The 72,089-nt window shown below is 39.8% G+C and overlaps 2 protein-coding genes across 3 annotated transcripts; both read right to left on the bottom strand.

Moving 5' to 3' along the window:
• LOC109224408 lies at window positions 643-5,499 on the bottom strand. The gene is made up of 8 exons (XM_019388990.1): window positions 4,358-5,499; window positions 4,139-4,190; window positions 3,958-4,050; window positions 2,889-3,008; window positions 2,495-2,593; window positions 1,521-1,580; window positions 1,334-1,428; window positions 643-1,212 (listed from the first exon to the last, which is right to left on the bottom strand). The coding sequence occupies exons 1-8, from the start codon at window positions 5,329-5,331 to the stop codon at window positions 1,098-1,100; spliced, it is 1,608 nt and encodes a 535-aa protein (XP_019244535.1). The 5' UTR covers window positions 5,332-5,499; the 3' UTR covers window positions 643-1,097.
• LOC109224415 lies at window positions 13,037-29,098 on the bottom strand. Of its 2 annotated transcripts, none has more exons than XM_019389003.1 (8): window positions 27,941-29,098; window positions 27,699-27,732; window positions 27,518-27,610; window positions 26,735-26,854; window positions 26,339-26,437; window positions 25,839-25,898; window positions 25,653-25,747; window positions 13,037-13,526 (listed from the first exon to the last, which is right to left on the bottom strand). In XM_019389003.1, the coding sequence occupies exons 1-8, from the start codon at window positions 28,834-28,836 to the stop codon at window positions 13,490-13,492; spliced, it is 1,434 nt and encodes a 477-aa protein (XP_019244548.1). In that variant the 5' UTR covers window positions 28,837-29,098; the 3' UTR covers window positions 13,037-13,489. The 2 variants fall into 2 exon arrangements, with proteins under 2 accessions (XP_019244548.1, XP_019244542.1); XM_019388997.1 differs by having other exon boundaries at window positions 27,699-27,750; window positions 27,941-29,097.

The following is a 72,089-nucleotide window of genomic DNA, read 5'->3' as shown; positions in this document are numbered from 1 at the left end:
TGCAATTGGCAAGAACCTGTAATTGCGACTGCCATGATTCAGAACCACATGATTAAAGGTTCTAAATTAAAGATCTGCAATTTGTAAAGGTCAGATATTGAATACAAATATTACATAATGCCAGAATAAATCGACAAGGCATAAGACTCCTGTTTGCTCATTTGAAAATTACTCGACTACTATAAGATGTCCTAGAGAAAATTCAAGCTATAATATTAATATTGGAAAATAACAATAAAGAACGGAATAATTTAGGTTCGAGGCAAGTAAAAAATACTCTTCAAAAAGTGACAATATTTATTCCATCTCATTCGCAAGATTGTTTTGGCTTGAAGCCTTGAATACAAATAATTTTTTAAATATGATAAGCCTTCTGAATTTTTACACTAGAGAAAAAATGAAAAGATTATTGTTAGGACAGCAAGAAATATCAACTTAATCTTTAAGTGTAGAATCTTGGACAGTAAAGAATGCTTGGAAATAATTGTAAAAGGAAGATGTTCCTGTAATAGAGTTAAGGTTTAAGTGTGCATATTAAGACAAGATCAATTGTTTTTATTTATTAAAAACATAGCTTTTCATCTTAAGACGCAATTTTTCATTCAAGAACGATTTATTTAATTATCTATACAATTTCAAGCATTTAACTTCTTTACTCTAGAAAATTGTAGTGAAATATAAGCACAAAATATCGTACATAATGAATTTAACTTCTTTACTCTATACAATTTCAAGCATTTAACTTCTTTACTCTAGAAAATTGTAGTGAAATATAAGCACAAAATATCGTACATAATGAATCTAAACCTAATGCTCTACGCCGTTGGCACAATTTGCCAATGACCTTAAAACATGTTGCATTATTCATAATGGAATGAACATTGACAACGTTTGCTGTTTGCAGGAGTAAAGAGGAAACTGCTTTATATATTTTTATTTACTGTCACATGTTACTGGCAAAACTGCAGCTCCAATTTTGACCCTCAAAATACTATAGACATCCATTGGCTAGATTGGCTGAAGAACTTGCATCTCTCTACCTGTAGAATTTGCATCTCCAAGTGCAGGACTGCCTGACTTCATTGCTGCATTCCCGTTCACTGTTGTTGCGTATGTACATATATATCATTCCAAGACATGCAGCACTTGATCTTCTTATGTTCAGGCATATGGAACTTTGGCTCTCTTGGAATGGTGGGATCTTTTGTTGACCTAATGTAAACCAACAAATTTCCTATTTAGAAGTAATGCTTAATTAAAGCTTGTATTTTCCTATTAGAAGCAGCAAACTTCTGTAAGGTACAAACATAAAGTAAAGTTGGAAGCTGATTACCTTCTAGGAATGAAAGGTCTGTCAAAGTAGGGCATTGGTTGAGCTTTTGGAACAAGTTCCTTCCTCAGCCTCCTAATTTCTTCTTCCTCGGCCATCTAGAAAAAGTAATCAAGAAAACAATATAACAAGAATGCAAGTGCAAAAAAACATATACGTAATTTCATCCCAGAAAATTTGCTTGGCTTACCTTCTGTAGTCTCTCTCTTTCCATCTTGTATTGTTCAATAAGGCTCAATTTTTCTGCCACCTGACGCAACCATGGAGAAACCACAAACATAAGGTACTGCGCCTCTAAATGAGTAATGAAAAAGTCATGCAAAGACAGCCATTTAGGGCCAGAAGTGCCTGCTAAGGTCCTGTCAGGGGCAGATTTACCTTAGCCCAAGCGGTGTCACGTGACACCGCTTCGTCGAAAATCTCTACTAATTATTTATATATAATTCAAATGAAGAAACAAGAAAATAGTAAAATGGAATAAAGTGACACCACTCTTTGCAAAGAGGTGTGTAGCTTAACCGGTCAGAGACTGATGATTTCTATGCAGGGCTGCGAGATCGAACCTCTGTAACCTCATTCTATACTTTAATACTTTTGTACCTCATCTAAAACATATGCATGCCCCATAAGGGTTTGTAGCGCTAACCTCATAGACATTATCAAAGCAGTATACCAGTGGATCGCAATTCACAATACTTTTTTAAGTTAGAGGGGTGCTGCTTTGTAAGTTATGTTATGTTATTTATTTTTGTTATTTTTTAAAATATGATATTATTACAGTAATTTTTTTATTTGTTCATGTCAAAAATAGTGATACCGCTTACAAAAATTCTTGCGTACGCCACTGGGTCTTGTCCTCTATATGAGTAATGAAAGAGTCATGCAAGCATTTCACATGCTTTCATACTGAAACATAACATCGAACAAGATTTAAAACTAGGACATTCTTGGGTCCTCACTCCTCTTATTGGTGCACTTGCTTTGAGAATCTCTTTACGAGGACATACATAACATTTACATGTTTCATATGAAATATTCTCGATGAGAAAGAAAATTGAGAATTCATAACAGCAATTTGTACGAAATTAAGGCCGCCCTTTCACCGAGAGAAATTTAATTAGGTTAATGATTGACTGAAGTCAAGAAACAATAAACAAAGTTTACCTGATGATCAAAATCAGCTCGTTCAACTGCCCTAATGTCACTGTGCAGCACCAGATCAACTGGCCTTGTGCTCTCTTTTACAGGAGGCTTTGGCAAACACTGAAAAGTTGAAAACAGAGTAATTCAGTTTTCTTTTCGTAACAGGCTGAAGATAATCCCAATTGCAAAAGATTTATGCATAGTGAGAGAGGTAATAACATGAACTTCTATAACATTTTGCTTTAATTTCTCTTTGATTTTGGTTCAAAAGAGTCCAGTCTCCAAAATATGAGATCAAAAAGATGCATTTCCTTTTAAGTTTCCGGCATAGTTAAACAAGATAAGTTTTACACAAATCATTCACATTGAAAGTCCTTAATGGTTTGAAATGACAATAGTGAAAAGCTTAAGCTACCTCTGGCTCATCTGTTGTCCATGGAAGGCCTTGTGCAATTGGTATCCGCTGTTTCTCCTCTTCCTCTGCCATTTGTTTCACCTTCTTTAAAAACTCTTCCTCCTTACATTTCCCCCTTTCCTGCAGCAATAGCCAATCTAAGTAACTCCTTAAGTAAACTGGTAAACGGTTAATTGGATTCGACATGACATCCTAAACTGAAAAAGGAGATGCTGATGCATCTCAAAGCTGAAGGGACACAATTAACTAGTGGATCAAACAATAGGACCCAGTATTAGTGATCAGGGAACAATAACCATTATAAATATCAACAGAGGAATTTCAACAACAACCACTATGCCTCAACCCCAGGCAAGTGGGTGTCAGCTCTATGAATCATCGACAGAAGCCCATATACCAATTAGTTTCTCGAACACTAGTAGTTCACTACATTTTCTACTAGCATATAAATCTCTCACAAGACTCAAAAAGTCCTAGCCAAAATTGGAGCTAAAGAAAACGTACTAACATAACTAAAACTTAATCTCCACTTATTGTTATCACCTATATAGATCTTTTTCTTCCATTGTGCACTATTTAACAACCAATATTCTGATTTTCTATTAGCCATAGGATTAAATCCATCTTTCAGTGTCCACTCTGTGTATATCACTATTTTGCGGTAACAGCCAGCGCATGTCAGCCAAATATACCAATTAGTTTCTCGAACACTAGTAGTTCACTACATTTTCTACTAGCATATAAATCTCTCACAAGACTCAAAAAGTCCTAGCCAAAATTGGAGCTAAAGAAAACGTACTAACATAACTAAAACTTAATCTCAACTTATTGTTATCACCTATATAGATCTTTTTCTTCCATTGTGCACTATTTAACAACCAATATTCTGATTTTCTATTAGCCATAGGATTAAATCCATCTTTCGGTGTCCACTCTGTGTATATCACTATTTTGCGGTAACAGCCAGCGCATGTCAGCCAAATATACTGCAACGGAATATTTGGTCATAGTTGCACAAGAAGCAATCAATTAACAAAGATTGGATCAAGCAAACACACAACTCACGAACCTCAGTTCTAAGTTTGAAGGGCTTTTGGGAGGTCGCTCTATGCTGCGTTCTCTTCCGGTTTCTTCTAGCAAATGTGCCTGATGATTCAGCCCCCTGCAGCATTAAGAACGAAAATAAGAGTATAGAGATCAACATGATTTCCTCTTCATCTAACAATGATTGATAATAAGAATATTCTTACATTGTGTCTGCCCCTTCGACTCCCACCTGAAGTCCTGCTTGAAATACTGAAGCTATGAAAAGAAAACACGATCTATTTCAGCAATCAAATGAGGAATAAATGCACAATCAACAAGCAAAAGTTACATCTCAGTCCTAAACTAATAGGAATCAGTTATATAAATCCACTAAATACAAGCTCAGTTAGGTTGACAACTAACATAAAGTTTCAAAAACTAACCTTCCGTGGCTGCTATCCAATGAGGAGGCACGATGCGAATCCAAGCCTAAACTCTTAGAGGTGAGGAAAAAATCCGATGGACAGAAGGAAGAAGAAGACACTTGTGTCTCGGGAATTTCGGGAGGCTGTAAGCCAGGCAATGCCCAGTTTTGTTCCTTGCAACAATCTTCTGCTACCTTTTCATCTTTTTCCCCTTTCTCCTCCTCACACTCTTTTGTTTTTGGCATTGAAAGAAGCTTCTCAAAAGCCTTAACTAAATGTAACACTTTTCCTGATTCAGGTACACTTTGTCTAGCTTCTTCCAACAATCTTTCCCTTCTCCTTTTTATTGTCCCACTACTCATTTCAACCAACCCCACGTCTTCCTTTGCTCTTTCTGCCAATTCATCTGTTACACAACAATCACCCAATGCAACTAATTCAGCCTCGGAAATTGAAACAGGAGTTGTAACCTCCTCGTCTACTTTATTCAGCCTCACGTTCAGTTTTTGAGTCAATGACTCGTTACTCATTCCTTCTCCATTGCCGATTTCAGCACTATTTACCATATCGAAATTCTCGATTTCACTTTCTTTGTGTTCATTTCCACCGCGATTCATGAAAAACTCTTCTTGAGAAGCCCTGAGGCTCTCATATGCAACACAAAGGCACTTCTTTTTCTCACCACCACCCGCCTTATTACACTTACAACAAGGCACCACACGATTCATATTATCACTATTACACTTCTTCTTCTTTGCGATCACAAACTTCCTTTGACGAATTTTGTTTTTGGGAGAAGGCGAAGCCAATTGATTTGCGTTAGGGTTTGTGGATACTGAATTTTGAGGTTTCTTCGCCGATTTTGCCATTGATGGTGATTTAGAAGATTTTGACAAACAAGGACTGTGTTGTTCCACATTGGGGTTCAAATTCTCTGAATTTTTGGAGCATTTTTTAGGCGTAAGCCAAGTGGTTTTGCCGTTTGAATCCATCAAAAGAGCAATGTGATTGTTGCTTAAGAGTTGATCAGAGTTATGGTTTTTGTCGTATTGCTGATTGGCTAGGGTTTTTTTCTGCTTGCTGCATTCAGTGATCACAGGGAAGGGAGAAAAAAGATGAATCGGTGAGCTTTAGTCGCTTCTGGCTTTTGTAACGGCTAGTTCTTTTTTGGTGGGCTTCGTTTGGAGCGTTGGATTAGCTTTTTAAAATATTGGACCATTTACCTCTTAATTTAACGGGAGTAATTCAAAAACAGCCAGATTTAGAAGGGAATTTTTACATTCCTATACCACATAAGAAACCTTTTTACCCTATATGTTTAAGGTTTGAGTAAATTACAGTTAGTATACCAAATTACCAATCCTATACCATACGTAATTAAGGGTCTAATTAATGGGCTGTTTTTGCTCCTTAATTAAAGGTATCCATATCTAATTAATGGGCAGTTTTTACTCCTTAATTAAAGGTATCCATATATCTCACGTTTCTCTCTCCTTACCCCTCACCCACGTTTTTACCCATACCCCACATTCTTTCTTGTTCTTCATCCACGATTGCAAGATCAATCAATGAAAGATGTCCTTGAGATGCATTAGCTAGCGAAATCTCATTATATTTGAATGTCGTGCCAATTCCTCTGCAATAATTGTGGCATGTGATCTGATTTTCTGAAAGTCTACATGAAATCAAAAGTTGCAACAAACATTTTAATACGCCACGAACTAGCAAAACAATGACAACAGATACACTTTAGTAGTTTTTTTTTTGGGTACCAAACAAAATTCCCTCTTCTGGATTTACTGTTTCTCGTATATTTGTAGTGTAATTGCAGTGTAATTGTAGTGTAATTGTAGATTTAGTGTAATAGATATGATCTGTTGAAGCCCTCACCTAGATTTACTGTTTGTAGTGTAATTGTAGTTAGTTTGTAGTTTATGTAGAACATTCCAAGATTAATTGTAGTCTAAAATGTAGATATAATGTAGACATGATTGTGGATGATGTGTTTCCTGTTTGCCCTGTAACTGTAGGTAAATTGTAGTTATTCTTATATTAGGTACTTAAACTGTAGGTAATTTGTACATTCACTGTAGGTAAATTTGTTTGAATTGTAGAACTGGTTTTATACATAATTGTAGAGTTTTTGTAGTTAATAGTAGTTATAATGTAGGATTCATGTACCGCTTCACACCATCTATCACAGTATGGATATGATCTGTTGAAGCCCTCACCAAGAATTACATAACAAACAGCAATAAAAATATTTACAATCATAAAATAGTTTATCTACAATTTATCTACAACGTATCTACAACTATATCTACAAATTATCTACAATCTACAAATTAACTACAATTTGTCTACAAATTATATACAATCTACTATTTGATTTCACGATGTATTTGATTTCTACAATTTTTTCAGCAGTATCAATTGATAGTTGTTCTGCAATTGTAGAGATCAGAGTACTGTAGCTTGCATTCTCATCTACCACAATGGCATCCACTTCAAAATCCCTAAATCTGCCATAGGTATCCCAATTGCCATTAAATTGTAGCATAATTGCGATTTTGGACATGATTTGTTGTCAATATTGATGATTTTTTTTTGATTTCTAGATTGAAAGAAGAAAAGATGAAGAAGAGATATATCTGATCGACAATTTGATAGAAGCAACAACGAAGAACAGATTTTTTCAACTTTGAGTTGTTGAAACTCAAAAATTTTGAATTCTACAATTTGAATTCAAATCTTAGAAGCTGTTAGTAGTTGAATATTTTCGTAGTTTTTGTAGCTGTTAGTAGTTGAATATCTGTTCGTTCCTTTTTTTTTTCCAGAATTTGAATTGTAGTTCTGGAGAAAAAAACGCAGATATGAAATCTCCTTTCCCTTTTTAAAGATTTAATTTAATGTAGAATCAATTATCACCAAGAATCTCTCCTTAATTTTAGCGCGTTTTTAAGGAATATTCTGATCCATTAATGCCTAATTTTCAAATGGTACAATTTTTGTAGGTAAAATGTGGACTGGGCGGGTAATATACAAAATACGCACATTTTTGGTAATAAACTTTCATATATGGTATAGGAAGGAAAAAATCCCTTTACAAGTGGTCGTTCAAAAATAGCCCATTTTCAAAAGTAATCGAAATTTAGTCACTTTTCATGTAAAGATAAATCTGAACGAAAACACTGTTCAAAATTCGGAAAATACTCCAGCATAATATATTGGAGTTCCAGTATAATATACCGGTCTAGCATAATATACTGGAGTTTGGAGCACCGGTGCTCCTGTCTCTAGTATATTATACTGGAGCCAACAAAGTATATCGGTCCAACATAATATGCTGGAAGTTCATACACAGGTGCACCGAATTCCAGTATATTATGCTGGACCGGTCTCTGTTGCAGCAAAATAGTGATTATTTTTCATTGACTTGGTAAACGTTAGCTATTTTTGAATGACCGGTCCGAAAACTAGCTAGACCGTACTATTTTTACTAATTTAACTGATTGGGATGCGAGGTTGTGGTTATGGCAAATTAGCCATGATCATGTTAACTCCGTCACAAAAAAATGACCACCTTTTAACCGATGTGTGAAAGGAAAGAAAAAAACAAAAACAAAAAAAAGGAAGGAAGTCCCTCAACATGGGCACCATCCTCAATTCTTCAATGTATAAATTGCTCAATTATGATAATGAAAAAACTTACTCAATTATTTGTCCTCAATAAAATAATTTAAGTTTATATATATATATATATACGAAATTATTTTCTTGATAATGACATCACTTAAAGCATTTCTCGCACAAATGACATATTGTTGAAGATTTGCTTTAGTTACTGTTGCAATTTTTTAGCATAATAAGTTGTTACTTTTAGGATGAATCTACTTTTTAAAATTCAAAATTTCTGTTAAATATTTTTGGTTTGTTGAGATATTTTAGATTTTTTGAATTCTTTTTAGATTTTCTGCAGATTATACTTTCAAGTTGGCTTTAAAGTTCTCTATATTTAATAAAAAAGTAGAGACATTTTCAATCAATACTTTAAATATTTTTTGCTGCCACATCATTTAAAAAAAAAACAATGGTGGTATCAAGAGCATCATTGGTCTTATGGGATCTGTGAGTTCTTCCGAAGAAGCATTTTCAAATCATTTTTAACCAATATCAATTTTAAACTCTTTTTCAAACATGGCAAGGAGCGGTCTCTCTTTGAATGGCCTACAAACTTTCACTGGTGAAAACTATTAAATTTGGTGTGTGAAAATGAAATCATATCTTGAAGCCTATGATCTATGGGAAGTTGTAATGGAAGATAGACCATTACAACTACTCCCTGCTAGGGGTGTACAAATAAAACCGACAAACTGCACCAATTCGATAATCCGAGTAAAACCGAGAAAAAAAACCCGACTATGGTTTGATTTGGTTGGTGTTGGATAAAAAACCCGACCATATTTGGTTTGATTTGGTTTTGACTAAAAAAAAAGTCAAACCGAAACCAAACCAACCCGACATTATATGTATAGAAGTTTTAAATATATTTAAATACATAAAAATATTTATTGTAGTGTAGTTTATAAATATTTCTTAAACTTTTTTAGAGTTTTATCTTTTAACGTATTATTTCAAGCTTGGACTTATAATTTTTGGATGCTCCAATAAATTTTATAGTTCATAAATATTAGTAACTCAAATAAATCCTAAAGCAAAATCAAATCAATACTACTAATGCTAATAAAAGACATTCAATTCAATTGTACTATGAATGAAAATAGTGTTGGATATCTATTATTTAGTTTTTCCAAGGTTTGGATAAAATGTATAACTTTTTCTTTTAGTGTTTAGTCATGTTATAATAGTACTTATTAGTCGTACTTATTTTAGCAACTTATTAGTAATTTTAAATTATGTTTGTTTTCTTGTTGGTTTGGAACTGGATTCCAGCTTGCACATGAGACCTGAGAACGACTCCCCTTCCTCAAAGGACTCTAAAGAGGCCTAGGTGAGTAGTCCGCTGGGAGAGGAACAGGACGTATTATGGCTTATTAATAATATTTATTTTATGCGATTTTACTGTCTTTATTGTTTAATATTTTAGTACAATGCTATGACTCATCTCATATTTATGTTATTTTATTGAAAAATACTTTATATAGTTCTGTCTTACTTGGATTAAAGAAATAATTAGAGCATAAATTCTATGTTTTGTGCTATTAAGACTTTATAAAAAAAAAATCGAAAACCCGAAAATCCGAAAAATCCGAGATTAAAAAATATAACTTTTATTGGTTTGGTTTGGCCTTTAAATTTAGCTAGTTTCTCTGCACGTGCATTGCACGTGTATGTTGAAATATAGAATATCTAATTTTATAATATAATATTAATATTATTAAAATAAAATTTCGAACAAATAATTATACATGAAATAAGGTACAAATTTTTACAATGATCCATGTAAATCATCATATATTCACTTTGAAAGTTCGTCCCAAACAAACACTTATTTTTTTTTGACTAACAGGGATCATATATATATATATATATATATATATATATATATATATATATATATATATATATATATATATATATATATATATATATATATATCTAAGGACAAACCAATAACATGTCTCTAAGGACATTTTTGTTACCAAAAGCTGCTAGTCTAGAGCAAACATCTTTGTTAACGAGCCTAACTGCATAAGTCTTGCCTTCACAGTCTGATTTCAAGACATTCTTTGTAAAATCAGGAGCATAGTAGATAACATTGAGATCCCGGTTGTTGTTGCCACTCAGCGTTTTTTAAGCCAGCATGTGTGCCGGCTTGTTGGCCTCCCTGAAGATGTGCTGTACTCCCTAAATCTTCACCTGCCCCATTAACAACCTGCACTCATGAATAATGTCATTTAGTATTACCATTCCATTATCCAACCAGTTAATGACATCGGTTGAATCTGTTTCTACTTCTAATTTTGTAGCAGTCTGCAAACCAATCTTCAAGGCCATTAATTCTGCCTGAAGCGGTGTTGTTCCTGGGATGTTTCCATGGAAGCCAACTATCCATTGGCCATTGCTGTCTCTGTACTCCACCAATTCCACAGAGCGATTGGTCTTCATTGAAGGAACTATCAATATTAAGCTTAATGAGTCCTCTAGGAGATTTACTCCACGTAACGTTTATTGAAATTTTTACCGGCATAGTATTTTCTTTTTCATTTAAAAGCTTAAACTCTACTGTTAAATTAATAGCACTTTTAAGGCTAGCTAAGTGCGTATAGTTATTGTATAAATTGTTATTTCTGATAACCCAAATTGTCCATATGACAAAGGGAAATAGATCATGATAGGTGATAATAGGGTTTTTAAAAGTAGATTTATGGTCTCGAATATAAGTTAGCCAACTATTGACACCATTCCAATTTTTGGGATCAATTCCTAAGTGTGACCACAATTGTTTAACTGCCATGCATTCCAAGAAGACATGTTTAATAGTTTCCTTATCAGTTTTACAAGTAAAACATATAGGATCAATGTTTATGCCAATATGGTCTAAGCAGCATAATATGTAAATGTAACCTGGTGGCTAAACTAACAAAACATAAATTCATTACTCATGTCTTCGTAAAAACAAATGTATGTCACTAAACGACTTAAGTTGGTAATTTAATATTTCATAAAAAGATTTTGTACGGTTAATTAACAATATTTAATTTGAATTATCTTATTTAGTAGTAATTAATTTAAAATATCTTATTTTGATTTTAGTTTTGCAGGATCTTTTTTCTTTTGACTTACAAGTATTAATTCAATTTTTCAAGATTTATCACTAAAACACAATTTAATAGGCTATTTGATATATAGGGAACTTGAATATGAAAATAACTTTTAAATACAGATAATATGAGTAGTTTATTGCGAGCGACATAATTTTTTTGGTTATTTTTTTAAAGAATAAAGAAAGAGACCGCCTCTTTTGTATATTTAGTACTCTAAATCTGATTTAAATTCACAAAAGTATAATAACTGAAATTTACTACTTGTTGTTTAGTTTCAATATTTGTCTGTTAATGAAAAATAATTGTTGTTTAAATTTAGAGATAAACGATCTATGCGCAAAATAATTTTTAATTTGAATTTAAAAATAAATGACTTATACTGCAAAATGCAAACATTGCGTCGTCTTATCTAAAGCCAGTAGGAAAGCATTGTCTAAATGAGAAGCCAGTAGGAAAGCAGAAAACAATATATAGATGCAATCATTGTCTAAATTATTTAGAAGGGCATTTAGGTAATTTAACTTTTTGGTTAAGAGCTTCCCGCTCAGAATCTATCATACTTGTCCATAATTTCGTCCACTTTATAGCAATCAAACCATGTCTTTAGACGCAAACACAATTCTGCTCCACATACTAACACACTATACTTAGCAAGACAGAAATTACCCATGAAATTGCAAGAGAAAAGGCAACCATTTTAATCCGTCACCTACTTGGGGTTGTTGTAGCTTATTAAACGTTGGCTTAGTTAGGCGTTTTATCTTTTTTAATTTTAAATATGATAATAGGGCAATAAGAAGGTTACTTTAGTAATTTAACTTTTAACTAAAAGGCTTCCCACTTTTAATATAGTATTGATATTGATTGATAACCCGATACATTTGGTTTGGTTTGGTAATTAGAAAATCCGAATCAACCCGACCTATGTACACTCCTACTCCCTGCAAATCCTATGCTTGCCCAAATCAAAAATCATTCAGAAGAGAAAATCAAAAAATACAAAGCAAAACTGTTGATTCAAAATTCAGTTGCAGAATTTTTTTCTAAAATCATTGAATGTGAAACATCAAAAGAAGCTTGAGAAAAGCTTAAAAAGGAGTACCAAAAAATACTTGTTGTTTATTTTCCAATTATTTAAAAATTTACTTCAGTTACTGTTGCAATTTTTTAGCATAATAAGTTGCTTAGTTTTAGGATGAATTTACTTTTTAAAATTTAAATTTCAATTAATTTATTTGGTTTGTTGAGATATTTTAGCCTTTTTGAATTCCTGTTATGCAAATTTTCTGTAGATTATGTTTTCAAGTTGCCTATTTAAAGTCCTCTATGTTAAATAAAAAAAGTAGAGTCATTTTCAATCAATACTTCAAATCTTTTTTTTCTTTTTTCTGTCCCGTTATTTTTAAAAAAACCAACACATATGATCGGTGACAGGTCATTGGAGCCCCAGGTTACCGTTATGGCAAGTTATCTCTTTAAGACTCACTCCCATTTTTGTCGTTAGGTTTGTCCTTATGGCTAATTGGCTATTTACAAGTCTGAACACTCTTTTGTTAGTCGCTCCTTGCTTTAATCATTTTTAAACATATACCTCTTTTTTTTCACTTTAAGGTTATCAACTTGCTCTCCCTTTACTCCTCCACGAAGAGTATGCTTACTCTTTTAAACCGTTAATTAGTCTTTGAACTCCTTGGCTAGGTTGGACATGATTGTTGAAGTCATTGGGATGAGTGACTAGGTGCAAATTCTTTCCTTATGACTTTCTTCAATGCATACCAGGTCTCAAATGCACCTTTTGAATTCAGTCTTTCTTGCGTTCTTTTGTGTCTCTTGGTGAGTTTATAGGAAGGATGATTCCTCGTTTTGGAATTCCTTACTTGATTAGTTTGCTGCCCAACGGAAACAATGCTAAAGCATACACAGGCTAGAATTTCTTTACACCAAAAACTCAAACCAGTTTTGGGCAGAAACTCGTAGTACAAATACAAGAAAGGTAAACAAGTTTTGGCAATCTACATATGGGACAATTTTTGAAATGGATAGACTCTAGATAACACTAGCAAAATTTACCGGGGAATGCGTTAATACCACTAACTTTGCTGCTACTATAAGCACCAACTTTCCCCTGATACCTGCGCGCCAAACCGGAGTTCACCTTCTTCATTCAGCTAAAATTTCGAGAGTAAATGACGATATGTACAAGTTTTGCTTCATCTCATATTTCCTTTTTAGATCTTTGATAGGCCATTCTGGGACCAAGAGAACTGCCTCTCAAGGTTCTATGTGACCATGAGCCTTCTTAGAGCTCCCATTACCCCAGCTACTTTTATTATGTAACTGTCCCATCTTCGCCTTTATAGTCTCACTCAGTTGTTCCCAGAGGTTTACTCCTCCATTTTCTGCAAATAACATTAAAACATAGTCAATATATAGTTATGAAATTCAACACCCAATGAATTTATAATGCAGTAATGACTAATCATCAAAAGAGTTAACAGAAAACATCGTCTCACACCTTCATGAACAGAATGTGTTTGTTTTCCACGGGTCACTTCAACAAACAGTCAATTTTTTTTTGGGATAGGTAGAAACAGTCAAATTATAATGGCTCATATGGAAAGGAAAACTAACTTGGATCTAATAAAATCCCCTCCAACTAACTCCTCTATATAAGCAGTGGAATAACAATGATAATTACCTATAGCTGGGCCATCAGTTTTCTTATCACTAGGGGCTTAGAACTGGATTTGATTCGTTTGTAGCAGGACTTGCACTGGGCCAACCAGAAAGTCCTGCTACAGAGTCTGAAGTACCGTACCATTTTTGACAAGGCGAGCTTCAAGAAGTGATGAAAATCTATCTGCGAAAAGACTCAATTTCACTCAGCTCAAGTACCTCTACAAATAGAGTTATCTCGATGCATCTTACTAGAAAAAACTTGAGATAACAAAATATAGTTGATTTCCTTATTTAATACTAACTTTTTTGTTTCAGGCAACTTAAACTCCTATATTGTAACGACCCGACCGGTCATTTTAAGAATTAACGCCCCGTTCCCCTATTAACTGCATTCCCCATGTTTGTTTCTGCTATTGTGAGTTGTCGGGAGGATTCGTTTTGAGTTTCGGAGTGTTTTGGGACACTTAGTCCCTAAATGAAACTTTAGAATTTGGACCGTAGTCGGAGCAGTGTGAAGACGACCTCGGAATGGAATTCCGTTAGTTCCGTTAGCTCCGTTGGGTGATTTCGGGCTTAAAGGCGTGCTCGGATTGTGTTTTGGAGGTCCGTAGCTTAATTAGGCTTGAAATGCCGAAAGTCGAATTTTTGAAGTTTCCGGTTCGATAGTGAGATTTTGATAACGGGGTCGGAATGGAATTCCGAAAGTTGGAGTAGGTCCGTCGTGTTATTTGGGACGTGTGTGCAAAATTTCAGGTCATTCGGGCGAGGTTTGATAGACTTTTTGATCAAAAGCGGAAATTGGAAGTTTTGGAATCCTTAGGCTTGAATCCGAGGGTGTTTTGATGATTTGATGTTGTTTTGAATGTTTCGAAGATTGGTACAAGTTTGAATAGTGGTATATGACTTGTTTGTATTTTTGGTTGAGGTCCCGGGGGCCTCGGGATGATTACGGAAGGGTGACGGAAGAGTTTGGGAGATTTGGAAGCAGCTTCAACTGCTGAAGTTCTGTCATAACCGCACCTGCGGTTTGGGGACCGCAGATGCGGCCAGGCACATGGAGACCAGAATCCGCAGGTGCGAGAGGTTGAGGCACCTGCGAGAAGCGCAGGTGCAGTAAAAGAAGCGCAGGTGCGGCCCAGTGCTTTAAGTGGAATTTCGCAGATGCGCACCTGGGACCGCAGGAGGGGGTCCGCAGGTGCGAGGAAATAGCCGCAGGTGCGGAAACCCAAGGCCAGAACATATATAAGGTTTCAGTCATAACCGCAGCTTCAACTGCTGAAGTTCTGTCATAACCACACCTGCGGTTTGGGGACCACAAATGAGGCCAGGCACTTGGACACCAGAATCCGCAGGTGCGAGAGGTTGAGCGCACCTGCGAGAAGCGCATGTGCGGTAAAAGAAGCGCAGGTGCGGCCCAGTGCTTTAAGTGGAATTTCGCAGATGCGCACCAGGGACCGCAGGAGCGGGTCCGCAGGTGCAGAAACCCTGGCCAGAACCTATATAAGGTTTTAGTCGCGATTTTTGCCCATTCCTTCACCATTTTCATCCGGATTTTGAGCTTTTTGGGAGGTTTTTGAGAGAGAATTCGAGGGAGATTCGAGGAGGTAAGGTTTTTTGAACCCAAACTCGTTATTATGGTATTTTTCTACTGATTTGGCAAGAAATTTATGGAAAATAAGGGTTAAATTTGGGGGTTTAGGGTTTGAAATTGGAGACTTGGAATTGAGAATTTGAGGGGTTGTTTGTGGTCCGATTTTCGTGTATTTGGTATGTATGAACCCGTGAGAGTGTGAGGATTCTAGTTTTGCGAATTTTATCCGATTCCGAGATGTGGGCCCGGGGGACTTTTTGGGCGATTTTCCTAATTTCGCGTGTTAGCTTCGAATTAATTAGTGGAATTAGTTACTTGAAGTTATATTTGCATTGTGCAATTTATTGGAATAGATTTGGGCCATTTGGAGTCGGGTGCTCGTGGCAAGAACGTGATTTCGAGTTGATTGAGCTGGTTCGAGGTAAGTGGCTTGCCTAACCTTGTGTGGGGGAACACCCCTTAGGATTTGGTATTGTTGATATATGAAATGCCTTGTACGTGAGGTGACGAGTGGGTACATGTGCTAATTGTTGAAAATCCTGTTTTCATTAAGTAACTATAACTATGTTTTTTTCCCTATTTATACTACTTGCAATTTAAGCCTACTGCTAGCTTAGGGAAGCATGTCTAAGTGACTTAATTGCTTTACTTGCTCAAACTGCTTTATTTGAATTCTGTGCAGCATGCTAGGTTAGAAATACCTGTCTTACCTTGGTATGAAATTGGATTGAGTTGAATATTCTTCGTGTTGCTGCTGTGTGGTTACTTTGGGACTGCGGGCGATATCCCGGTAGATTCCCCCAGTAGTGGGTATTTACATTTGGGACTACGGATTGATATACCGGTAGATCCCCTACGCACTACGAGTTGGACTACGGGACAACACCCGGGAGATTCATTGAATATTTATAGTTGGGGACTACAGGACGGTATCCTGGTAGATCCTCGGTTGCTCTCTTTGTGTGGAGTTACGTTCTTTCTGTGATTTTCTCTCCGTTGTATTTGTTGTTATTCTTATTATCCTGTGTTACTTCATACTGTTTCATTTCTTTATATATATATGTACAAGACCGGTAGGGCCCTGACTTTCCTCGTCACTACTCGACCGAGGTTAGACTTGGCACTTACTGGGTACCGCTGTGGTGTACTCATGCCCTTTCCTGCACATATTTTTCGTGTGCAGATCCAGGTTCTTCGACTCAGCCTACTATCCTTGAGGCGAGGCGATTCTTCAGAGACTTCGCGGTATATCTACCGCGTCCGCAGACCGAGAAGTCCCTCTCCATTCTCTCTTGTAGTTATAGCCCTTCTGTATTTCTTTTGATTAGACATTCTGGAGTTAGAACACTATGTAGTATCCATAGCTTGTGATTTCATGAGATTCCGAGTTTTGGGAGATCTTTCAGTTGAGAGTGCGTATTTGTATATGCCGAGCGGCATCTTAAACGTTTTCATTATGTTTATCCGCAATTTCTACGAGTTTTTATCTGTTGTTTCCTTTTTCCGCAAATTGTTAGGCTTACCTAGTCATAGAGACTAGATGCCGTCATGATAGTTAACAGAGGGCGAACTGGGGTCGTGACAAGTTGGTATCAGAGACGTCTGTACTTATCTATGAGAGGCTATGTAACTGTTAAGAAAATTCCACTTCATTTGAATTCCTTGTCGTGCGAGATTTTTGATATCGAAATTCTAAACTTCTGTCTTCTATTCTCTCACAGATGGTGAGGACACGTGCTACTGGAGGTCATGAATCACAAAGCCGGTTTATTAGGGTCTAGCGGATCGGTACGGAGACGTCTGTACTTATCTACGAGAGGCTATGTAACTGTTAAAAAAATTCCACTTCATTTGAATTCTTTGTCGTGCGAGATTTTTATATCGAAATTCTAAACTTCGGTCTTCTATTCTCTCACACCCGCGCCCCCTGAGAGAGTTGTCGGGGCCGGGGTAGAGACCGAGGACGCGCACGCGGTGCAGCCAGAGCACCCGCGCGAGCTGCTACCGAGGAGCCATCAGCAGTTCCAACTGGAGCCCAGGCGCCTGACACGCCTACTGCTACTACTACTCCAGCTCTCGAGGAGACTCTTGCGCAGTTCATGAGTATGTACACCACTCTAGCTCAGGCAGGGTTGCTTCCCCTTGCTGCAGCCACATCCCAGGCCGGGGGAGGAGCACAGACTCCCGCCGCCCGCACTCCTGAGCAGCGAGTGCATGTTGAGCAGGTCCCACAGATTATACCGACACAGCCTGTAGCCCCAGTTCAGCCCGAGGAGAGAGCAATAGCTTCAGAGGAGGAGCAGAGGAGACTTGAGAGGTTCAAGATGTATCAGCCTCCTACATTCAGTGGACTAGCATCAAATGATGCTATGGGATTTCTAGAGGAGTGCTACCGTATCCTCCGTACCATGGGTATATCAGGATCGAGCGGGGTTTCCTTCACTACCTTCCAATTTCGAGGAGCCGCCTATCAGTGGTGGCGTAGTTATGAGTTAGACAGTCCAGATGAGGCAGCTTCCCTGACTTGGACTCAGTTTTCAGATATGTTCCTGAGAAAGTATGTTCCTCAGAATGGCGCGCAGAGTTTGAGCATTTGCGCCAGGGTACTATGACTGTCTCGGAGTATGCTGTCCGTTTCACTGACTTGGCTAGACATGCACCAGCTTTGGTTTCTACTGTTCGCGAGAGGGTTCGCCGGTTTATCGAGGGACTTATTCCCAACATCAGGTCTAGCATGGCTCGAAAGTTGGAGATAAATATTCATTATCAGCAGGTGGTGAGCATTGCTAGGAGGATAGAGGGTATGCATGCTCGGGACAGAGAGGAGAGGGAGGCCAAGAGGTCTCGAGAGTCTGGCCATTATTCTGGTGCCCGTGCTCCAGCTGCAGTTCGTCATGCTAGGAGTTATATGAGTCGCCCCTTTCATTCAGCTCTTCCAGCAGCCAATGGTATTCCAGCTCCTCCTAGACCTCAGGAGCCTTATTATGCACCTCCAATATCTAGTGCGCCTCCTGCACGGGGTGCTTTCAGTGGTCAGTCCAGCAGACCTGGCCCGAGCCAGTCACAACCACCACGTCCTCCCAGAGCTTGTTTTGAGTGTGGTGACACACGCCATATGGTGAGGGATTGCTCTAGACTTGGGAGGGGTGCACCTTCACAGACTTCTCATCCACAGCACGCTCCGCAGAGTTCTCAAGCTATGATCACAGCACCAGTTGCTACCTCACCTGCTCAGCCAGCTAGAGGTGGAGGTCGGGGAGGTAGAGGTCGCCCTAGAGGGGGAGGCCAGGCCAGATATTATGCCCTTCCTGCCCGTACCGAGGCTGTTGCCTCCGATTCTGTCATCACAAGTATTGTCCTGGCTCCACCTATTCTTATGTGTCTTCTTATTTTGCCCCGCATTTGGGTGAATCTTGGGATTCTTTGAGTTCCCCTGTTTATGTTTCTACTCCTGTGGGAGATTCTCTTGTTGTGGATCGCGTTTATCGGTCGTGTTTGGTTGCTCTTAGTGGTTTTGAGACCAGAGCCGATTTATTATTGCTCAGCATGGTAGTTTTGATGTTATCTTGGGCATGGACTGGTTGTCGCCCCATTATGTTATTCTTGATTGTCACGCCAAAACCGTGACGCTGGCTATGCCAGGTGTACCGCGAGTTGAGTGGAGGGGTACTTTAGATCACACTTCCAGTAGAGTTATTTCATTCCTTAAGGCTCAGCATATGGTTGAGAAGGGGTGTGACGCGTATATAGCTTATGTGAGAGATGTCAGTATTGATACCCCTATAGTTGATTCAGTCCCAGTAGTACGGGATTTCTCTGATGTGTTTCTAGCTGATCTTCCGGGCATGTCGCCCGATAGAGATATTGATTTTGGCATTGATCTGTTTGCCGGGCACTCAGCCCATTTCTATTCCTCCGTACCGTATGGCTCCTCCTGAGTTAAAGGAGTTGAAGGAAAAGTTACAGGAATTGCTTGATAAGGGTTTTATTCGGCCCAGTGTATCACCTTGGGGTGCTCCTGTCTTGTTTGTGAAGAAGAAGGATGGTTCTATGCGTATGTGCATCGATTATCGCCAGTTGAACAAGGTTACAGTGAAGAACCGTTATCCTTTGCCTCGCATTGATGACCTGTTTGATCAGTTACAGGGTGCCCGTGTGTTTTCTAAGATTGACTTGCTGAATCATCAGTTGGAGATTCAGGAGCTAGATATCCCGAAGACGGCTCGGTATGGTCATTACGAGTTCCGTGTTATGTCATTTGGGCTGACCAATGCCCCAGCAGCCTTTATGCATTTGATGCACAGTGTATTCCGGTCATATCTTGACTCATTCGTCATTGTTTTTATTCATGACATTCTGGTATACTTCCGGAGTCGGGAAGATCATGAGCAGCACCTGAGGACAGTGCTTCAGACTTTGAGAGAAAAGAAGTTATATGCCAAGTTCTCGAAATGTAAGTTTTGGTTGGATTCCGTGGCATTCTTGGGTCACATGGTATCGAGTGAGGGGATAAAGGTGGATTCGAAGAAAGTGGAAGCAATGCAGAGTTGGCCCAGACCATCCTTAGCTACAGAGATCCGTAGTTTTCTTGGCTTGGCGGGTTATTATCGTCGATTTGTTGAGGGATTTTCATCCATTGCAGCACCTATGACCAGGCTGAACCAGAAAGGTGCTCTGTTCCAATGGACGGAAGAGTGTTAGGAGAGATTTCAGAAGCTCAAGACAGCTTTGACTACAGCCCCAGTTTTGATATTGCCTACAGGTTCGGGGTCTTATACTGTCTATTGTGATGCCTCGAGGACTGGCCTTGGAGCGGTATTGATGCAAGACGGTAGGGTGATTGCCTACGCGTCCAGACAGTTGAAGGTACATGAGAAGAATTATCCTGTCCATGATCTCGAGTTAGCTGCCATTGTTCACGCCTTGAAGATCTTGCGTCATTATTTGTACGGTGTTCCTTGTGAGATCTATACTGATCATCGGAGCTTGCAGCACCTGTTCAAGCAGAAGGATCATAATTTGCGCCAGAAGAGGTGGTTCGAGCTGCTGAAGGACTATGACATCACTATCTTGTATCACCCGGGCAAGGCCAATGTGGTGGCTGATGCTTTGAGTTGCCAGGCGGAGAGTTTGGGGAGTTTGGCTTATCTACCAGCAGCGGAGAGGCCCATGGGGATGGATGTTCAGGCCTTAGCCAGCCAGTTTGTGAGATTGGATCTTTCGGAGCCCAGTCGAGTCCTTGCTTGTGTGGTTTCTCGGTCTTCCTTGTTTGATCGTATCCGGGAGCGTCAATTTGATGACCCTCATTTACTTGTCCTCAAGGACAAGGTTCTACATGGTGATGCCAGAGATGTTACCATTGGTGATGACGTGGTGATGCCAGAGATGTTACCATTGGTGATGACGGGGTCCTCAAGGACAAGGTTCTACATGGTGATGCCAGAGATGTTACCATTGGTGATGATGGGGTATTGGGGATGCAGGGTCGGATTTGTGTACCCAATGTTGATGGGCTTCGAGAGTTGATTCTAGAGGATGCCTATAGTTCGCGATATTCCATCCATCCGGGTGCCGCGAAAATGTACCAGGATTTGAGACAGCATTATTGGTAGAGGCGGATGAAGAAAGGATATAGTTTAGTTTGTAGCTCGGTGCCTCAATTGTCAACAGGTAAAGTATGAGCACCAGAGGCCGGGTGGGTTGCTTCAGCAGATAGAGATTCCGGAGTGGAAGTGGGAGCGGATCACCATGGACTTCGTAGTAGGGCTCCCACGGACTTTGAGGAAGTTCGATGCCATTTGGGTGATTGTGGATCGGCTGACCAAGTCCGCGCACTTCATTCCTATGTGTACCACCTATTCTTCAGAGCGGTTGGCGGAGATTTATATCCGGAGATTGTCCGTCTGCATGGTATTCCAGTTTTCATTATTTCAGATAGAGGTACTCAGTTCACATCACGATTCTGGAGGGTCGTACAGCATGAGTTGGGCACTCGAGTGGAGTTGAGCACAGCATTTCACCCTCAGACGGACGAACAGTCCGACGCACTATTCAGATTCTTGAGGATATGCTCCGTGCGTGTGTGATGGAGTTTGGAGGTTCTTGGGATCAGTTCTTGCCACTGGCTGAGTTTGCCTACAACAACAGCTATCAGTCTAGCACTCAGATGGCACCGTATGAGGCCTTGTATGGTAGGCGGTGTAGGTCCCCGGTGGGTTGGTTCGAGCCAGACGAGGCTAGATTATTGGGCACAGACTTGGTACAAGATGCTTTGGAGAAAGTTAAGGTGATTCAGGATAGACTCCGTATAGCCCAGTCCAGACAGAAGAGTTATGCGGACCGGAAGGTTCGTGATGTTTCCTACATGGTTGAAGAGCAGGTCTTGCTTCGGGTTTCACCTATAAAGGGCGTTATGAGATTTGGGGAGAAGGGAAAATTGAGTCCGAGGTTTATTGGTCCTTTTGAGATATTGCGGCGTGTTGGGGAGGTTGCTTATGAGCTTGCCTTACCTCCCAACTTGGCAAGAGTTCATCCGGTGTTTCATGTTTCGATGCTCCGGAGGTATCACGGTGATCCGTCGCACGTGTTGATTTCAATTCAATCCAGTTGGACAAGGATCTATCTTACATTGAGGAGCCAGTGGCGATATTGGACTGGCAGGTTCGGAAGCTATGGTCAAAGAACATTGCATTAGTGAAGGTTCAGTGGCGGGGTCAGTCGGTCGAGGAGGAGACTTGGGAGACCGAGTAGGATATGCGCAGCCGTTACCCTCATCTTTTCACCACTTCAGGTATGTCTCTACGCTCGTTCAAGGACGAACGAATGTTTTAAAAGGGGGAGGATGTAACGATCCGGCCGGTTGTTTTAAGAATTAACGCCCCGTTCCCCAATTAACTGCATTCCCCGTGTTTGTTTCTGCTATTGTGAGTTGTCGGGAGGATTCGTTTTGAGTTTCGGAGTGTTTTGGGACACTTAGTCCCTAAATGAAAGTTTAAGCTTTAGAATTTGGACCGTAGTCGGAGCAGTGTGAAGACGACCTCGGAATGGAATTCTGTTGGTTCCGTTAGCTCCGTTGGGTGATTTCGGGCTTAGGGGCGTATTCAGATTGTATTTTGGAGGTCCGTAGCTTAATTAGGCTTGAAATGCCGAAAGTCGAATTTTTGAAGTTTCCGGTTCGATAGTGAGATTTTGATATCGGGGTCGGAATGGAATTCCGGAAGTTGGAGTAGGTCCGTCGTGTTATTTGGGACGTGTGTGCAAAATTTTAGGTCATTCAGGCGAGGTTTGATAGACTTTTTGATCAAAAGCGGAAATTGGAAGTTTTGGAATCTGTAGACTTGAATCCGAGGGTGTTTTGATGATTCGATGTTGTTTTGAGTGTTCTGAAGATTGGTACAAGTTTGAATAGTGGTATATGACTTGTTCGTATTTTTGGTTGAGGTCCCGGGGGCCTAGGGATGATTTCGGAAGGTTGACGGAAGAATTTAGGAGATTTGGAAGCACCTTCAGCTGCTGAAGTTCTGTCATAACCGCACCTGCGGTTTGGGGACCGCAGGTACGTGATCGCAAAAGCGATGGAGGAGCTGCAGATGCGGCCAGGCGCTTGGAGACCAGGATCCGCAGGTGTGAGAGGTTGAGCGCACCTGCGAGACCGCAGGTGCGGTAAAAGAAGCGCAGGTGCGGCCCAGTGCTTTAAGTGGAATTTCGCAGACGCGCACCTGGGACCGCAGGAGCGAGAAAATGGTCGCATGTGCGGAAACCCTGGGCCAGAACCTATATAAGGTTTCAATCGTGATTTTTGCCCATTCCTTCACCATTTTGGAGAGAGAATTCGAGGGAGTTTCGAGGAGGTAAGGTTTTTTGAACCCAAACTCGTTATTACGGTATTTATCTACTAATTTGGCAAGAAATTTATGGAAAATAAGGGTTAAATTTGGGGGTTTAGGGTTTGAAATTGGAGACTTGGAATTGGGAATTTGAGGGGTTGTTTGTGGTCCGATTTTCGTTTATTTGGTATGTATGAACTCGTGAGAGTGCGAGGATTCTAGTTTTGCGAATTTTATCCGATTCCGAGACGTGGGCCCGAGGGACTTTTTGGGCGATTTTCCTAATTTTGCGTGTTAGCTTCGAATTAATTAGTGGAATTAGTTACTTGAAGTTATATTTACATTGTGCAATTTATTTGAATAGATTTGGGCCATTTGGAGTCGGGTACTCGTGGCAAGAACGTGATTTCGAGTTGATTGAGCTGGTTCGAGGTTTGCCTAACCTTGTGTGGGGGAACTCCCCTTAGGATTTGGTATATATATGAAATGCCTTGTACGTGAGGTGACGAGTGCGTACATGTGCTAATTGTTGAAAATCCTGTTTTCATTAAGTAACTATAACTATGTTTTTTCCCCTATTTATACTACTTGCAATTTAAGCCTGCTGTTAGCTTAGGGAAGCATGTCTAAGTGACTTAATTGCTTTACTTGCTCAAACTGCTTTATTTGAATTCTGTGCAGCATCCTAGGTTAGAAATACCTGTTTTACCTTGGTATGAAATTGGATTGAGTTGAATATTTTTCATGTTGCTGCTGTGTGGTTACTTTGGGACTACGGGCGATATCCCGGTAGATCCCCCTTGCCTGTTTATTTGGGACTACGGATTGGTATTCCGGTAGATCCCCCTGCACATTTATATTGAAACTACGGGACTGCACCCGGTAGATTCCCCCAGTACTAGTATTTACATTTGGGACTACGGATTGGTATTCGGGTAGATCCCCTGCGCATTACGAGTTGGACTACAGGACGACACCCGGGAGATCCACTGAATATTTATTGTTGGGGACTACAGGACGGCATATCCTGGTAGATCCCTGGTTGCTATCTCTGTGTGGAGTTACGTTCTTTCTGTGATTTTCTCTCCGTTGTATTTGTTGTTATTCTTATTATCTTGTGTTACTTCATACTGTTTCATTTCTTTATGTATATATGTATATGACCGGTAGGGCCCTGACCTATGTTAGACTTCGAGGTATATCTGCCGCATCCGCAGACCGAGGAGTCCCTTTCCATTCTCTCTTGTAGTTATAGCCCTTCTATGTTTCTTTTGATTTAGACAGTCTGGAGTTAGAACACTATGTAGTATCCATAGCTTGTGATTTCATGAGATTCCGAGTTTTGGGAGATCATTCAGTTGAGAGTGCGTATTTGTATATGCCGAGCGGCATCTTAAACGTTTTCATTATGTTTATCTGCAATGTCTACTAGATTTTATCTGTTGTTTCCTTTTTCCGCAAATTGTTAGGTTTACCTAGTCGTAGAGACTAGGTGCCGTCACGATAGTTCACGGAGGGCGAACTGGGGTAGTGACATATATAAAGAAGAAATCTTAAATGGTTTATGACCATTTCCAATGAGGATTCTTCCCAACTCACGGATTCCTTTATGGTGCAACTTACAGCTAATCATACATTAACCCTTAGGTGACGTAAGTATATTAGCATCTTCTTTCTTTCTTTTTCTTTTTTGTGTGGATAAAGTAAAGGGCAGCCCGGTGCACAAAGCATCATGCTTTCATGAAGGGTCCAATCACGAAGGGTCATTTAGGGGCCTCGTTAGCGACCCATCATTCTTCCCTAAGCTATCAGAGTCCGATCAAGTGAGCAAGAGATAGAGGAATCCTTGCTCATAGATGTGAATTGAAAAAAGCACTGAATTCTTTTTAAATAGGTTCTATAGTCTGGTCCCTATCCTTGGTAAGGTTCTATATTCGGTTGGGAAGAATAGGACTTCCGACTCCAAGCCTAACCTACCTGAAAAAAGGTTTCAGCTATTGATTTAGCCTCTTATCGATGCTACTAGTCTTCTCATAATAGAAAACTCTCATCAAGAAAGATTGAATCGATGAACTATACTTCAACTAACGTTTATATAAAGTAAAGTTTCTCTAATGGGTACAAAGAGGTACAACAAGTGTACACAAAAGGGAAACAAAAACAACTTTGCCTCAGTCCCAAACAAGTTGGGGTCGGCATCCACATCAAATTCACAGAATCCAAAAATATCAAAAAGTTGATTCAGATCTTCCATCTCCTTATCCATACACCAAAAGAAAAGACTCTGTATAACAGTCTTTCACATAAGAGAGCTGCTGCTTTTTCCTTCAAATTTCCTATTTAGAAGTAATGCTTAACTAAGGCTTGTATATTCTTATTAGAAGCAACATTTTGTAAGGTACCATAAAGTTAAGTTGGAAACTGATTACCTTCTAGGAATGAAAGGTCTGTCAAAGTAGGGCATTGGTTGAGCTTTTGGAACAAGTTCCTTTCTCAGCCTCCTAATTTCTTCTTCCTCGGCCATCTAGAGAAAGTAATCAAACAACAAGATAACAAGAATGTAAGTGCAAAAATACATATACGTAATTTCATCCCAGAATATTTGCTTGGCTTACCTTCTGTAGTCTCTCTCTTTCCATCTTGTATTGTTCAATAAAGCTCAATTTATCTGCCACCTGATGCAACCATGGAGAAACCACGAACATAAGGTACTGTGCCTCTAAACAAGTAATGAAGAGTCATGCAAAGACAGCCATTTAGGGCCAGAAGTGCCTGCCTAGGTCCTGTCCTCTATATGAGTAATGAAAGAGTCATGCAAGCATTTCACATGCTTTCCTAATGAAACATAACATCGAACAGGATTTTAAAACTAGCACTTTCACTTGAAGAAATTTGCTGGGGTCCTCAATCCTCTTATTGGAGCACTTGCTTCGAGAATCTCTTTACAAGGACATACATAACATTTACATGTTTCATATGAAATATTCTCGATGAGAAAAAAAAAATCAGATGCTCATGGCAGCATTTTATACGAAATTAAAGCTGCCCTTTCATTGAGAGAAATTAATTTAGGTTAATGCATGACCGAAGTCAATAAAGAATAAACAAAGTTTACCTGATGGTCAAACTCAGCACGTTCAACTGCCCTAATGTCACTGTGCAGCACCAGATCAACAGGCCTTGTGCACTCTTTTACAGGAGGCTTTGGCAAACACTGAAAAGTTGAAAACGAAGTAATTCAGTTTTCTTTTCGTAACAGGCTTAAGTATAATCCCAAGTGCAAAAGATTTGTGCATAGTGAGAGAGGTAATAACATGAACTTCAATAACATTTTGCTTTAATTTCTCTTTGATTTTGGTTCAAAAGAGTCCAGTCTCCAAAATATGAGATCAACAAGATGCATTCCCTTTTAAGTTTCCGGCGTAGTTAAACAAGATAAGTTTTACATCAATCCATTCACATTGCAAGTCCTTAATGGTTGGAAATGACAATAGCGAAAAGCTTACGCTACCTCTGGCTCATCTGTTGTCCATGGAAGGCCTTGTGCAATTGGTATCCGCTGTTTCTCCTCTTCCTCCGCCATTTGTTGCACCTTCTCTAAAAATTCTTCCTCCTTACATTTTCCCCTTTCCTGCAGCAATAGCCAATCTAAGCAACTCCTTAAGTAAACTGGTAAACGGTTAATTGGATTCGACATGACATCCTAAACTGAAAAAGGAGATGCTGATGCATCTCAAAGCTGAAGGGACACAATTAACTAGTGGATCAAAGAATAGGTCCCACTATTAGTGATCAGGGAACAATGACCATTACATATATCAAGAGAGGGATTTCAACAACTACTATGACTCAACCCCAAGCAAGTGGGTGTCAGCTCTATGAATCCTCAACAGCCATGTCACTCCATTTAAGCCCATCTCCTTCCAATATTATACTCAATAATTAGTTTCTCTAACACTAGAAATTCACTACATTTTCTACTAGCATATAAATCTCTAACAAGACCAAAAAACTCCTAGACAAAATTGGACCTAAAGTAAACGTACTAACATGACTAAAAATTAATCTCAACTTATTGTTATCACATATATAGATTTAAACCCCAACATTCTGATTTTCTTTTAGCAAAATAGGATTCGGTCCATCTTTCAGTGTCCACTCTGTGTATATTACTATTTGCGGTAGCAGCCAGCACATGTCAACCAATTATATTGCAACTGAATATTTGGTCATAGTTGCACAAGAAGCAATCAATTAACCAAGATTAGATCAAGCAAACACACAACTCACGAACCTCAGTTCTAAGTTTGAACGGCTTTTGTGAGGTTGCTTTGAGCTGCCTTCTCTTCCCATTTTTTCTAGTAAATGTGCCTGATGATTCAGCGCTCTGCAGCATTAAGAATGAAAATAAGAGTATAGAGATCAACATGATTACCTCTCCATCTAACAATGATTGATAATAAGAATATCCTTACATTGTGTCTGCTCCTTCGACCACCACCTGAAGTCCTGCTTGAAATACTGAAGCTATGAAAAGAAAAAAAAATGATCTATTTCCAGCACTCAAATGAGGAATAAATGCACAACCAACAAGCAAAAGTTACATCTCAATCCTAAACTAATAAGGATCAGTTATATAAATCCACTAAATACAAGCTCAGTTAAAGGAAGAGGGTTGTAATCAGTTGACAACTAACTTGAAGTTTCAAGTACTAACCTTCCGTGGCTGCTATCCAATGAGGAGGCACGACGCGAATCCAAGCCTAAACTCTCAGAGGTGAGGAAAAAATCCGATGGACAAAACGAAGAAGGAGACATCTCTGTCGCAGGAACCTTAGGAGGTTGTAAGCCAGGCAATGCCCTTTTTTGTCCCTTTCCAGAATCTTCTGTTTCCTTTTCCCCTTCACACTCCTTTGTTTTTGGTATCGAAAGAAGCTTCTCAAAAGCCTTAACTAAATGCATCACTTTTCCTGATTCAGATACACTTTGTCTTGCTTCTTCCAACAACCTCTCCCTCCTCCTCTTTATAGTTCCACCACCCATTTCACCCGAACCCACATCCTCGTTTGCCCTTTCCGCCATTTCATCAGCCACACAACGATCACCCAATTCAACAGTCTCAATGTTTTGAGTCAATGACTGGTTACTCATTCCTTCTCCATTGCCAATTTCAGCGCTATTTACATTATCCAACTTCTTGATTTCACTTTCTTCGTGCTCATTTCCACCGCGATTCTTGAAAAACTCTTCTTGAGAAGCCCTGAGGCTCTCATAAGCAACACAAAGGCACTTCTTTTTCTCACCACCACCCGCCTTATTACACTTACAAATAGCAACTGACGGGTTCAAATTATCACTATTACACTTGTTCTTCTTTGCGATCACAAACTTCCTTTGGCGAATTTTGTTTTTGGGAAAAGGCGAAACCAATTGATTTGCGTTAGGGTTTCTGGATACTGAATTTTGGGGTTTTTTCGCTGATTTCGCCATTGATGGTGATTTAGAAGATTTGGGCAGATAAGGACTGTGTTGTTCCACATTGGGGTTCAAATTCTCTGAATTTTTGGAGCATTTTTTAGGCGTAAGTCTAATGGATTTGCCGTTTGAATCCATCGAAAGATTGTTGCTGAAAAAGTTGATCGGAGTTAGGGTTTTTGTTGTATTGCGGATTTGCTAGGGTATTTTTTCTGCTTGTAGCATTAAAGTGGTCACAGGGAATGGAGAAAAAAGATGAACCGGTGAGCTTTAGACGCTTCTGCCTTTGGTAACGGCTATTTCTTTTTTTCTTTTTTTTTTCGGTGGTGGGCTTGGTTTTAGGGGGTTGGATTAGCTTTTTAAAATAGTTTTGCAAATCGCACCGTTTAATTTAACTGATTGGGAAGGTAGGATGAACCGGTGAGCTATGGACGCTTCTGGCTTTTGTAACGGCTAGTTTTTTTTTGTTTTTTTTTTTGGTGGGCTCAGTTTTAGGGCGTTGGATTAGCTTTTTAAAATAGTTTTGCATATTGGATCATTTAATTTAACTGATTGGGAAGGCTAATTAGCCATGATCATGTTAATCCCGGCCGTCACAAAAAAAAAAAAAACCTTTTTAACCAATGTATAAAAGGGGAAAAAAAGAGGAAGTACCTTAATTGTTGGGGTGGGGGGGGGGGCGAATATCCTCAATCTTTCACTATATAAATTGTTTACCCATAAAACAGTACAATTGAATTTATACATGGTTTCTAAACAAATGAATTAATTCGATCCTAAAATAATAAAGGAATTGAAGAAAGATATAACACTTAACCTTGATATGAAGATGAAATAGCAGAAATAGTAATTCCGGGAGCGAAACTTCTGGGCACAGCAATAATGAAACCAAAAAGTAAGAAGATAAAATTGTATAGAGCTTTGAATAGGTTATATCATAAGTTTGCCAGAAAATTCGTCCCTTTACAATGATAATAGAGCTCACTATTTATAGCTACACCTAGGGAATAAGGTCCTAGGATCAAACCCCTCTTCAATGCCAATTTTGAGGGCCATTGAAGGATATGTAAGGGCAGTCATAAATGCCATATTCTTTTGTAATGGGCAGTGTATTAAGTGTTTTGGAATATTCTCCATTTAATACTATCGGGCGGAGGGTATTTATTGCATCTTTACGAGTGTCATTCCTTCTGTTAACAAATGGGACAATTGCCTTCGGTTTTAACTATCCCCCGTCGTAGGCTCCACGTGTCACTCTCTCAAACGGCCACTTAGCATAGCATGTTTTACTCTATACAGATAGTCCCCCTGCTTTCCGGTGACATAACTTTGTGTCACCGGAAAGTTGGTAGAAACACTCTTTTTTGCGGGAATTACTATGATTCCTTCTAAAAAGCTCCTGACGGTTGATTAGACGCACGTCTCTCCGCATTTAATATTCCGAACACGTGTCATCCCATGATTTAACATAATTTTTACCGAATATCGAGGCAATTACGGCCACGAATTTAGTCGTCTATACCTTCGCTTACACGCATCAACTTCATTATACTTCATAACACTCTAAATTTTCTTAGACTCTCTTTACCCAACTCATCTTCTGACTTTAACCTTTCTTTAGCTTCCTAGCTTCTTTGAGAAAAAAAAAACTCTTGCTCTTGATAAAAAATGGCCTCCTTTTCAAGAAAACCTAGTTCTTCAAAGAGCAAGGACAAAGATGATGATTCCGCTCCTCCTACGGTGAGCACCATTGTTCCAAAGAGTTACTACTAAGGATTTCGAAGAGAAGTTTCATTCTGCTAACTCTTGCACGTGGGTCATTGGCAGATACCCTTCTTCCATCCGTCCTTCCAGTATTTCTGCTATGAAAGAAGATTGCCGCTGCCAAGATTTGGACATTATTGCTCCTGATCTAAGAGAGCGAGTAACCATACCCAAGGAGGGTTTTACATACTTTTACACACATCCCTTTACTTTTGGAGTGTTTTAATTGAGTAGAGATCCTAACTCCGTTATTGCAGAGTTCTGCCTCCGCTACCAGGTGTGTTTGGCACAAATAAGTCCTTCGGTGTGGAGGACGATTGCTTGTCTTCGGCGTTTGTGCCAAGAGACTGGAGAGGAGCTATCCTTGGCTCATGTGATGAATCTCTATTCCCCCGAAATTTTCCGCGGGGGGGAATGATAACTTCAACAAACGCGGACAGCATGCTCTATTATCTAGCATGGATGATGACAACGACCGTGGGTGGATGGAACGGTTCATTGCAGTTGCCACTAATGATATCATTCTGGCAACTTCATCCTTTCCGGAATCATGAAACCGCACTCGTAAGCTCCTTGTTTAATATTTCTTTCATTAGAAATTTTTCGATATCTGTATTGATCCTCCTTCCTTCGCTTATTTCAACAACTCGATGGGTTCCACCTAGGGTTGAAGGCTTGGACCAGTGGGTCCAGAAAATCTTGGATGTCACTACGCCTGAAACCCACACGTGGAAAGAACTGACTCTCAAATACAGGTGGAAGGCTAAAAATCATAGTAACTTAGACTCATCTCGTTTCTGCTTTTTACGTGAGGAAATTGATTGATCCTTTCTCCCTTTTTCTGAATTCAGGTCTAACCCCGGGCTTAGTTGTCATCCCCAAGGAGGATTTTTTGGCTGATCCTACCGATGCAGCGATGCTGCTTCAGGAGGCGCTTACTCGAAAAGGTGTCTCCAGGCCTGCTTCGGGTAAAAGTATTTCTTCATGGAGTCCCTGGCCGGAGCAACCAAAAAGAAAGTGTTCCTCCGCGACCGGGGGAAATAATAAGACGACAAAGAATGCCGCCCCCAGGTCGTCTCCGGAAGTCGTGGTGACGATCCCTCCGCCTGGGCCGACCATAGACACCATGATGATTGACGATGATGGAGAAGCTAGTGATGAGGGAGATTCTCTACATAGAAGATGATGGTCCTTATCATCTCAACAGAATGCTCAACCTGTTGAGTTAGTTATGTCACGACCCAAACCGATGGGTCGCGGCGGGCACCTGGTACCTTACTCAACCGAGTACCAATATAACGTATCTTTCATATCAATCTAACATAGGTAAATGAACCGGAGTAAAGCATGAGGGAATACAAACTTATACATATGCAGTACGGGCCTATAAGGCCGGCATGATTCTGTATATACTCGAAACATAGGCCGACAAGGCCATACAAGTATCCGTATACATGACATCTGTCTACAAGCCTCTAAGAATACATAATATCATAAAGGTCGGGACAGGGTCCCGCCATACCAATCAATACATGTACTAATCATGCTGACCAAAGAAGCAACTCTGGAGCAAATGGAGCGCACCAATACCTTCCGCTGAGCTGATAGCCTACTTGGAGGACTCTCGACCTGTCTATCAGGACCTGTGGGCATGAAACGCAGTGTCCCCAAGCAAAAGGGACGTCAGAACAAATAATGTACCGAGTATGGAAGGAATGAAAATCAGTAACTAGTAGACATGAGAGAAACATGGAGTAAAGACTCAACATGTATATCTCAATAACTCTGTGAATCATTTAATATTATAATGTCGTGCATATGCGTATAAATGCCATACCATGCATAGGTATATGCGTTCATAACATCATCAAGCCTCTGAGGGCATCCCATTGTGAGCGCGTGATTTTTGCCCTAAGCAGTAATTCCCAAAATTTCAAACAAAAAACAATTTTTTTTTAGTATTTTATAAATTTTTGTGAATTTTATGGCATTCTTTGGTAATTGTTGCATTTTTATTTGTGCATCTTAATCCATATGAAAATAGCAAAATATGCATTGGCATTTAGGGATTTAATTTTGCAATTTTAGTACTAATTAGTTGTAGAATAAAATGTAAAGAAAATTGCAAGAAAATAGTTCTTTGCATTACTAATTATTGCATTTGTCTTTAAATAGAATTGTAGGTAATTTTAGCAGTTAAATAGTGTAATTAGGTCTTTGCTTTGTTTTAACATTTTATAAAATCAGAAAAAATAAATAAATACAAAAATACAAAAATAGATAAAGGAAGAAAAAGGGAAAAAGAAAAAATTCAATTTGGTCTTGAGTAAAGACCAAATTTGGGCTAAAATCAGGTAGCCCAAACAATTTCCACGTCCAGGCCCAGTTCACCTCTACCCGGTCCAGGTGCCCATGCCTGTGAGACCAACAAAACGACGTAGTATAAGGAGCATACTACGTCGTTTTGAGTTAAATACCAAATCAAATCTAGGCCGTCTACCCACTCTAATCCAACGGCCCAGCTTTAATCTCAAATTTTAGATATAAGTGTCCGAAATCTTCAGAAAAGTTTGAGACCAAAATCATCCTCCTCGTACCTCCCCTGTAACGCCGGCGTCCTCCGCCCTAGCCCCACCATCTGCCACCGTCCCTCCGCCGTCCGCCGCCGGCCGGAAATCGTCGCCGCCGGCGGCGATGCTCCGATCAACCCCAAAATTACACCCCAGATTCCCCTTCTCCTCCTCTACCCAAATCCACTGTCCTTTGCTTTCAAATATTACTGGAACTCGTCGAATATCCGTTCGAAGTTTTCCGGCCAAGTCGCCGGTTATGCCAAACGGTCCCAAATTAACACCATGGGACCGCCTTGACCTCCTCTATCCAACCCCCAAAACCACGTGTCTCAAATATGGCCAGAATATCCCAAATATCCGATCAAAATCCGGCAGAACCCTAAATTAGAAAATCTTGGGGATTTTCGACCATAACTTCCCTAATCATGTGTGTTCTTTTGGAAAACACACGATTAGGGATGTTACGCGTCAAGAATCCCGGAGGATTCAAACAAAGGACCGGTCAGAGCTCACCCCATAATCAGTCAAGTGTTCAAGCTAAGTAAGTTTTCTTCGTTCTCCTTCGTTAGTCTTTTCCTTTTGACTGATACTTCCTTTTGAGCAATCAATTTAGGGTTTGAGTTTATTTTTCCTCATTTTTGGTCGAACCAGTGGTCAAATAGATTAGCATGTTTCTTATTTGTTATTCTTCATTGTCTGTTAATTAATAATTGGGTCGTTTGTCAATTTAGTTGTGACTGAGTTCTTTAGGATTAGGATTAATCATGCTTAGGGTTAGTTTAGGTTTTAGTTGTTTAAATCTTCTCCAGGCTTCATGAATAAGTTGTTCTATTAACTGTGTGTGTGTCGAATTTGCTGCTTACAGTTTTAATCAATACTATGTGAGTACTGTTTTAATTTGACTTGTTATTAGTAGTTATTAATCCAAAAATCAGAAGTTATTTGAATTTAGGATTGGATTGGGGGCTGGTTGATAGTTATTTGAACCAGGGTCAGTTAGAAAGTGTGGTGTAGTTAATGGAGGCTAGTAATTTCAGGAGGTTCAAAGGGTAGTTTAGGCATAGGAAAAGGGTACTTTCAGCAGATTTGGTAATTTTTGAAAAGGGTTAAGGGTAGAGTAGGGATTGTAATAGGCATAGAACCTTCTAGGGGGGACCATAGTGTAGGTTCTAATAAACTTAAGTTAGTTGCTTGTGTAGCAAGTCAGAAAATAAGGGGGAAACACTGAAATTAGAATAGGGACTAAGGGGTAAAAGGAAAAATCTGAAATTGGACCTAAGTTCACCTATAAATAGGCATTCATTTGCCTTGATTCACAAGGAGGAGAGGCCTAAAATTCACCCCCCCCCAAAGTATTGACAGATTTGAAGTCTGAAATTCAAAAAATCCAATTCAAAAACCACAAACAAAAACAGTAGGAAAATCCAAAAAAAATGTACTGTTCTATTGGGACTCTCTTAGAGCAAGTTTAAATTTCAATTGTAGATCAAATTTTAGTGCAACAGAAGGTTAAAAAGTGGTTTGAGTATCTTCTAGACCTTGTTGGGTTCAAGTTCAGGGACTTTTGGGTTGATTTCGAGTGTATTTTGATCCAATCATATCTGGTTTTCATCTGCTTTTGGTGTTTAATCTGCTGCTAGTCATTCCTGGGTTTGCTGTGGTATTTTTGGATCTGAAAGTGATCTAGTTGCTTTGGATTTGGGATGCTGTTCATTACTGTCTTGGCTGACTTCTCCTCCTCCATTTCTATTTTATTTCCAGGTACATATTCTCGAGGTTAACTTGATGTATCGTTGAGTTGGAATATTGAAATGAAAGCCCATTTGTTTACCTCTTGAGATGTGTGTGTTCAAATTATCTTGCTAGGATAGATACTCACGGATTTGCATTTGTTAAGCTTGCTTTACATATGGACTGTATAACTGGGTTAAATTGCTTTATACCCTGGACTGTATAACTGGACTGTAAAATTGGATTGTACATATGGACTGTGCGATGAGTTTTATTCTGAATATAGCAATTCACATGCTAGAGTCTAATGTCTACTTTCTGCGTTTAATGACATGATTGGACTATTTAATTTGAGCTGAAATTTGTATGAGCTATAAGAGCTGTGAATGTTCATATCATTGGGTTGTAGCATTTCGTGATGATTCATGTTGGTAGGCCAATAGAGTTCGAAATAGTATTTTAAAACCGGCTAATGATAAGCGTCAAATTAGCTCTTTGAAATCTGTTAGTTTAATCCGGCAAATACCTTAATAGGATCCACGCAATAGAAATACCAAAGGCCTACGATTACTTACAGGTCTGGGCCAAACAAACAGCCCAACTGTGACAAGGATATTAGGTCAGGCTTGTCTCCAGGCTGGGCTGATTTAATGTCTCCTTATTGGGTTTACTACAAGGCCCATGTCTGGACAGCAACTATTTATTGAACATTTAAGGTCTGTTTTAAGGCCTGAATTTTCGCAAGGGCCTGCTTTAAGGCCCACAAAATTCGAACGCTTCCTTGGGTATTTTGTTTTAGTTCAACACTTATGTGAGTATCTTGGCAATAATACATGGACATACTAATTGATTGGTGCTTTCTCTTGTTAGTAGAATACTTAATAAATATTTAGACTTCGGGATAGGTCGTTTAGCGAATTTCACGACCTTCCCTAAAACAAATAAAAACGCGTAGTGGCTTTAGGAGCGTACTTTAATAATATCACCTTCCTGAATTCGGGTGCACATTTATGTGACCCAAATCCAAATCTCAACGTAGTCAAAGTGTGTTAACAATCACGGGTGCACTGGTGCGACGTGGTTCGAGATGCATTTTCACGGTGTTGCAATTCTTAAAAAATAAAAAAAAATGAACGCGGTTTACTAGTAAAAGCACATGGGACATAACATGTTTTGAAATTAGATAAAATCAAATACAACAGTTGAGCGACCGTGCTAGAACCACGGAACCCGGGAATGCCTAACACCTTCTCCCGGGTTAACAGAATTCCTTACCTGGATTTCTGGTTCGCGGACTGATAACAGAGTCATAATCTCCTCGGGTCGGGATCTAATCGGTGACTTGGGACACCATTAATTTCCTAAGTGGCGACTCTGAAAATTTAATAATAAATCCCGTTCCGATTGTCACTTCAAGTTGGAAATAACTCCCTTTTTTATATTATAAAAGGAGGTGTGACAGCTCTGGCGACTCTGCTGGGGACAAGAACCCAGAACTTTGGTTCAGGGTTCAGAATTCGAGCTTAGAATAATTGTTGTATTTGGTTATATCTGATTTTCCTACATCTTTCACGCTAAATGTGCTAAATGCTTTACCGCTTTGATATTATTTGGACTGTATATACAAACTGTGCCGAAACCCTTCTCTTCTCCACCTCCGGGGATGTGCTCACTGGTTGAGACTCCCTATTCTGTTAGTGTCAATACCCTGAAATAAGAAAGAGGCCGGACAAGTTACTAAGCCGGATGGCCTTTTGGTTCCCGGTACGTAGCCCCCTCACTCGAGTTGTCCGCTCGGGTACACAGTCTAGAACACATACCCAGGTTTTTGAACCTAGAATAACTTGACTTCATGCCGGATCCCTAGTAGGAACGCTTATCTGCATTATGTGCATTTTGACTTAGGGGACTCAACATAGGGGTTGGGTCCGTCTAGGACAGGTGTACCCGGAATAATGGACCATCCTGATGCATCTCACTTGTGCATTTATCTGTTTGGGACTCGCATGCTGACCGGCTTTGAATATCTGGGAAAAATTGAAAAAAAAAACAAGAGAAAAAGAGAAAATAGCAGTGTAGAGAGTTAATTACCTATATTAGAAAACCAATGTCCAAGTAGTGCCGAAATGTTGTCGGATTTTTTTGCGAAAATGAAAGAAAAAGAAGAAAAGTAGTTTTTAGTTTGTTTGGTTTGCCAATGGAAAAACAAAAAAAGAGTTTTATTTTCAAATTAGTTTGTTTATTTGCCACTGAAAAGAAAATAGAAAAAAGAGTCTTGCTTTCAGAAATAGTGTATTTGCCAACAAAAACAAAAACAAAAAACAAAAGAGTCATGTTTTTCAAATAGTTAGGTTTATTTAACCGAACTACGCTGGTTTGATTCTCACCGGATGTGAGATACGTAGGCAACCCTCATCGGGTCCAACCACCCCTTTTGCAAAAATAGCCAAAAAAAAATGTCAATTTTATTTTTTTCATAAATAAATCAGGTGATGCCGTTTTGCCAAAATAGCTGAATGTCCCCAAACGGGCGCCGGAAGGCTGTTTGTGCAAAAACGGCCATCTTGAGTCATTTTAACGGTTAGCAGGCACGGCCTTAAAATCTTCTTTACGAAGTGCTGAAAGGCCGTATCCGCAAGACCAGCCGTTTGTTTTAAAATTGAAAATTGGAATAAAAAATAGTGTTGCTTGATTTCCTTTTTAGGTCAAATAAATTATTAAATCACCTTAATAAATGTGCAGGATAAGCACGACTCAAAATGAACCCTTTTCAATCATGCATAAAATCCCTTTGGAGTTACGTTTATGGTGGAATGATTTGGGCAAAGAAGGGCAAGATGCGGTCAAGAAACATTTGAAAGGGCTTACCGGTCTGCTTGATATTTCGCCTCGGGGAGATATCATTAGGGCACTAGTTACATGTTGGGACCCAACACATAATGTGTTCCATTTTTCGGATTTTGAGCTTACCCCGACGTTGGAGGAAATAGCTGGTTATATTGGAAAGGACGAGGTCCCATTGAGGCACAAATACTTGGTTGCTCCCAGAGTTGTAGCTGTACACAAGTTTTTAGACTCTTTGAAAATAGTCAGGGCCGTCCATAACCCAGACCTGGCAAATGGCTTTTGTACTCTAAGCTTCATATATCATCGCTATGGTCATATCGGGGGATTCAACAACCCAGAAAGTAAGATATGTAGCAAAGGAAACCGCCAGAAGTGGGAGGAGCATCGGTGTTTCGCTTTTATGGTAGCTTTCTTGGGGCTTTTAATATTTCCAAGGAAGGATGGGAACATTGACATAAAAATAGCTGGGGTTGTCAGTACATTAATCACTCAAGCCAAAAGTACGCTTGCACCTATGATATTGGCCGACATCTTCCGTGCTCTTACAGCTTGTAAAGCCGGAGAAGCTTTCTTCGAGGGGTGCAACTTATTATTACAAATGTGGATGATTGAGCATCTGTATCATCGCCCTCAGTTTCTGAGTTACGGGTCTCCAGAAAAAACATGCACAGAAGAATTTAACACAAGAACTAAAGGGGTCAAATTGCCAGAAGGGGTCACGGGTTGGACAACATATTTTCGGTCTCTCACTGCTAGCCAAATAGAATGGACACTGGGATGGTTACCTGTTGATGAAGTCGTATATATGCCGGCAGCCCGGCCACATTTTCTGCTAATGGGGCTTAGAGCATCAGCCTTACGCACCGTATCGAGTGTGAGGCAACTGGGGAGATGCCAGATAATACCCAAGGATGATGATCTCAGTTTGCAAGTGGTTGAGATTGGCCCCGATGGCCAGTTTCCTGAAGCTGTGGTCCGCCAAGTCTGGAGCGAATGTCAATATTTGGCGGCAAACACTTGTGTCCGGGATCGAGCCAAAGGAGAGGTGTCACCTGATTATCAGGCTTGGTATAGAAAGGACGTTGCATTCGGAAGACCGGCCAAAAGATCTCACATCCAGGAATTTGTTGATTCATCACAAGAACAGTGGGATTGGTTAGCTAAAGAAAACGAGTACAGGGCCCGCATAGGAGCGTTGGAAAAACAGGTCCAAGACCTCCGATTCGAAAATAGCTTGCAAGCCGCGGCTGACGAAGGGGAGAGAAAACAATTGGCCAAGGAGAATGAAGCTTTACGAGCCCAAATACAAAAGATGAAGCTAGAAGCCGACGACCCTGTCAGAAGTGCCAAAGATACAAAGCTTATAGCAAATCTAAGGCAAAAGGTGAATGATTACAGTTTTGACCTCGACAAAGCAGAAAAGGAATTAGTTGGGGTCCGGAGGCAATTGGCTAAAAATGCAGAAGAACGGGCTCGCATGGTTAAGCAGTTAAAAGAAGAATATGACAATAAGTTCGCAAGATTAAAGGAAAAGGCCACTGCCGCGGAAAACCGAATGATTAAACAGACAAAGGACTTCAAAGTCGAGAGAGAACACTGTTATAGGGCATTAGCACAGCTAGAAATAGATTTGCAGCAACTTCGAGAACAAAGCCAGGCGTTTGAACAGACTTTGGATGCTAGGGCCCAGCAGATAGGGCGGTTGCTTCAAGAGAAAGGAAGAATCCGAGAGAAAATCTTAACCATTGCTCATTCTATTACCCGGAAGTGCCAGATGTGCGAGAACATGACCCGTACCACCTTCTTTGCAGCAGTCATGACATTTGTGAAGCAGATAATGAATGATCTAGATAGACTCCAAGGGGAACTTGCATATAGGCCCGCGGCGAGACCGAACGATGTCCCGCAGGCACCAGGAGCTTTAATGTATTCATAGTTGTCTGTGAGTCTGTTAGAGTTTATCTGTTGAGTCTGTATTTCATGGAGTTAGGTCACTTGGGCTTGTATTTCTTTTGTCAGAGTCTGTATTTCCCTTTTGTTTAAAAGACAGTCAGTTGATTGAGTCTGTATTTTGTTTAAACTAGGATAGGGATATGGACTCTATAGTTCTTTTTGCACCAGAGTTTGTCTCGAGTCTTTGTAATGGGCGTAGTTGCTATCAATAAACTTGAAAATTCCCAAAATATTCTGCTTTCACTTTACATTTATTCTTCCAGAACTACGCTCGGTCTGATTCACGCGGGGTCGTGATACGTAGGCAATCTCCATAGGATTCGACCATAACCAAAAAAAGGAAAAGAAAGAAAAAACAGAAGAAAAAAAAAGAGAAAAAAGAGCGGAAAAACAAAACTCAAGAAAGGAAGGAAACAGGAACGAGAGAAGACAAAGGCAAGAGTGAAAAAAGAAGGAAAGATAAGAGTGGAAACTAATTGGCAAGAGAAAGAAATAAAAGCCGGGATGACGCATGTGGTCGAATAGCGACATAATAGCAACGTTTGATTGTTTAGGTGCATCCATCCATCAATGTGCGGTTACCTATTTGCTAAATGCCTTAACCGCTAACAAGTTGTTGTTGATGAGTCCAGGCAGGTGATAAGCTGACTGGCATTCTGGCAACCCACCCTTACAACACCCGCTCCAAAGACAAATCGAAAATGGCCAATCAAGATATAGAAGCAAGCATCGTTGACCCATCCAGAGAAGAGGAGGCAATGGATGTGAATACAATGAGAGAGGAGATGTATAAGTTAAAACAGCAGATGGCCGGAATGTACTAGGCTTGGTCGAAGGGACATCCCCCACCCGCCTATCCTGCCAATCCCAATTATCTCCCACCACCCACTCAACCCCAAGATCCTCCCGCAACGAACTCATATCCTGCTCTTCCTACTCACCAGCAATATTACGGAACCACTTCTCAGACACCACCACTGCCACCCTCCAAGCCAATTCCACCACCACCCATCGCCCCAGTATTCGTGGCTCCTCCACCCACCGCATTACATAGGTCCTCAAGTGAACCTCTGTTCCAAACCCAGGAAAATCACTATTACCCGCCCGAACCCACCTTCAAACCTCCAGAACCATACTCTTACACTCCCCATTTTAATCTCTCAGCTGAAGAAGAGAAACCTCCCAAAAACCCGGAACAAGAGGAGATGATACGAAAGGTCAAAAGTTTAGAGCAGTCCTTCAGGAATATGCAAGGTCTCGGGGGTCAAGTAAGTGTGGCCTACAAGGACTTGTGCTTATTTCCTGACGTCCAATTGCCAATGGGATTCAAATTACCCAAGTTCGACTTATACGACGGCCATGGTGATCCAGTGGCCCACCTGAGGGGTTTCTGCAGCAAGATGAGGGGGACTGGAGGGAAGGATGAGCTATTAATGGCCTACTTTAGTCAAAGCTTAAGTGCAGCGGCGTTGGAATGGTACACTAGACAAGATCATGCTCGGTGGTACACCTGGGATGACTTAGCTCAAGCTTTCGCATGTCATTTTCAGTACAATCTTGAAATTGTCCCGGACCGTTTGTCATTGACCAAAATCGAGAAGAAGCCCGGAGAAAGCTTTAGGGAATACGGTTTCCGCTGGAGGGAGCAAGCAGCAAGGGTTGATCCCCCGATGAAAGAGAATGAGATGGTGGATTATTTCCTTCAGGCTTTAGAGCCAACTTACTATGGCCATCTAGTGTCCGCTGTAGGGAAAACTTTCAACGAAGTTGTAAAGATGGGCAGCATGGTAGAAGAAGGTCTCAAGTCCAACAAAATTATGAGTTACTCGGCACTCAAAGCAACCACACAGGCCATTCAAAGCGGCACCGGAGGAGTGTTGGGCAAGAAGAAGAAAGAAGAAGTGGCGGTAGTGGAATCAAGGGTTTGGTCCAGGGGTCCGCCACCATATTATCACCAACCTCGCCCTCACCCCCAAGCTTACCCGCATACCTCATATGGCCCACTATAGCAGTACTACCCACCTCCTACCCCCTATTTCTCTGTCCATCATGCCCAGACATACCCACAATCTCCCACTCGTGCCCAATGGCGCGCACCCACACCCCAAAACACTTACCCACCTCAAAGAACCAACAGAAATACCGCTGGAACCAGTTTCCAACCCAATCCTGCATATAAGATTGATAGGTCGCAGAAGAAGAAGACTTTCACTCCCTTGGGAGAATCTTATACGAGCCTATACCACAGATTGAGGCAGTTGGGTATGCTGAACCCTATCGAACCCAAATTACCAAACCCACCCCCAAGGAACCTGGACCATTCAGTGAATTGTGAGTACTGCTCAGGAGCGCCTGGACATGACACAGAGAAATGTTGGCATCTGAAAACTGCCATTCAGGAATTGATTGATACACACAGAATCGAGGTGCAGGCTCCGGAGACTCCCAATATCACTCAGAATCCACTACCAATGCATCACGAGGCTCACATGATCGAGATAGTGCAGAAGGGGGAATACAAGAAGCCATCGCAGACTGTGATGATGATTAAAGCAAGCGAAAGTAAAGCAAAAGAGGACTTGGTTGATAAGAAAGCTTTGGTCGCAGTGGGCCGGACAGTCATTGAACCAGTGAGGGTAATAAAACCAGGGCCTGTTAAGGTAACAATACCAGGAGCGGCTGTCGAGCCTGTATTGGTTGTAAAAGGCGTTCGAACAGAGCCAGTCATCATCAAACCGGTGACCCAATTGCCCGTGGTTAGTGAGAAAGCTGTCCCGTGGAACTACGACAGAGTGACTGTGGTGTACCAAGGAAAGGAAATTAAAGAAGAAGTGTGTGAAACTCATGGGCTGACTAGATCAGGGAGGTGCTTTACCCCTGAAGAATTGAGGAAGGTTAAAGCAGCTAGAGACAATTCGGCACCGGTAAAGAAAGCCGTTACTGAAGAAGAAGCTGAAGAGTTCCTGAAAAAGATAAAGGCTCAGGACTATTCGATTGTCGAGCAATTAAGGAAAACCCCGGCACAGATTTCATTATTGTCCTTATTGATCCATTCAGATGAACACCGCCGGGCCTTGATGAAGATTCTAAACGAAGCTCATGTGCCAGATAAAATTACTGTGAATCATCTTGAGAAGATTGCGAATAAGATTTTTGAGGTAAATAGGGTGACATTTTCTGATGACGAGTTACCATTGGAAGGAACTGAACATAATAGAGCTTTGTACCTCACAGTGAGGTGTGAAGATTCCGTGGTGACTCGGGCGTTAATCGATAATGGGTCTAGTGCCAACATTTGCCCTCTTTCTACTCTAGAAAAGTTGCAAGTTGACAGGGAAAAAATTCATAAAAACAGCATCTGTGTACGGGGGTTTGATGGTGGAGGGAAAGATACAGTGGGAGATATTGTGTTGGAGCTAACAATAGGACCTGTGGAATTCACGATGGAATTTCAAGTGCTCGATGTCAGTGTTTCCTACAATCTGTTATTGGGACGGCCTTGGATCCATGCCGCAAAGGCAGTACCGTCTACTTTGCATCAAATGGTCAAGTTTGAATGGGATCGGCAAGAGATCGTGGTTCATGGAGAGGACAATTCTTGTAATGCTATTTCCTTCGAGGAAGTTGAAAATGACAAAGGTCCCTGGGTGTACCAAGTCATGGATACAGTGCCAGTTGATAAAATCCCGGAAGGAGAGTGTGTTCCCATGCCCAGGATAGCTGCCGCATCTGTTATGGCAGCCTCAGAAATGATAAGAAATGGATTCTTGCCCGGAAAAGGGTTAGGTGCTTCACTGCAAGGGATCATACAGCCGGTGTCTCTCCCCGGAAATCTAGACACTTTTGGGCTAGGATTCAAACCCACTTCAGCTGACATAAGGAGAGCCAAAAAGATGAAAAAGAGAGTGTGGACCCTTCCAAAACCTATTCCTCGCCTTTCCCGTTCCTTCGTCCGGTCTGGTACTAAACAGCGCCCAGCAACAGCAATGCCAAATTCTGTGGTGATAGAACCTGACAAGGAGATGCTCGCAAGGTTTGAAAAGGTGTTCGATGAAGTGAATATGGTGGAACCCGGCGAAGGCTCGAGTGAATTTGATGTGCAGTTCATGGGATCCCAGGCTAAGCTCAATAACTGGGAAGCTACTCCTCTCCCAATTCGGAAGGAGTCGTGGTAGTTAGTTTTGATTTTTCTTTAAGTACTAAATCTGGATTATTTCCAGGGTTGTAATTCAGATTTCTATGTTCCGTCCAGTTTGGATGAGTTAAACCTTGTTATCTTACAATTATAATGAAATGCAATTTCCTCCTTTCTTCTCTCCTGATAGTCTTTATTTTTCTTTTCTCTTTTGTACAGTCCCTTTTACGCTAGATTTCAATGATGTGTCATGCATAAGGAGTCGCCGGCCTAGTCTTGATAATCAATGTGAAATAGTAATACAGGAAATTGAGTGTGAGGATGGAGGGGAGTACGATAATGTGGAAGCTTTGGAAGAAATCAGTAAAGAGTTAAATCAATTTGAGGAAAAACCCAAGCCTAACTTGAATGACACAGAGGCAATCAATTTAGGGGATCGGGAGAATGTTCGGGAAACAAAAATAAGTGTCCATTTGGAAGCCCCGCTCAGGGAGGAAATAATTAAATTGCTGCTTGAATACAAAGATGTTTTCGCATGGTCATATGATGACAAGCCGGGTTTGAGTACCGATCTGGTGGTCCACAAATTGCCTGTTTATTCGGCATGCCCGCCTGTCAAGCAGAAGTTGAGGAAATTTAAAACAGATATCAGCGTGAAAATCAAAGAAGAGGTTACCAAGCAACTCGAGGCGAAGGTCATACGAGTTACTCGCTACCCTACCTGGTTAGCTAATGTGGTGTCTGTACCAAAGAAGGACGGGAAGACCAGAGTATGTGTCGATTACCGTGATCTCAATAAAGCAAGCCCGAAAGACAATTTCCCACTTCCAAACATCCATATATTGATTGACAATTGTGCCAAACATGAGATTGCGTCCTTTGTAGATTGTTACGCAGGCTATCACCAGATTTTGATGGATGAGGAGGATGCGGAAAAGACAGCATTCATCACGCCTTGGGGGACGTATTGTTACAGGGTCATGCCATTTGGGTTGAAAAACGCAGGGGCAACGTATATGAGGGCAATGACCACCATGTTCCATGACATGATACATCAGGAAATCGAGGTCTACGTGGACGATGTGATCATAAAGACAAGGAAACAATGTGACCATGTTAAGGATTTGAGGAAATTCTTCCAGAGACTCCGCAGGTACAACCTCAAGCTTAATCCAGCAAAATGTGCATTTGGAGTTCCATCAGGAAAGTTATTGGGATTCGGGGTAAGTCGGCGCGGTATCGAATTAGACCCGTCAAAGATCAAAGCCATCCAAGGGCTACCACCGCCAAGGAACAAGAAAGATGTGATGAGTTTACTGGGCAGGTTGAAATTACATCANGATCCAATCATATCTGGTTTTCATCTGCTTTTGGTGTTTAATCTGCTGCTAGTCATTCCTGGGTTTGCTGTGGTATTTTTGGATCTGAAAGTGATCTAGTTGCTTTGGATTTGGGCTGCTGTTCATTACTGTCTTGGCTGACTTCTCCTCCTCCATTTCTATTTTATTTCCAGGTACATATTCTCGAGGTTAACTTGATGTATCGTTGAGTTGGAATATTGAAATGAAAGCCCATTTGTTTACCTCTTGAGATGTGTGTGTTCAAATTATCTTGCTAGGATAGATACTCATGGATTTGCATTTGTTAAGCTTGCTTTACATATGGACTGTATAACTGGGTTAAATTGCTTTATACCCTGGACTGTATAACTGGACTGTAAAATTGGACTGTACATATGGACTGTGCGATGAGTTTTATTCTGATTATAGCAATTCACATGCTAGAGTCTAATGTCTACTTTCTGCGTTTAATGACATGATTGGACTATTTAATTTGAGCTGAAATTTGTATGAGCTATAAGAGCTGTGAATGTTCATATTATTGGGTTGTAGCATTTCGTGATGATTCATGTTGGTAGGCCAATAGAGTTCGAAATAGTATTTTAAAACCGGCTAATGATAAGCGTCAAATTAGCTCTTTGAAATCTGTTAGTTTAATCCGGCAAATACCTTAATAGGATCCACGCAATAGAAATACCAAAGGCCTACGATTACTTACAGGTCTGGGCCAAACAAACAGCCCAACTGTGACAAGGATATTAGGTCAGGCTTGTCTCCAGGCTGGGCTGATTTAATGTCTCCTTATTGGGTTTACTACAAGGCCCATGTCTGGACAGCAACTATTTATTGAACATTTAAGGTCTGTTTTAAGGCCTGAATTTTCGCAAGGGCCTGCTTTAAGGCCCACAAAATTCGAACGCTTCCTTGGGTATTTTGTTTTAGTTCAACACTTATGTGAGTATCTTAGCAGTAATACATGGACATACTAATTGATTGGTGCTTTCTCTTGTTAGTAGAATACTTAATAGTGTTTCTCAAGTTTCTCAAGGTCGCTAAGCAAATAAATCGCGGGTCCCTTGACAAATGCTTAAGTTAAATATTTAGACTTCGGGATAGGTCGTTTAGCGAATTTCACGACCTTCCCCAAAACAAATAAAAACGCGTAGTGGCTTTAGGAGCGTACTTTAATAATATCACCTTCCTGAATTCGGGTGCACATTTATGTGACCCAAATCCAAATCTCAACGTAGTCAAAGTGTGTTAACAATCACGGGTGCACTGGTCCGACGTGGTTCGAGATGCATTTTCACGGCGTTGCAATTCTTAAAAAATAAAAATAAAAAATGAACGCGGTTTACTAGTAAAAGCACATGGGACATAACATGTTTTGAAATCAGATAAAATCAAATACAACAGTTGAGCGACCGTGCTAGAACCACGGAACCCGGGAATGCCTAACACCTTCTCCCGGGTTAACAGAATTCCTTACCTGGATTTCTGGTTCGCGTACTGATAACAGAGTCATAATCTCCTCGGGTCGGGATCTAACCGGTGACTTGGGACACCATTAATTTCCTAAGTGGCGACTCTGAAAATTTAATAATAAATCCCGTTCCGATTGTCACTTCAAGTTGGAAATAACTCCCTTTATTATTTTATATTATAAAAGGAGGTGTGACACCCATCATATCATCTCGGCCACTGTGGGCAAATCATCAACGTATACCAGGTGATCAGGTGGTGGTGCGTATATAACGCCATAACCTTTTCCATATCCCATATACATATATACACATATATATGCGTATATAACATCGTCTAAGTCATGGGTCAATGTACATGAATGCAATGCATGAGAAGTATGTCAATAAAATCTCTTGGAGTGTCATAAGACCATTATGCCTTTGAATAATATCATGAAATCAACTTACATATTTTCTGAGACCTATGAACAGATGATAAAATAATAAGATATATGGGAATTCAAGAACATAGGCACCTCTAATACTTCTATGAATAGAGTCATTTATGGAAGTTGTGCATTTGCACATTTTGTTTGCAACTATGGATCATGCCAAAAGAAAGAAGGGATAGCCTTAACATACCTGAGTCGATTCTCTTGTCAATCCCTCTAACACACGTTGATATTATATAATTCGAAATTGTGTCGCTGCATCATACATGGATTAGCACCAACCCAAAATGAAATTATATGACTTCATAGTCATTTTCTTTGTGGCTCCTCCTCCCTTTCATTAATATCAATCCAAAAAATGAAGGTCTCTTTGCTGCAGAAGTAAGTTTTCCTTCCTCATCAACTTCCTTAAATTGTGAGTTACATAAATAGTTGTATTATCTTATTTAGGGCTGAACTTTACCTTGAGCAGCAACGTTTTTTTTTGTGCAAGCTCTTAATGGAAAGAACCAAACTTTCCTTTCTTTCAAAGTCTAAGAGACCTAAAATGATTAAAATGATCACAAAACCTTTAAGTGTTTGCATGGTGTGGCTCACGTTAGTTGCCACCTTGCAATTTAATCGAAGAGTCATTTACTTTGAATATGGGGCTGCCACATCATATTATTTAATACTTATTCAATATATACCCAATTAATTAGGTAATGTCCCGATATCCGGTAATTAACCAATTACCCGCATAATTAAAAATTATCTCAACTTACTTAAAATAATACTCGCTTTTAATATACCTTGTACACCTTACTATTATGGCCATGTAGTACTTTGTATGACACTAGTCCATAAATATCGGGTATTAATGCTCGCCCCGTATTCTATCCCAATATGCCAAACTTGGACGAAAAATTTATTTTCTTTGACTTGCTTCCCCCTCTCACCATCACGAATTTACTCATCATTTGTTTAAAAATAGCATAATCCTTATAATCTCCAAATAATCTTTTTTCTTGGACTAATGTCAATTACCTTACGAAAAATTCAACGTACAATATTGTAGAGTGCAACATCGTCGTAATTTAATACCGCGAAGCATAGCATCATCGTAATATAATACTGCAGGACGTAATATCGACGTAATAGTACGAGGTGTAACATCATTCCCCCCTTTGGAACATTCGTCCTCGAATGTTGACTGATGCTCTTATCATTCTCATAACCCATAGGTCTTGCGAATACTTTAGAACTCGTCTTGCCATCTAGGCGATTGTTCTGTGAATGAATCCCAAAGACCAGGGCATTCCCCCTTTAAGCCTCTTTCTCACATCACGACTTGTAGTCGGAATCCTTCTAATCTCGTAATTGTTGCTACCTTCTATCATGCAGCCTTTACGACTCTAACTTTGTATGTGCGTTTGACTTTTCTCTTCTCTTCCAGCTTTTAGCCAATTTCTAGGCTTCACTTTTTGAACATATACAAAATTATGCCAATTTGTTCCTCTGGGCGTCATTAGCTTTATTACATATAAGTAGGCCATATTATACCAAAATTCTTACTTCGATTTATCGTTACCGAGGTTTGCTACCAAACTCCAGGTTATTCTCGTTGCTTATCCTATATGCATAAAGCTAAATCCTTTAACGCTTCTTCATTACTATTCATCTTAAGACTGATGGCCCAATCTCATCTCGTATTTTGCAATTTTTACCCATCCGTTGTTGATTCACCTCAATGTTGATCTACAATCATCCATTGATAACTTGAAATTTCTTACGTAATATATTGCCACTAGGGCTTATATCACTTGCTTCATGGAATATTTGAAGTGATTTTTTCTGATCCACCTGGGTGATACGATATTATACTTCCATAATCGTATTTCATATCATCCCAATATGACTCGCCTTACGTGGCTATTTTAATCCTGTCCAATTCATGAAATCCCCCTCTCTTTTTTTCGTCAGACCATTACTCAATCGAAGGCCCAAACGTCGTCCTTTATCTATTATAATCACACCCCCATTCTACAGCATTCCATCTCTTCTAAATGCTATTAGTCTTAGACTCCTTTGAGTTCATACAGGCTATAGTGAGCTTTGTATAACTTAGAGAAACCGTTTGCTCTTCTTATTTTCATGGGCTTAATCCTAAGGACTTATCCTTTTTTGTTACCTTTTCGCTCGCCCTTTCTTATCCTTACTCATGTCTTCTAGAACCTTGTCGCTTCACCATACAATAGCTTGCGACCTACACATATCTATTTATATTACTTGCAACCTTTCAACTTGGTTGCATCATGGATTTCCTTATGTCTTTCTAGAATATCAAGCGAGACATCACATCGTCTCTAACTCTTCTTTATTCTCTTAATCAGGCTTTTCGGTACTTAGAAACCATAGGCTGGAGGATATGCTACTGACGATGCCGCTATTTTTCCTAGATATTGAATCCCCGCACATCTAGCATTCTATCTAAAGTAAGGACTATTCACAACCTTTTGTATTTGAGTATCTTGTATGTTGTTCCCCTTTATCTTTCTTACCTTAAAATCTCGCATCGTATCTTCTATCTCTTTCATGACCTCCCTTCCACATAGGTATAATTCACGTTCACAACTTGAAGCTCTCTTATAATACTTGCACCTCTGGTGCATACACAATCTGGTGGCAGCTTCATACTGGTACTCTTCTATCTGGCTCTATCGTAGAGCCGTTATAGAATGTGGCTACTGTACTATTTCTCTTGTACCTATGATATTGAGAGTAATTCTACAATATTTTCAATCACGATTTCTATAATTTCTGGGTCCAATAACTGAATTCCTGATTTACTTTGTTGATGTAATTCTTTAGATTCCTCCTTCTTCTGATCGATTTTTATGTCGGCTTAAATTATCTCCCGCTGTGGGGTTTACGTTTATGGGCGCTAAGAAATATGCATGATACAAATCCTTTAACAATTTAATCCTTCGTTTATGAACTGGGCTCAATTCTTTCTTTTAACGTATACTAGAATCTTCTACAGTTGTATATGCTGCATGTATAAAACTCCGAACCCTTAAGTGCGTTCATAACGTAACCAACTCTGGATCATTGATCGAATAATTCCTTTCGTTCCATTTCAGCTTTCTTCAAATGTAAGCAGTTGCTTTTACTGGTCTTTTTTGCCCCCTTTTGCGTGCATACTTAGCTTATCTAAGTTCTCACGCATGCCAAAGTTTTTGTGCAACTCATATGGTCTCGAATATTACTTTTGGTTTTACTCCCCGGTCATTAGCCATGGTAGGTGAAACTTTCTTTTGAAGTGCATACAATTTTGTAGTTAAACTGTTGTTACACAACCCTTTCCTCTTTAGTTCACTGTGCTTTGGTTGAGGTCTTCTTCCTTATTTCCTCAACTAGTCTTTCATTGTGGTACTTTGGCGGGGGGGGGGGGGGGGGATCCTCTGACTCTTGTAAGGCTGCGAGCTTATCCCATCGTATGCCTGACGGAATTTTTGATGTTCTTCCTCGCCTATAATTACCCGTGGTTACTTATCTCCACGCCCTTGTGCTTGTAGGGTTACTCCTGAACTAATATTTTGACTGTCTTCTCAGTGGCACTTTCTTTTATTTCCGTAACACTCATACGTTACCTTTTTAACTTCCCCAACTCCTATATGGATATTCTTCAAGGATCACGATGTCATAACTGTGAGGCTGAATTCCCCGTATTGGGGTTCCCTATGTTTATCTTGCACGATCTGTTGATTTGTCTGTATTCTCTTGTCTAGCCATAGCTAGGCTCTTTTTGATTCAACTACTAATTGCTTGTTGGCCCATTCCCGTATCAATATTTCGCGTAATCTTTCTTGGGTCATTTCCTTTGTCTTAACTTACCTCTTGCACTGGCTTCTTATTAATCAATAATATCTTGGGCAGGAACCCTTACTTCCTGTCTCTAACGTCGTGTTTGCATAATGCTCTGGTATCGTAGCATATCTGTAGGCTTTGAATAAGTGCAATCTCATCATTTTTTATCGTTTTATCGCATTCTTCCTTTACCATTCCATAATTACTAGAACCACTTAATCCTGACATAATATCACGTCATTCTATATTCCCCCCTTTAGGGGAGTACTAAGAGTTGGAGCTACTACACTCTGCCTATAGATGTTCTACCTCTTCATTTTTGGCGTCCTTTCACATCATCTATGACCCTTACTCTCCTTGCGGTAATTCTTCTGTACTAAGGATAACGAAATTCCCTACTCGCAAGGTGACAATTACTATAACTGGCACGTACAGTCTCTTAAGCTTAATTTTGCTCACATTGCTTACTTTAGGGAAACGTCTTCCTGAATGACCATTCTCTGAATTTCTCATGATTCTTCTTTTTTTGTCCATTCTATTATTGCCGGTACGAAATCTGAAATTCTCATGATGTTGACCATTATCAGATCACTAAATCCCTAATTCATGTTTACTTTATCTTGTTCACCAGCCCATACTGATCTCTATTATTCTGGGGTCTAGCTTTTCCTATTGGTAATCACGTTAGAGTCACGAACTTACTTCTTGAAATGAGGATATGACTTCATCGTCTAGACTCTTTTGTTTTCTTGAAGCCTATCACCTCTCGTCTCTTCCTTCACCTGACTATGGACCCGGTAATACCGTCATCTTTTTTATCTACCGTTGTCATCCATGTATCGCATCTTATTCATAATTCTTCCTTATCTCTCTTCTCATTGCTCTACTAATATTTCTGCCTATCCCTTTCTTGTGAAAACTTCAGCAAGAAATTCTTTTGCTTTTTGCTCCCCTTGCTTCATTCATCGGCTCTTCGGGTAGCTCAACGTCCTTGCTCTACTAGGGACGAGAGTCATACTAAGGTAATATTTATCCCTTCCAGGCTTTCAGTGCCTATCTTCTGAATTTTTTTTTGATCATGCTAGTATTCACATCTAATTGTAATATTCTAGAGTGCACCATTTGGGCGTCTCACAAGAAGATCTGTTAGCACATTTATAATACCCTTCGGAAATGTCAACTACTACAAAAAATCCATTCACCATTCCGTCCTTTTCTTAAACTACACCTAGTAGCCCCCATAGGGCATAACTGAGATGGGTACGGCCGATTATACATACCTCTGTTACTGTTGAATATAACTCAAAAAGCTTATATTCCTCTACCTGAATTATAGACACCGTTAACCTTCATTAACTTACTTCTTTTACTTGTTGAAACTTGTATTTATCATCTGAATCTCTCATTGTTTTTCACCATTAAGGTGGATAGGTATTCTTGCCTCAAGACTCCTTATCAAGAGGCTTACACCTTTCAGTACGCACATGATCTGCTGAAGACCTCACATTTACTTATCATAAGCATGATGCAAAGTCGAGTTCCTCTGACTCAACTCTTCTATAGCCATGTCTTTTACCAACCGTCTTTCTAGATGTAGGTATCATCTTATGAATAAAATAGAGGTTAGGAATTTGAATTCTTACAACTGATCTCTACCACACGATCTAGAGTAAGAAGAAAGAGTGATAGTCCTAAATGCCCTGTAGCCTCCTACTTATAAGTGTGGTGCACGACACACCCATAAACGAGACTCTACTAGGCACGACTTGTAGACTCCCTAGGACAGAACTGCTCTAATACCACTTTTGTCACGACCCAAACCGATGGACCGTGACGGGCACCCGGTACCTTACTCAACCGAGTACCAACATAACGTATCTTTTATATCATTCTAAAATGAACCGGAGTAAAGCATGAGGGACTACAAACTTATACATATGCAGTACGGGCCTATAAGGCCGGCATGATTCTATATGTACTCGAAACATAGGCCGACAAGGCCATACAAGTATCCGTATACATGACTTCTATCTACAAGCCTCTAAGAATACATAATATCATAAAGGTCGGGACAGGGTCCCGCCATACCAGTCAATACATGTACTAATCATGCTGACCAAAGAAGCAACTCCGGAGCAAATGGAGCGCACCAACACCTTCCGCTGAGCTGATAGCCTACTGGAGGACTCTCGACTTGTCTACCAGGACCTGCGGGCATGAAACGCAGCGTCCCCAGGCAAAAGGGACGTCAGTACAAATAATGTACCGAGTATGTAAGGAATGAAAATCAGTAACTAGTAGACATGAGAGAAACATGGAGTAAAGACTCAACATGTATATCTGAATAACTCTTTGAATCATTTAATATTATAATGTCGTGCATATGCGTATAAATGTCATACCATGCATGGGTATATGCGTTCATAACATCATCAAGTCTCTGAGGGCATCCCATCATATCATCTCTGCCACTGTGGGCAAATCATCAACGTATACCAGCTGATCAGGTGGTGGTGCGTATATAACGCCATAACCTTTTCCATATCCTATATACATATTTATTCATATATATACGCGTATATAACGCCGTCTGAGTCATGGGTCAATGTACATGAATGCAATGCATGAGAAGTACGTCAATAAAATCTCTTGGAGTGTCATAAGACCATTATGCCTTTGAATAATATCATGAAATCAACTTACGTATTTTTTGAGACCCATGAACAGACGATAGAATAATAAGACATATGGGAATTCGGGAACATAGGCACCTCTAATACTTCTATGAATAGAGTCATTTATGGAAATTGTGCATTTGCACGTTTCGTTTGCATTGTATGGATCATGCCAAAAAAAAGAAGGGATAGCCTTAACATACCTGGATCGATTCTCTTGACAATCCCTCTAACACACGTTGATATTACATAATTCGAAATTGTGTTGCTGCCACATACATGGACATCACGTTAGCACCAACCCAAAATGAAGTTATATGACTTCATAGTCATTTTCTTTGTGGCCCCTCCTCCATTACGTTAATATCAATCCAAAAAATGAAGGTCTCTTTGCTGCAGAAGTAAGTTTTCCTTCCTCATCAACTTCCTTAAATTGTGAGTTACATAAAAAGTTGTATTATTTTATTTAGGGCTGAACTTTATCTTGAACAGCAACGTTTTTTTGTGCAAGCTCTTAATTGAAAGAACAGCACTTTCCTTTCTTTCAAAGTCTAAGAGACCCAAAATGATTAAAATGGTCACAAAATCTTTAAGTGTTTGCATGGTGTGGCTCACGTTAGTTGCCACCTTGCAATTTAATCGAAGAGTCATTTACTTTGAATAAGGGGCTGCCACATCATATTATTTAATACTTATCCACTATATTCCCAATTAATCAGGTATTGTCCGGTACCCGATAATTAATCAATTACCCGCATAATTAAGAATTATCTCAACTTACTTAAAATACTACTCGTTTTTAACATACCTTGTACACCTTACTATCATGGTCATGTAGTACCTTGTATGACACTAGTCCATAAATATCGGGTATTAATGTTCGGCCCGTATTTTATCCCAATATGCCAAACTTAGACGAAAAAATCTTTTTCTTTGACTTGCTTCCCCATCTCACCATCACGAATTTACTCATCATTTGTTTAAAAATAGCATAATCCTTATAATCTCCAAATAATCTTTTTTCTTGGACTAATGTCAATTACCTTACGAAAAATTCAACGTACAATAATCCAGGGTGCAACATCGTCATAATTTGATACTGCAAAGCGTAGCATCATCGTAATATAATATTGCGGGATGTAATATCGACGTAATATTACGGGGCGTAACAAGTTACACCAATCGAGGACGATGTCTCGGAGCTTTGGGGGTAGTTCGAAATAGTAGAAAATGCCAACTCTCGTTGCCTGATCCCTATCGCTGCGCTCGGTACCGTGAGGATGAGTATCGGGCCCGTGCCATCTTCGGTTGATGAGCAACCAACAACCAGCACTGCATTCGCCGCAGCTGCTTCTCATCCTTCAATGACATCAGCTTCATCACCTTATTCACCAACTCTTCCACCAGCAATTGCTACATCATCTCCATCGGCCGCATCTGCACGAGAAGACGATGTTCCTCTTCCCCAGTCCCCAGTTCTTGGGAATTTGGGGCAAAATTATGCTGTCCCCTTAGAAGATCCGCAAGGGAGAAAGAACATTATCCTCTCGGTCTCCACCGGATGCAATTTGTTATACCGACTGGTGGAACTTGCTAACTATCTGAAGCCTTTGGCTTCAGAAAAAGATTGAAAAAGATACAGGCTCTCTCGGGAGAGTGCTTGTTGAATAATGCCATCGCCGTAGCAGTATATTCTTCTTTTCCTTTGTCATCCTTTCTGTCTTTGATTTAGTATTACTTTTGAATTTTCCTTTCTTGTTTCATAGGCCAATTTCCTTGCTTCCGAGGGCCTTTAGAGGTTGATTCGGGAAAAGGAGAAACTTACCTCCGAGCAGGATCAACTTTTGGTCGAGCGGGACCTAGCCGCTACTCGCCTCTCAAAAGTGGAAACCAAAGTTGCTGAGGCCGTTGTGTTGGAGGCTCGTTTGCACCAAAGTGAGCAAAAAGTGGAGACACTTAGCCAAGAGACTGCCCCGCTGAGGGTTCAATTTGAAGAGGCTAAGGCCAAATGGGCTGAAGTTCATAATGCTGTTCTTGCTGCATCCGATCGTGAGGCTGCCTCCGCTAAAAGATTGATAAATTTAGAGGCAGCCTTGAACTCCAAAATTGAAGTACTTGCTGCTGTGGGGGTGAAACATGCCCAGTTGGAGGAGAAGTACATGAAGACTATTGAGCATAATAGGCTCTTTAGCTCAACTGTCTGTGACCTTGATGTTAGTTTCATATCCGTTACATCCTCCCGGGAAAACCTTTCTGCCGAGGTAACCCAACTCAAAGAAGAACTTAAGCGCCGAGTGGCTTCCCTCGTTGTTGAGAAAACTTATGTTATGTATAGAATGAGGAGAAAAACCTTCGAAGAGGCCAAAGCGGGTATCATTGTCTTTGATGCCGAAACCGCTAAGGCCCGTGAGCCTGAGTCAACTGCTAAAAGGGGTCTCCCGGCAGGGCCTGATGATTCTCGTTCCGGTTCTGAGTTTTCAGGAACTGAAGAGGAACCGGAAGGTGATGATGCTGAGGGACAAATGATGAAGGCCAACATATTGAACCGACGGCGGGTCTATCCATTTCCCTCGGGGGTGTGGACATTTCTCTTCCTCCGGGTTCTGGAGATGCATCAGTTTAGCTTTTCCTTCTTTTTTTGACTTTTGTACATCTGTCGTTTTGGCATGTTTATTGTAAATTAGAATATCTTTTGCTCAAGTATTTCATGAGTCTCTCTGCGTTTTTTTTTGTTTGAACATTTATACAAGTTTTAATCTTTGCATTCTTTTTTGCTTAAGTGTTTTGCGCAACTTTTTATGTCTTTTTGTGCAAGGCTTCTGGTCTATTTTTCCCTGAAGGCATTCAAATTCCGGGTATAAGTTCTTTCAAGTATTTGCGCAAGTTTGCTTTTTGTGTCTTTTTGTGCAAGGCTTCGGGTGTATTTTTTCTAGAAGGCATTCGGATTCCGGGTATAAGTTCTTCCGAAAACAACCCCTTAACGTGAGGGTTTTTATAAGAAGGGCCCTCTTATATTTACGGTACTCTTGAAGAGGACGTCTCCTGTTCATTATGGCAGTAGCATTTGAAGTACTTGTTTAATTTTCCAATGACAAAGTCAATTCATCATTCAAACAAGAAAGAAGATAGAAATAAAAGGACTTCACGTTATTCCTTCCATTTTCAAAAAGTGCATAAGCATTCATTATGCTAAAAAGAAATTTCCATTTCTTGTGGCTAACTTGTAAAACTTATTTCTACTGGGCTGGTCGCGCAGTCCCTGGTCCAGATGATACAACTATATTTCCGATTTTTGTTTCTCGATCGACGTGGCAGTCATTGTTGCCGTATCCTCATATCATTCCCCACCCCACACAGTGTTTGAATGCAAAGGAAGCGAATTGGAACACTGGAAGTTTTACTTCTTAGAGGATTCCACTAATGAATTGCTAGATAATCTTCAGTTCGGTAACAAACTTCACTTTCCCTTAGGAATTTATGTTATCGATCCAAAGACTATCTAACATTCCCTTAAAGGTTTGCACTTATGAACGGTCAGGTAACCTTTGTTCGCTAGCAAACATAACTTCCCAGTAGAAATTTTGCTATCGAGCAAAAGATTAACTAACCATCCACGTGGTTCTTCGCTTGTGTGCCTTGTTATTATAAGGTCTTATTGTTGCTGTTGAGACCCTTTTTCGTAGTATGCTTTCCGTTACTGCCTCGTTAAAAACCTTTCTAGAAAAACCCAATTGGGACAAAAGCTGGACGAAGGAAAAAAGAGTGCATCACATACTTTCAGTACAGGTGATGTTTCATCAGCAATAATATCTCTTGAGGTGTGCCACGTTCCAGCTGTTGGGGAACTTTTCTCTATCTTGGTTCTCCAACTCGTACGAACCTTTCCTAGTGACAGCTGAAACCCGTTAAGGGACTTCCCATGTTGGACCTAGCTTCTCTGCGTTGAGCTCCCGGGTGTTTTGAGTTACTTTCCTTAGGACCAAGTCTCCTACTTTGAAATAACGGAGGTTGGTTCTTCCATTATAATATCGTTCCATTCTCTTCTTTGGGCTATCATTCTTATATGCGCCAAGTCCCTACGCTCATCGAGTAGCTCCAAGTTGATTAACCTTACTTCATTGTTTGACTCTTCATTTGCTTGGAAATACCTCAAGGTGGGCTCCACTACTTTCATCGGGATTAAGGCTTCTGCTCTATACACAAGGGAAAAGGGAGTTTCTCCCATGCTCGATTTGGCCATCGTTCGGTACGCCCATAACACTCCAGGTAGTTCCTCAGGCCATTTACCTTTAGCCACTTCCAACCTTTTTTTGAAATTTTGTATAATCATTTTGTTTGTTGATTCCGCTTGACCATTTGCGCTCGGATGATATAGTGAAGATGTGATTCTCTTTATTTTCAAATCTTTAATGAACTTTGTTATCTTTGCGCCAATAAATTATGGTCCATTATCGCATTCTATCTCTTTTGGAATTCCAAACCTACAGATTATGTTCTCTCACAAGAAATCCACCACTTCACGTTTGCCGATCTTATGACAAGGACCCTGCTTTAACCCACTTAGAAAAATAGTCAGTTAAAATTAAAAGAAACCTTACCTTACCGGGGCCCGGTGGTAGTGGTCCGATGATGTCCATTCCCCACTTCATGAACGGACACTAGTTCTACTGGTTGATGTACTAGTGGTGCGTATCATTGGCACTTATCGCATTTTTGCATGAAAGCTTTGGCGTTTTGTTCCATTCGAGGATAATAGTATCCTGGCCTTACTAATTTTAGCACTAAGGAATCCGTGCCCGAGTGATTTCCTTACATCCCTTCGTGGACTTCTCGCATAACATAATTAGCTTCGGACGCTCCCAAGCATCAGGCCAGCGGGCCTTAGAAAGATTTCCTATACGTTGGCCTCCTTTGAAGCTATATCGTGCTGCTTTGGCGTGCAGCGCCCGGGTCTCCTTGGAGGCTTTGGGCAACTTCCTGTGCTCGAGATAATAGATGATCTCATTCCTCCAGTACCAGACCCAATTAGTCGTATTTACCTCATAGTAGCTATCTGCGTCCATAACCGAGTGCATGAGCTGTATTACCGACGTGGAATCTGATCCCTTCATTTTTGTTGATGAACCGAGGTTAGCTAGTGCATCTGCTTTTGTATTGTTGCATGCGCTCTTCTTTGGTTTCAAGGATCCTGTAGACCTGATTTACCACCAGCTAGGAGTCGCATTTGATTTCTATGACCTTGGAATCTAGTCCCCGGGCCAGTTCGAGTCCTGCAATCAAAGCCTCATACTCTGCTTCATTGTTAGTTAAAGGGACTGTTCTGATTGCTTGCCTTAGGGTTTCTCCTAAAGGTGTGGTTAATACTATGCCAAGCCCGGACCCCTTTACGTTGGAGGCTCCGTTCGTAAATAAGGTCCAAACTCCCGATGTCGATTCTGACACCATTACTGCTTCTTTGGTCGCTAGAGGCAACAATTCTGAATTGAAATCGGACACAAAGTCGGCCAAAACTTGTGACTTAATCACAGTCCTTGGTGTATATTCTGATAGCATTCATGGCAGCTCAACATCATTAAAGGAGAAGGATGAAGCTCTGGAAGCTCCAAGAAGGCCCATGACAAGGTCTCAAACAAAGAAATTTCAAGACAAGCTTAATGGGCTTCAATTGACAATTAAAAAGTGTCTTATAATAGAAGAAGAGCTCCAGCACAAGGAGGATCTTTGGGCCAAGTCTTACAACTATTTTGAGGCCCAAATTAAAGTCCAAGAGGAGATGAAATAAGGCCCAAATATGCCCCAAAAGAGAGGAATTTTCAGCAGCCCAAATAAGCCCAAAAAAATAGTTTCTAGAATATATATTTAATAGTTGTTTTAATCTATGTTGACTTGCATTGGTCTATGTGTATGTTGAATACATTGGTCTTAGTGTGGGTAGTCTTCTATGCTTCTAGGGAATATAATTCTCATTTATTGAAGTTTTGACTAGCTCCTTCTTTACTACTATATAAAGGGGGGCTTGTCTTCCATTGTAGGAGACATTGAAGATTAATATTATTATTGTGAGTTCTTTTGAACCTTTGTGAACTTTACTTTGAAGATTTATCTTGCAACCCTAACTAGTTCATAGCTTAAGGTAGTAAGATAATTTTCTTTCTTGTGATATCTTTGGTTTCTTTTGATATTCTTCGAAGGCGACTAGTTTCTTTTACTAGTTGTTGTCGTAAGTTATTCAAACTAGAAGTCAAGATCCGAATCTAGTTCTTGATTAGCTTATCTCTAGTGAAGGCAATTGGTTTCATAACCAACTTGTTGTCATTAGGATCTTGTCAAAATCTAGATTAACATAATCCTCGGGGTTCTTGGACCTTTCCTTGAATTTCAACATATCTAGTTTATTTGTTTTGCTCCGCTTGCATTTCTTTGCTACTTCCGCATTTCATCAACTTATATTCTTCAAGTTCTTGGATCTCCCAACCTTTGTGTTATCAAGTGGTATCAGAGCGGTTGTATCAAGATTCCGTTCTTGATAAGTCTTGGGGATTTCTTGAACAAAGGAGCAAAAAAAAAAGGATAAACATATTTGCTCTTCAAGAAATCAGATTTTTATTTGTGTTTGTTTCCAAAATCAAGGAAGGAAACAAGAAGAGGGGATCCTAATACTTTGATCTTGTTCAAAAAAAAAATTCTTTTCTTTGTTCAAGGTTTGTTTCAACTAAATCCTACTCTTTCTAGGATTGGTTCTTCACTTTTTTTAGTGCCCCAAATTTCGTTGTTTTACTACTAAGGGCTTTGATACGAGTTGGGTTTAATTATAAATCTACAAGGTATTTTCCAAAGGTTAATTGAGGGGAAAAAGGTAAGAGTGGGTGAGAACAATTGAGGGAAAGAGCCAAAGTTTGAGTGATAACTATTATTATTATTATTTTAAAAAGATGTCTCATACAGGTGCTAGTGATTATGAACTGAGGGCTCTCCAAGAAGCCGAAATCCGAGCAAGAAATGATTTCACTCTACAAGCTATGCATCAACAATTCGAGAGATGGAACTTGCAATTCCAAGAGATAAGTGATACTATTGCCGAACAAAATGAGACAATAGCTGCACTTAGGAGGGGAAATCAACCTGATGTACAACCTCGAAATAATCCTAGGCCTCTTAATAGAAGAAATGTACCCCATTCCCCCATTGTAAATCAAGAAAATCCTATAGATGATTTTGTTGATGATCTTGATGTAAATCTAGATAGGGTGGGAAGAGATAGGAGGGGACAACGAGGTAGAAAGAGGGAAGTAAAGCTTTCAATTCTAGATCCTCTAAACCTTCTAGTTCCATTCAATGTCATAAATGTCATGGAAGAGGCTAAATGATGCATGAATGTCCAAATAGAAGAAATATTCTGTTGAGAGAAGATGGAGGATATGAGAGTGAAAAAAGTGAGGAAGAAGAGAGAGGAGTAAGTGAAGATGATGTAGAACTTCCTAATGATGGTTTGGTTGGGGTAATTAGGAGGACTATAGATGGAGAATATGAGGGAGAAAAAAGTGTGGAAGAGGAAGAAGAGGAAGGTGTGAGTGAAGATAATGTAGAGTTACCTTTCAATGATGGTTTGGTTGGGGTAGTTAGGAGGATTATGACTATTAATTTAGGAATCAATAGTGAAGAACAAAGAGAGAATATATTTCATACTAAGTGAGAAATAAAGGGGAAAACTTGTTCTATGATTATTGATAGTGGTAGTTGTTCTAATGTGGTGAGTTCACACTTGGTGAACATGTTAGAACTTGCATGCATGAAACACCCTAAGCCCTATAGACTCCAATGGTTGAATGATAGTGATGAACTGAAAGTCAACAAACAATGCATGATTTCCTTCAATGTTGGTAGGTATGTGGATGATGTTCTTTGTGATGTGGTTCCTATGCAAGCTTGTCACATCTTGTTAGGTCATTCATGGCAATATGATAGGAATGTTTTTCATGATGGAAGAAAGAATAGATATTCTCTTGAGCTTAAGGGCAAGAAGTATACTCTTGCACCTTTAAGTCCTTCTCAAGTGTTTGAGGATCAAAAGTGATTGAGAGAAATAATGGGAAAACAAAGGGCAGGAAAAAAAATGAGCTTGAGGGAAAAGAAAAGAAAGAAGGCCAAGAGGTAGAAAAAAAGAGAGATGGCCAAGAGAGAGAGAGAGACAGAGGGCAGCAACTTGGGCAAAGTGGTAAAAGAGGGTTTGAGTGATAAAAAAGGAAAGTTTTGGTGAGCGGAAAGAGGCAGAGAAAAAGAAAAAGGAGAGTTTGTACATAAAAGCCAAAGAGTGTTTGAATGCAAGGAAAGAGGGGCTGCCCATTATACTACGAACTTACAAAGAAGTTTTGATTAATTCTGAGTCACTAACTTCTTCTTTGCCAAGTAGTGTTTCTTCTCTTTTGCAGGATTTTGATGATATCTTCCCTGAGGATATCCCTAAAGGTGTAACACCTTTGCGTGGCATTGAGCACCAAATTGACTTTGTGCCTGGAGCACAAATTCCAAATAGGCCTGCTTATAGGAGTAATCCAGAAGAGACAAAAGAGCTTCAAAGGCAAGTTGAGGAGTTGCTTGAGAAAGGTTTTGTGAGAGAGAGCATGAGCCCTTGCTCCGTTCCCGTCCTATTGGTACCCAAAAAGAATGGAACTTGGAGGATATACGTGGATTGTAGAGCAATCAACACGATAACGGTAAAGTATCGCCATCCTATTCCTCGTCTTGATGATATGTTGGATCAATTGCATGGATCCAAAATCTTTTCTAAAATTGATCTAAAAAGTGGTTACCATCAGATTCGAATGAATCCTGGAGATGAATGGAAAACTGCATTTAAGACCAAATATGGGCTTTATGAGTGGTTAGTTATGCCTTTTGGCTTGACTAATGCACCCAGCACTTTCATGAGATTGATGAATCATATTTTTATGGATTCTCATGGGAAATTTGTGGTGGTTTATTTTGATGATATCTTGATTTATTCTAAAAATCTAGATGAGCATGTGGAACACTTAAAACAAGTTTTTGAAGTTCTCAGAAAGCAACACTTGTTTGCTAATCTTAAAAAGTTTACTTTTTGTGTGGATCGTGTGGTATTCTTGGGTTTTGTGGTTAGTTCTAAGGGAGTTGAAGTTGATGAAGAGAAAATCAAGGCAATCAAAGAGTGGCCTAAACCTAACAGTGTAACCGAAGTTAGGAGTTTTCACGGGCTTGCTAGTTTTTATAGGAGATTCGTTAGAGACTTTCGTACCATTGCTGCTCCTTTAACTGAAGTTGTTAAGAAAGATAAGGGTTTTTCATGGGGAAAAGAACAAGATAATGCTTTTAACTTGTTGAAAGAAAAATTGTGCTCTGCTCCTCTTTTGCAATTACCCGATTTTTCTAAATCTTTTGAGGTTGAATGTGATGCCTCTGGAAAAGGAATAGGTGCTGTTTTGATGCAAGACTCGAAGCTCATTGCATACTTTAGTGAAAAGCTGAGTGGAACTACACTGAACTACTCAACTTATGACAAAGAGCTATATGCTTTGGTAAGGGCTTTAGCTACATGGCAACATTATTTGTGGCCAAGAGGGTTTGTGGTTAAGACTGATCATGAATCCTTGAGATATTTGAAAAGCCAAGGTAAGCTTAATCGGCGCCATGCAAAATGGGTTGAATTCATTGAAACTTTCCCATATGTGATTGCTTACAAGCAAGGAAAAGAGAATGTGGTTGCTGATGCACTTTCAAGAAGGTATGTCTTGGTTTCTTCTCTTACTTCTAAATTGATGGGTTTTGATCAAATCAAGGAACTTTATTCTAATGATTCTGATTTTGGCAAGGCTTTTGCAGAATGTAAGTTGGGTCCTTATGAGAGGTTCAATCTTCAAGATGGGTTCCTTTTTAAGGAAAATAAATTGTGTATTCCTAATTGCTCTTTGCGTGAATTGTTTGTTAGGGAAGCACATTGTGGTGGACTCATGGGATACTTTGGAGTGCCCAAAACTTTGGATATACTTGCTGAACATTTTTTTTGGCTTGACATGCGAAAGGATGTTGAAAATGTGTGCTCTCAATATTTTGAAAGTAAACAAGCCAAATCAAAAGTGTTACCACATGGCCTTTATACTCCTTTACCTGTCCCTACTTCTCCTTGGATTGATATTTCTATGGATTTTGTGTTAGGACTTCCTAGAACTAAGTATGGTAAGGATAGTATATTTGTGGTGGTAGATAGGTTTTCAAAAATGGCTCGTTTTATTCCATGCTTGAAGACTAATTATGCGTTACATGTAGCTGATTTATTTGTGAAGGAAGTGGTTAAATTACATGGCATACCTAAAACTATCGTTAGTGATAGGGATGCTAAATTTTTAAGTCACTTTTGGAGAGTTCTTTGGGCAAAGTTGGGAACTAAGTTGCTATTTTCTACAACTTGTCACCCATAAACTGATGGGCAAACTGAAGTAGTTAATAGGACCTTAGGAAATATGTTGAGAGCTGTTTTAAAAGGAAAATTATTTTCTTGGGAAGAACATTTGCCCATGGTAGAGTTTGCCTATAATAGAACTATCCACTCTTCTATTGGTAAGTCTCCTTTTGAAGTTGTTTATGGATTCAATCCCCTCACTATCCTTGATTTGTTACCTTTGCCTACTAATGACATTGTCAATCTTGATGGTAGAAATAAGGCTGAAATGATGAAGAAGATTCATGAACATACAAGACTTGCAATTGAACGGAAGAATGAACAAACTGCCTTAAGAAGAAATAAGGGGCGAAAATCTGTCATTTTTAAGCCTGGAGATTTAGTCTGGGTGCATTTTAGGAAGGAAAGATTTCCTACCAAACGAAGATCCAAATTAGATCCAAGAGGAGATGGGCCATTTGAAGTCCTTGAAAGGATTGGAGACAATGCTTACAAACTTGACCTTCCTAGTGAATATCAAGTTAGTGCTACCTTCAATGTTTCTGATCTTTCCTTGTTTGATGCAGGCTCGAATTCGAGGGCGAATTCTCTTCAAGAAGAGGGGAATGATAGCATTCATGGCAGCTCAACATCATTAAAGGAGAAGGNAATATTTATCTTGGGCTTCGGTCTAGCGGAAGTTGTGGTATAAAGGTCAAAGGTGTTCATATCACTTAACCAAAAAGGCTAGTGAGGAAGATGAAAAAACTAAAGCACAATGGGAAAAGATCGATGCTCAGTTATGTAGTATCTTGTGACGATCATTGATTCCAAATTGATACGAGGAGAAGGATGAAGCTCTGGAAGCTCCAAGAAGGCCCATGACAAGGTCTCAAACAAAGAAATTTCAAGACAAGCTTAATGGGCTTCAATTGACAATTAAAAAGTGTCTTATAATAGAAGAAGAGCTCCAGCACAAGGAGGATCTTTGGGCCAAGTCTTAAAACTATTTTGAGGCCCAAATTAAAGTCCAAGAGGAGATGGAATGAGGCCCAAATATGCCCCAAAAGAGAGGAATTTTCAGCAGCCCAAATAAGCCCAAAAAGATAGTTTCTAGAATATATATTTAATAGTTGTTTTAATCTATGTTGACTTGCATTGGTCTATGTGTATGTTGAATACATTGGTCTTAGTGTGGGTAGTCTTCTATGCTTCTAGGGAATATAATTCTCATTTATTGATGTTTTGACTAGCTCCTTCTTTACTACTATATAAAGGGGGGCTTGTCTTCCATTGTAGGAGACATTGAAGATTAATATTATTATTGTGAGTTCTTTTGAACCTTTGTGAACTTTACTTTGAAGATTTATCTTGCAACCCTAACTAGTTCATAGCTTAAGGTAGTAAGATAATTTTCTTTCTTGTGATATCTTTGGTTTCTTTTGATATTCTTCGAAGGCGACTAGTTTCTTTTACTAGTTGTTGTCGTAAGTTATTCAAACTAGAAGTCAAGATCCGAATCTAGTTCTTGATTAGCTTATCTCTAGTGAAGGCAATTGGTTTCATAACCAAATTGTTGTCATTAGGATCTTGTCAAAATCTAGATTAACATAATCCTCGGGGTTCTTGGACCTTTCCTTGAATTTCAACATATCTAGTTTATTTGTTTTGCTCCGCTTGCATTTCTTTGCTACTTCCGCATTTCATCAACTTATTTTCTTCAAGTTCTTGGATCTCCCAACCTTTTTGTTATCATATTCTATGTCGAATTCACTTATTTCGATGGCCTATTTGGCCAATATACCCGAGAGTTCGGGTTTGTGCAGGATGCTCCGTAGGGGAAATGTGGTCACCACAGCTATCATGTGACATTGGAAGTAAGGCCTCAGCTTCTGAGTGGTGACTACGAGAGCTAAGGCCAGCTTATCCAAATGCGGGTAGCGAGTTTCTGCTCCCGTTAAAATTTTACTAACGTAATAAATGGGAGATTGTGTACCTTCATCCTAATGGACTAAAACTGCACTTACCGCTACTTTCGATTCTACGAGGTAGACCAACAGTGCTTCACCTTCCTTCGATTTTGAAGAAAGTAACGGAGGGCTTGACAAGTACCTTTTCAAATCTCTTAAATCCTGCTGGTATTCCGGGGTCCATTCGAAATTGTTTTTCTTTTTGAGTAGCGCGAAGAAACGGTGGCATTTCTCTAATGACCGAGAATAAACCTGCTCAAAGCGGCCAATCTCCCTGTGAGTCTTTGAACTTCTTTCACACTTGATAGCTGGTCCGGGATGTCCTCGATTGCTTTGATCTTATCAAGATTTACCTCAATCCCCCTCTGCGATACCAGGAATCCTAAGACTTTGCCGGAGCTGACCCCGAAAGCGCACTTCTCGAGGTTAAGCTTCATGTTATGCTTCCTAAGGATGTTAAAAATTTCTTACAAATGCTTAAGATGATCACCTGCGCACAAAGACTTAACGAGCATATCATCTATATAAACTTCTATAGTTTTTCCTATCTGTGTTTCGAACATCTTGTTTACGAGCCGTTGATAAGTGGCTCCGGCATTCTTTAGCCCGAAGGGCATCACATTATAGCAAAATGTGCCAAAATTTGTTATGAATAAAGTCTCTTCCTGATCCTATGGGTTCATCTTCATTTGGTTGTACCCAGAAGAAGTATCAAGGAAACTCATCAACTCGTGCCCGGCCGTCGCATCAATCATTTGATCGATGTTTGGCAGTGGTAACGAGTCTTTTGGGCACACCATATTCAAGTCCTTATAATCTATAGACATGCAAAATTTATTGTTCTTCTTAGGAACTATTACTACATTAGCTAGCCAGTCTGGATACTTACCTCTCGGATCGAATCGATGTCAATTAGGCGAGTTTCCTCTTCTTTGACGAACTTATTCCTGGCCTCCGCAATAGGGCATTTCTTTTGTCTTGCCGAAGGGATGTCGGGATTCAAGCTTAGCTTGTGTACGGCCACTTATGTTGGGATACTGTCATGTCTGCATGTGACCACGAAAAATAATCGGCATTATATTTAAGAAATTCAATAAAGCCAGACCTGAGCTCGGGGTGCAGTCCTGTCCTCAAGTGGAATTTTCTTTCTAAGAATTTTTCGAGCAATGCAACTTGTTCGAGCTCTTCCGTTATGGATTTTGTTGCATCCATCTCTTCCGATACCTGGAGATATCTTGACACCTAATAAGATTGCGACGCTTCTTCCCCCTGGCTACCTTCATTCCATTCGGGAGCCGTCGCCAGTTCTTGTTATTTCTATGCCGAGTGCTCCTTCCCCTTTCTACTGGAGACCGAAATTGCATTCATATCCCTTGCCGCCAGTTGGTCACCCCTTATCCGTTTGATTCCTTCAGGCGTTGGGAATTTCAGCAACTGATGATACATTGATGGTACAACTTTCATCTCGTACAACCATGGTCTTTCTAAAATAGTATTATATCCCATATCATCGTCCACCACTTTAAACAAAGTTGTCTGGTGAGTTTGATTTGTTCCAGTACCCTCCATTGTATGATATTGGCCGAACTTCCTGGATCCACTAGAACACGTTTGATTTTAAAATCTAATACATTTAAAGAAATTACCAATGCGTCGTTGTGCGGTAGCAACAATCCGTCTGCGTTCTCCTCCGTGAAAGTGATGTCGCCCTCAGAAACTTCCCGGAGTCTCTTGCTATGGGTTACTGATACCTTCATCTTTTTTCTGCCGAGAAGGTGACCCGTTGATCTCGTTCCCCTCAAAAATCATGTTGATCGTCTGGCTCAAGGTATCTTCCCCTGCTTTTGAGGGTTTTGCGTTATCACAGTTGCGACCGTAATTGTTCTTGGCCTGGTCACTTAAGAATTCTCTGAGATGTCCATTCTTTAATAGTGTCACTACTTCTTCACACAGATGTCAGCAGTCCCCATTCCAGTGGCCATTCGTCCCGTGATACTCGTACCGCAAATTGGTATCCCTCTGGTTGGGATCGGACCTCAACGACCTCGGGAACCGTGCTTCTTTAATGTTCCTCATAGCCGATACCAACTTGATAACAACACGATAGGGGTCCAAGAACTACTAAAGAAAAATAAGAAAATCAAGAAACGTGTGGAAGCTAAAAGAAAGTAGAGAAATGAAAAAAAGACAGAAATTAAAGATAGGTTAAATTCAAGAGAGAGTTTCTTGAATTCAAGAAGTCTATTATTTAAGTTGAATCCTAAAAACAACAATTAGCTAATAAAGAACTAATCGCTTTGATAGAGAATTAAAAACAAGAGATAGATTGTGAAACCCGACCCTTTAGAATAACAAGAACAACAATAAGCCTAAACTTATCACCTTTCTTGACTACCTAGAAGTGATCTAAGATTTCGAAAGAGTTTAATCTTACCACCTTAAGTTGAATCTTGAAGGTTGAAGAATAAATCCAAGAGTAGCCACACACAAGAGTAAAAGAAAAATCTCACAATTTTTATTGATAATAATCTGAATAATCTAAATCTTTAAACAAAGAAGAGACCCCTTATATAGGTAGGGGGGGTCACGAAATTAAGCCTAAAAAATAAGGAAATAAAGTCCTAAACTACTTTGGAAAACAAGTCCAACTACCTTAGGAAAAGGAAAAACACTAGGAAATAAAAACCAAGTCAATCTTGGAAACTAACTCCAACAATCTTTGGAAAAGGAGAACATAACCTTAACTAACTAGGAAATCAATAAATATAGTTCCACAATATATGGATCCCAAACCAATCTTGGATAGAATTTTGAAAATCTTGAAGGAAATTTGCAAGCAACATGGCACCAACTTCCACTCAACATTTAGCACGCCTATTGTACCCTTCTTGAACATCAAGTAAGTCCTTTTATGTTATAAAAAAGTGGCTTTATGTAGGACTTCATGGGATGCAAGTTTGGACACATTTTAGGTGCCAAAGTGGTTAACAATGGCCTGATTTGGACCTCCTTCAGAGGATGTTTCTTGGGATCTAATTCCCCTTTTCTTGGAAATGAATTCGGGCCATAAAATATTATAGTACCTAGATAACTCATATCCTTTATTCTTAAGCTCTTCCTCTAAACTAACAAATTCTTTGATCGCTCCTGAAGTCCAATGACCTTATTTTGTAACTTTTTAGCTTGAGATCTTGTTAAAGGACCTCTTTGAGATTCCAAAGCTTCATCCTTGTCCTTGAATAGAGTTGAGCTTCTTAGGATGCTATCACAACTCTACCACACTGATGTTGAAGTTGTATTCTGATAGCCGGGGGTCGGAAGGATCTCGTGTACCTGATGTTTCTTTGTCCTGCAATGATCTATTGTTCCGACCGCGATCAGTTCTTCTGTCAATAACAAACCTGTCTGCCGATCAAAAACCTCTGCCGCATCCTTCAGCCCGTTCGTAGGGCAAAAACCGGCCCCTCGAAGATCTTCTATATGTGTCAAAATCATCTTTTGATTTTTCTTTATTCTTCTCTCGTCCCTTAGCCGACAACGGGAAGCCGATCTGATCATCTTCAATCCTTATCTTAGATTCATACCGGTTGTGGACATTCACCCAAGTCGCCGCTTGGAACTCGAACAAGCTTTCCATCAATTTTCGGGAAGCGTCTGAACTTCGGATTAAGACCCTTGGTGAATGCTTTAGCCGCCCATTTGTAAGGCCTCATAAAATTTCACCTAAAACTCGAGGTTCCGTGGCGCCGAGGTAGGCTAATATTTTTGGTGATGGTACAAATTCGCCGCGTTACAGACTTTTTGGGTTGAACAGTGCCGCTAGGGAGTTAAAGGAAAATGTTGGCAGAAAAAGACATTTCTGCAGCCCACTATGCGGCTGCAGAATCACTCTACGGGCCGCAGAATGGCTGCAGAGTGAAGCAGAAACATGGGAAAAAATTGTTGACCATTATGCGGCCGTAGAAGTGATTTACGGGCCGCAGATTGCATCTCAAAATCGGCGTGAGGAATTTTGGGCGGAGATTCTGCGGTCCATTTTGCAATTACAGAATTGATATGCGGATTGCAGAATAGCTGCACACCCAGTCAGTGGTGCCTAGTTCCGGAGGCTATTTTTTTGGCCCATTTCGCGGACCGTAGAAGCATTATGCGGTCGCATATGCGACTGCAGATTCTGTTCCGGAGCTTCATTTTTGGGTTTTTATAACCCGGCCCCTTTCTCATAAAACACCATTAGGGGTTATTTTAGAAGGATAAAACTCACATTTTTTAGAGAGAGGAAGGTGTTCTAGAGTGAGAAGAGGAATTCTAAGCCATTGTCATCAATCTTTGCCCAAACCTTGAAGATTTCTCTAGATTAACTCACAAAGGTCTTCAACCAAAAGGTAAGATTCTACACCCTAGCCCTTAATTTCGAAATTTAACTAGATAAGTATAATTTAGTAAGATAATTCTTGGGTACGAGAGTAGTTTATCTTGCATGCATGTGTTATCAAGGGGTGTAGGAAGATGGTTGAGCTAAAATGGTAAGGAATGGGTTGTGACAGAATCCTCCATAAAAGGACCTTGAAACCTTAATGCACACCTAATGTTTGATAAAATGCTCAAATGAGCTAGAACCATAATCATCTTCCTAATTTTTGGTTCAATTTGTTATATTTCTAAAAGAGATTGAAGATGCTAAGGTTTCCAGAACATTTTAGAGTTTAAGGAAGCTCAAGTAGTATGTTGGCTAAACTCTTCTCTTAAAATTGAACCCCACAGTGTTCTTGTAAGTCTTGAGGTGCTCATTATGAATTAATTATTCCGGGTAAGCTTTGTGAAAAATGACGTATGTATTCAATATGTATTTCAAATGCTCTTGTTATGTTGTATTAGTATTTGAGGATGTGTTCAAAGTATGGGTTGCATATCTAAATGCCATGACTTCAAGTTGTGTTTAAATGTCTTGAATAGAGATGCCTGGTTGTTGGAAAGTCCATGATGATGATTGAAAGTGAAAAGGGGTGCATGAAATACGAAACATGAAATGCGAAATGAGAAATATGAAACACGGCCAACGTGCCAAGAGAAATAATACAATTGTGACCACTAATGCTAATAAAATGAAGAAGATGTGCAAGAAGTATGAAATGGAATGATTGATAGAAAAGGATGATGTCTCACATGAGACAGCCTAGCCAATCGGGTCATGATCGGATGCCATGCCGCACACATGGTAGTGGGTGTGCTGGAAATTGTAATTTAAATCGAAATTGTGATTGTGATTGTGGTTGATGTCTCACATGAGACGGCCTAGCCGATCGGGTCGTGATCAGACGCCATGTCGTACATATGGTGGTAACTATGTTGGGAATTATAATCGAAATGGCAAATAGTGATACTCGGTACTAAAAATTTCCCAACTTAAAATATGGAAATTTAATTGAAAACTTATGTTATTCCTAATTTGATATGTGGTAATTGTTTGAGGCATTAACTGATATTATGATTGTCCTTACTTGCATTATTGCTTGTTCTTTTGAGAGGGTGTTTAGTCATATATACTAGTACTATTCGACAGTACTAACAACCCTTTTGCCGGGGGCGCTGCATCTTTATGGATGCAGGTGGTTCCACAGCAGGCGGCATTGAGCAGCAATAGTGGTACACCCACTTTCCAGTAGACTTGGTGAGCCCTACTTAATTCCGGGGTCATGTATCTTTTGTTCATTATACTATCACATTTGAGGTATAGCCGGAGCCTTGTTGTCGGCACTATCATAATACTCTTTTGTATCCTTTAGAGGCTCCATAGACATAGTGTGAGTTGTATATGGGTGATGATAAAATCAAATAAGTTATGTTGTATTTCGATCACTTGTTCAACTTCAAACCACAGAAATACGTGTATTTTGAGACTTATTAAATGAAGTAACTAATGGTAATGAATTTGGTATTGTCTACATGATCTTCTTATTGGTTAATTAATAAAGTTATGTATTCTCTTTAAATCATGGGTGAGTTTGGGTAGAAAGTATTCAACAAGCTTGCTTGACCGGGTTCACTTAGCCTTGATATGTATAACACTTAGCCTTGATATGAAGATGATATAGCAGAAATAGTAATTTCGGGAGCGAAGCTTCCGGGCACAACAATAATTAAACCAAAAAGTAAGAAGATAAAATTGTATAGAGCTTTGAATAGGTTATAGCATAAGTTTGCCAGAAAATTCGTCCCCATACACAA

Source organism: Nicotiana attenuata, chromosome 1 (assembly GCF_001879085.1).
Source record: "Nicotiana attenuata strain UT chromosome 1, NIATTr2, whole genome shotgun sequence".
NCBI classification, from domain to species: domain Eukaryota; kingdom Viridiplantae; phylum Streptophyta; class Magnoliopsida; order Solanales; family Solanaceae; genus Nicotiana; species Nicotiana attenuata.
Note: the sequence above shows the minus strand (reverse complement) of the source record. Positions and strands in the feature narration are given on the sequence as shown.

Excerpts from the sequence above, each read along its gene's own strand:
- LOC109224415 (XM_019388997.1), bottom strand. The coding sequence starts at position 28,836 with ATGGATTCAAACGGCAAATCCATTAGACTTACGCCTAAAAAATGCTCC. Across the intron at positions 27,751-27,940 it reads TTGGATAGCAGCCACGGAAG|CTTCAGTATTTCAAGCAGGA; the intron begins GTTAGTACTTGA and ends TTCTTTTCATAG. Across the intron at positions 26,855-27,517 it reads CGTTCAAACTTAGAACTGAG|GAAAGGGGAAAATGTAAGGA; the intron begins GTTCGTGAGTTG and ends CTATTGCTGCAG.
- LOC109224408 (XM_019388990.1), bottom strand. The coding sequence starts at position 5,331 with ATGGATTCAAACGGCAAAACCACTTGGCTTACGCCTAAAAAATGCTCC. Across the intron at positions 4,051-4,138 it reads GTCGAAGGGGCAGACACAAT|GGGGCTGAATCATCAGGCAC; the intron begins GTAAGAATATTC and ends TTAATGCTGCAG. Across the intron at positions 1,581-2,494 it reads GAGCTGATTTTGATCATCAG|GTGGCAGAAAAATTGAGCCT; the intron begins GTAAACTTTGTT and ends TGGTTGCGTCAG.